This window comes from Seriola dumerili, unplaced genomic scaffold (assembly GCF_002260705.1).
Source record: "Seriola dumerili isolate Sdu_G_001 unplaced genomic scaffold, Sdu_1.0 BDQW01000088.1, whole genome shotgun sequence".
NCBI lineage: Eukaryota > Metazoa > Chordata > Actinopteri > Carangiformes > Carangidae > Seriola > Seriola dumerili.
The window spans coordinates 3,943,026-4,015,114 of NW_019174343.1; the positions used below are offsets into that span (position 1 = coordinate 3,943,026).

At 41.3% G+C, this 72,089-nt stretch overlaps 2 protein-coding genes and 2 non-coding genes across 5 annotated transcripts; 2 read left to right on the forward strand and 2 right to left on the reverse strand.

The window, feature by feature from the left end:
• The first annotated feature begins 1,689 nt into the window (after positions 1–1,689).
• Positions 1,690–16,007, forward strand: p3h1 (prolyl 3-hydroxylase 1). Its single transcript, XM_022745290.1, has 15 exons — positions 1,690–2,231; positions 4,090–4,242; positions 4,554–4,743; positions 4,827–4,958; positions 6,756–6,895; positions 8,406–8,495; positions 8,604–8,656; positions 8,750–8,877; positions 9,401–9,528; positions 10,170–10,265; positions 10,815–10,965; positions 13,269–13,386; positions 13,486–13,561; positions 13,695–13,835; positions 15,110–16,007. Exons 1-15 carry the CDS (start codon positions 1,770–1,772, stop codon positions 15,611–15,613), a joined length of 2,562 nt encoding a protein of 853 aa, XP_022601011.1. The 5' UTR covers positions 1,690–1,769; the 3' UTR covers positions 15,614–16,007.
• A 2,213-nt stretch (positions 16,008–18,220) lies between these two features.
• trnap-ugg lies at positions 18,221–18,292 on the reverse strand. Its single transcript has one exon. It is a non-coding gene; the product is annotated as a tRNA-Pro (tRNA).
• Positions 18,293–19,675: 1,383 nt separating this feature from the next.
• On the reverse strand, positions 19,676–19,747 carry trnap-ugg. Its single transcript has one exon. It is a non-coding gene; the product is annotated as a tRNA-Pro (tRNA).
• A 24,265-nt stretch (positions 19,748–44,012) lies between these two features.
• cldn19 (claudin 19) lies at positions 44,013–57,722 on the forward strand. 2 transcript variants are annotated; one of them, XM_022745165.1, is made up of 5 exons: positions 44,013–44,716; positions 50,397–50,561; positions 50,911–50,995; positions 53,374–53,520; positions 56,211–57,722. In XM_022745165.1, the coding sequence occupies exons 1-5, from the start codon at positions 44,494–44,496 to the stop codon at positions 56,245–56,247; spliced, it is 657 nt and encodes a 218-aa protein (XP_022600886.1). In that variant the 5' UTR covers positions 44,013–44,493; the 3' UTR covers positions 56,248–57,722. The 2 variants fall into 2 exon arrangements, with proteins under 2 accessions (XP_022600886.1, XP_022600885.1); XM_022745164.1 differs by having other exon boundaries at positions 56,747–57,722.
• The last annotated feature ends 14,367 nt before the right edge of the window (positions 57,723–72,089 follow it).

The window sequence follows — 72,089 nt, forward strand, 5'->3', positions numbered from 1 at the left end:
TAATTATCTTCTTGTTTTCATTTACTTACCCACTGAACGTGCTTCTCCCATAATCCATTGCGAGCGCACCTACACGTATTTTATTTCTGAAAAAACGCGAGTAGTATAAATCCGTAGACAGCACTCTTCATCCACTATCACCAAGACACCAAATGAGGGAATATGCTTTGGAAAAATGGTGTTGATCCTTAGACTTCCACACTTCCAGGATCTACGGGGAGCACTGAAACTATGATGAAACAACACTTTACTAAGACACGTTATGTTGGGTTTTCCATTAACTTGCAACTCATCTCTGTGATACCCCCAAATATGCAGAGGGATCTTAAAATACATACTCAGATGTCAGTTTAGGGACACCCAGCTAATACCAATGCAGTCTAACACGAGAGCCCTTCAATGAGCCCTACCATCATGACGGTTATGATGTTCAGTTTTTGTTGAAACTGTGTTAAAGATGTGTTTAATTCAACTGTGTGATGGTGAACTGTGTATTGTCAAGAGGAATGGAAAGTGCCACCAACAGTACAGTACAATAGCCTGTGTGACTGGTGCAGAAGATACTAAATTTTAAACAAATAACGAAAAACCTACTGAAAACAGAGGCACCACAATTAAGCAAATGGAAGGACACAATTATTGATATTTATGAAATGGAGATAATAAATCACAGTATTAGAAATCTAGCAAACTCTTTGACATAAGATGGAACAGTATCCATTAAACAAATATTATACAAAAATAATATTGTTAAAAAACAAATAAATACAGAGAGGGGAAAGAAATGGGGTGGGGGATAGGAAGAGGGGAGAAGAGGGTGAGCAGAGGGAGGAGAAAGGAATAAGAACAGCTATACGTTTAAAATTAGTTAAACCTGTCTTATTCGTTAGGCTATTATATTTTTCTCTCCCTTTTATTTTACTTTATTACTTATATTTACTTATTAATTAATTTATTTTCCTAAATGTACGTGTTTAATCTGTTAAAGTATGTGTATGTATGTGCCTGTATGTATGGGTATAAACTAGATATCATGGAGTTGGTAACTCCTTCTGTTGAGAAATAATCACTGTAAGGGAATGCAATTTAACAAATAGAATACAAAAAAAGACTAGGCTCATTTTACACTTTTGTCTGTATGTACCGGAAAGCCACGGAAGTTCCTTATTTCATGCAAGTTCTAACAGGCCAATGCCTCATTACCATGTTAAATACAGTGTTTGTTCTGCTCTCATTCCAGGTTTTGGATATGTGAAGTGAACAAACTGCCACGTCTGAGAATATACATCACACACCAGCTCTGAAAGAAGCAGCTGGTGTCACAGTTTGTCCTGTGGACTAAAATTATTTAGAAAATCAATCAGATATTTAACAGTTTCCCCCCCTAATTTTGTCATAATGAACTTCTGTTGCAAATAAAACTTTCTTTTATCAGGGAATCCATCCGGAAACCAGTAAAACAGTTATTTAATATATTTGATAATAAACTTTTATTGTATTCTACACTAAGGTCAATCGTAGCTTCATTTTCCTCAGTACAGGCCCACAGTAGGAGCGTCTTATATGGCACTATAATGATTTCTCCAAGTGTAGGACTAAAGGGGGGATGACGGGGTGGGTGGTGTTACCGGGGGCTCAACTGTTCAAACCCCACCTCCAGCCAAGTTACTGTCGGAGGAAGAGGAGAGTTTCAACCCCTCTCTCTACCGGTTCCTGTAGTCTCCGGTCCAGGCTCCTGACCCGCTGCAGAGCCCTGACATTTTACCGTCATGGAGCTCCGTTATGCGCTGCTGTTTCTGTGCCTTGTTCTGCCATTGTGCACATCGGACAATAATCTGAGCAGCCACTCGGTTTTGGAGCCGTATGATATCCTCTTCGACACGGCGGTGGAAGCCTACTACAGGGGGGACTGGTTGTCGGTTATCCTGAACATGGAGAGGGCGCTCAGGAACAAAGCTACGGTCCGCAATGTGAAGGCTCAGTGCCGGCTCAGCTGCGCCAACCAGTCCGCTTTCGGTGACCCATTGGCCGGCTTGGGAGTTCCCATACCGGGGGCCGGGTCTGTGGAGGACCTGGGCTTCTTCCAGAAAATCCTGAAACGGGCGGACTGTGTGAACTCCTGCGAGACTCAGAAACTCGGTCCGCCGAATCTGCATCTGGTCAGTGAAGAAATTGAGCTGGAGTTCAAGAAGAGGACCCCATATAACTACTTACAAGTCGCCTACTTCAAGGTATATAACTGAGTGCAGTAGGCGGTGAGCTATAAGTGTAAAAGGGTTCTGTAGAGTGATATAAATGTTTTGTCCCAGTGTAGCTGCAGAGTGAAAAACTTAAATACATTTTAGTTACGATCTCATTCAATCTTTAAGTCAGAGCTGATGTGGAGCTGGAGACTGTAAATACCCCAACCCCCTAAAACCAAGACAGCCATGCCACGTCTTAAGGTGGAGTCAGCGTCTGTCTGTGCAGTCTGACGCGAGGATGTAGACTTTGGGTTTAAAGGCCCAAACCGCTGCTCTCTGAACGTATGCATATAAAAAACAAAGTAAAGCTTTGCTGGCACGCTTGAGTGACTTTTAATACGATGGAAAGTTGTTTGCAAACTGTTATAATCTCAAACTTCCAATTCTCTTTGTATTTTTCATTCACAGTTTTCTTGGATTGTTATGTTTGTATTGGAAAGTCCGACTCTCCTGCAGAAACCTGAAAGCAGCAACATAATGAAAAAAGCTGGTGCAGAGTTTTATACTAAAATCTGTGCATATGTAAGAAATAATGTCAAATATAGCCTCTATGTATTTCCTTAATAATTCCTGTCATTATTGTTCCTTCATGCTCAGTGAACAAAAAAAACAGGAAAACAGATATTCAGTCATCAAACATTAGTATGGTTACTATATTTCTGACTTTCCAAACTTTGGCCATAGCAGCTGCCTCTGTGGATCAAGCCTACTGGATCAGTGGTTCTCAAAGTGGGGATCACACACCCCCAGGGTTCCTTGAGGGGATTCCTTGGACTTCCCAGCAAAAATGGGAATAATTTAACTTTGGTCAATGGTTTCAAACAACCTCTGTAATAAAACATCTAAAAGCAAATATCAGATCAGATGGGGGTCTGTGGTCTAATTTGTGTCAGTTTAGAGGTCCTCGTGTGAAAGAGGTTCTGGATAACGCCTCTAAGCCAGTTTAGTGGTCTCTTGGATGAAAGGGTAGGCTACTTCATTCTGGGGTTTTATTGGAGCTTAGAGAGGCAGGTGAGGATTGTAATTGAACTATAAATAAATAACTGAACTAATGAAAGGTTGGTCAGTTTTTTCCATTTAGTACTACTGAGAAATAGATCCAGGGTGATGTGAGCCTGTCTATTATGTTTATTAAAGCTGCACTAGTCAGTATTTCATATGAATTATCATCAACTCTGAAACTGCCCCCATTTCTCTTAGATGGAAAAAAATGCACAATCTTTCTTTTTTCATTGTTTTGGTTTTACAGCTCCCAACTTTCCTGTCTTGGTTCTCTCTAGCTGCTCTCGTAACCTCGTTTCCAGCAGCAGCAGCAGCAGCAGCAGGCGGCTGTTTTTACCATAAAGCTGCGATAAACCCACTGTGTTGTAGCTACACAGCACAAAATGGCAGCTAGGAAGCTACTAGCAACAATTTTAGCTAGCTGGCGAACACAGCGGAGGATTTCATCAGCTAAAGAGCCAGATATTTCTCCTAGGAGTTTGTGGAGACCAAAACAGAGGTGAAATAATATGAATATTATATTCGCCAGATCTGGTGGATGTTGCTCCAGGACTGCTCGATGTTTAAATATCTGTAAGCTAACATGTGAGCAATTACAACTTTGTGCTGTTGTTGTGTTTATGGCCTGATCTGCTGCTCCTAATTGATAAAAAAAATGAGCTCATTCAGCTTTACCTCAGTTGACTGTTTGAGAGGCACATAGAAGTAGAAACATTAGAAATGTGATGACACAGCAGTGAACCTGTAACAGAAGATCAGAGTCTGTAGGCTTCTCCTCCAGGTGGTTTGCTGATTATCAAAAGTGTAATGGGAGAGGATGAGATGAACTTGTGTGTTGTTTCAGATCAATAAGCTGGACAAGGCGGTGGCAGCGGCCAACACGTTCTTCCTGGCCAACCCGGACCACATGGAGATGAAACAGAACCTGGATTACTACAGGATGATGGCAGGAGTACAGGCAGAAGACTTCAAAGATTTGGAGGCCAGGCCCCATATGGTGAGAGCGAACTCTTTCTCTGAGGACTTTTATAGCATGTTGGCCTCTTGTCTGACATGTTGATTATAATAATCACATTGTTGTGTTTCTTTTTGTCCATTTTACTTCAGAAATCTCCTGACATACCTGCTGTGTTATTACTACTGTTACAGTGAATAACACATCAAACAGAACCTGAATTGAAAGGTGTACATACCTGCATACCTGACTAACCTAATACAAGTAAACCCAGACTAATTCTGACTATTACCTAGAATAGAACATGTTTATATCACATAGCTCCAGTAACAATACACATACTTTCTCCTCAGGCCGAGTTCCTGCTGGGGAAGAGTTACTACAGCGACGACTCGTTCGGTCTAGCGGCCGAACACTTTGAAGTGGCCATAGACGAGTACTTCACAGCCGATAAGGAGTGCAGAGCTCTGTGCGAGGGAGCCTACAACTACGACGGATACAACTACATGGAGTACAGTGCCGACCTGTTCCAGACCGTGACAGGTGAGACTGTACATCTTTGTTCTTAAGAACGTAGAGAATTTGGTGATTGATTTAATCTAAATGTGATTGTGTGTGTGTGTCAGACCACTACACGCAGGTCCTGAGCTGTAAGCAGCACTGCTCCGTGGAGCTGGCCTCTACAGCTGGTAGAGACAAGCCCTTCGAGGATTTCCTCCCCTCACAGTTCAACTACATGCAGTTCTCCTACTACAACAGTGAGTCTCACAGCACTCTCTTCTTCAGCGTGTGTTTTTGTCCATAATATGTAACTTTTCCAGATTAAAATGTCTAAAAATGACACTGATCATGTGTCAACTCACAATCCACTTTTATTCAGTTTTAAACCACATTTTTAAGATGCACCTTTTGCATTTTGTTAATTTTCAACCAGATATTTTAACCAGATGAAGGATTCTACATTCGGACATCTGGATCTTTTTTGCTTTAATTATCCCGGAGTCAACATGTGGCAAACTGAATAGAATATAGGACATAGTTTTGAAAAGCTCACACCTGTGTATGTAAGGTCCTGCAACTCACAGCGCATGTCAGGAAAAAAACCAAACCATGAGGTCTTCTGAAGTTTCTGTAGACCTCTGCAATAAAATTGTGGCGAGACATAGATCAGGGCAAGAGTATAAAACCATTTCTAAAGCTTTCAGTGTTCCCAGGAGCATATTGGCTTCAATAATATTGAAATGGAAGATGTTTTGGCCGACCAGTCAAATTGAGTAACCAGGCAAGAAGAGCCTTGGTCAGGGAGGTGACCAAGAACCCAATGGTCTCTCTAACAGAGCTTCAGAAGTCCTCTGAAGGAGAGACCTGCCGGAAGTACGACCATTTGAGCAGGGCTCCATCAATCAGGCCTTTATGGTAGAGCAGCTAGACGAAAGCCACTTTGAGTAAAAGACATAGGACAGCCTTGCTGGAGTTGGCCAAACAGCATTTAAAGGACTGTGAGAGCATGAGAGAAAAGATTCTCTGGTCTGATGAGACAAAAATTGAACTCAAACACCAGGCACTGCTCATCACCTGGCTAATACCCATTTCTCACAGGCTATGTCATCCACATATTGGGAGTCCTGATGCAGGACTATTAAGATGATAATCTTGAAATATTGATATGATATTTGTGACAGTTCAACTTAAACACTAGATCATTGCTCTAGAGAGGAGTCACCACTCTGTTGGGCTTGCTAGAAAAGCTAGGCAGGAACAAAAACCAGAAAATCCAAAGAGTGGGAACATCACATGCAAAACAGGAGCACTACAGAAAACCTAAAAACGGGAGCACGGGCGCAAGAGACACAGGGAAACATCACAAATCCAAACAGGGAGCACAGACACTAAATACACACAAGGGAAGCAGTAACTGAACACAGAGGAAACACATTAGGGTGGGGCAAACAATCATGAAGGAGGGAAACACCTAGACCCAGACCTAGACGGGAAGTAAAATATCCACGAGACACACAAGGGAAGTCATTTCAAAATAAAAACAGGAAATCAACCAAAAGTCCAAACATAAAGAGTCCAAAAGCAAGCACACAAACCCCAATCAAGCTCCATAAACACTCGATCTTACACTTCCCATAATCCATCTTGTCTCTGTGTTAGAGTCCCACTGTTTGGTAAACATCTACATCTTTCAAACCCCACACCCTCAGATTTGGTTTATACATTTGTTTCCTCCCAGAACAAGCAGAGATAACCCAGATGACATGATCAAGGTTATTTCTCAGGCCTCATAAAATTAATTGAAAATGACAGAAGACATGATACAGCTGTTTTTGTTCACCGGCCGAGTTGTTCTCTCCTGGTAAGTTAACTCATCTGGATGTGTAAAATCAGTGGAATGAACACCTGTTTAAAGAAAGCACAGTGCTCTTGAGTAAATACGATGATAATAATGCCAGTTAAAAACCCAGTGACAAACAAAACAAATTGTATATCAGTTCAATAACTCTTTCACACCTGCTGATCTCCTTCTTGCCTTTGCCCCCTCTCTGCAGGTGAGAAGTACGAGCAGGCCATAGAGTGCGCTAAGACCTTCCTGTTGTTCCGCCCTAATGATGAGGTGATGAACCAGAACCTGGCTTATTATTCTGCTGTGTTGGGCGAAGACAAGGCAGAAACCATATCAGCCAGACAGGTACAGTAGGTCTCACTTGCAACACACGGAGTAGAGGCTTTCATCCAAAAGCACCGTACAGTTATTTCTAGCAGAGTGTTATCTTAATCCATAACGATCGGCAGCAAATCAGCCTGCACAACATGAGCTTAAAGAAAAAATAGTCTCCATTATGTCTCAAACATACTCAAGGGCACAAAAGAGACATTAAAAAAGCACTGATGGTAATCTAAAGTACATAAACGTTTGCTGCTGCTTTTTAAAGAAGCAATTGGTAAGATTTTTAAGATTGCCCCAGGCGCTAAATGTCCATATTATACAGTATTTAGTGTGTATAGTACTGTGTTAATAGAACTGCCAATCAATACTAATGAATACTAATGAGCTTTCACAGCTGAACCCACTTTAAACCCATTCCCAGTTTTGGGATAAAAACATTTCAAGGGTGTAGGTGTGGGTGAGGCACAAAAAAGTTTCTTCAACCCAAAAAAAGACCCTGTTTATGCTGTTTCCTGTTTTTATATAGATGTATAGTTGCTGGTTATGGTGCTTTTGCAAAGTAATTGGAAATGCAGCATAAATTGCTTTATTATTAATTCATCAACCCTACTTAAAAACACATTTTGTTTAATTTGTAGAAACCTTTAGATTTAAAATTAATATCAAACCTCATTTTTGTTACTTTTCAAGGTTCTGAAGGCATCAACATTCTGTAATTCTGGCATAGACAATTTTCACAGAAGTTATTTTCACGTGACACTAAAAAAAGCACAGGTATAAATTAGGGCTGAACGACTAATCGAAACATTATCAAAATCGCAATATGGCCACGTGCAGTAACGGAATTGCAAGAGCTGCAATTTCTTTGATAAAAGTAAAATGTCTGACAGACCACAGATGAAGCATGGTGTTACAGTACGGTACGGTACGGTAGCTAATTCCATCAGGCTGCTTCAGGTGCAGGGCCTTGGTGCTGTGCCTGCCGGCTCACTGTCACACTGTCATGGCTTACTGGGACCCATGAATAGAACTGATCCATTGTTAATGTCATTAGTAAAACCTGTGCTTTTCTTCTTATGACAAGTCATGTCTGCTGTGAGAAAGTGCTATTTTAGGTCCCTGGTTTGTGTCTGGTTAGGTAACTCTTCATCTCTCTGTCCCCTTGTTTCCTGCCATCTCTCCATTGTCAGCTTTCCAATAAAGTCATAAAAAATCACCGTTAAAAAAAAAAAAAAAAAAAGGTCTATTGTTATTGGCAGAGACAGCAACTGTGGAAAAAATCCACGTAGCACTCAATGCTTCTTTTTAAAGACTATTCCTCTGAACACATGAGAACAATTGAATGCAATCAAAGTTCACTGGTACCTGTGTAAAACCTTTTTAGCAATAACCTCAGCACATATAATAAATATAAACTTAGTTATTTTGCCTTAATAACATATCTCATGTACATATAGTGGCTTTTTTGCAGACAGTAGTTTTCAACAGATGTAGTCAAGGTATAACTGATTTTTTTTTTTTTGACCCCCAGGTGGTGAAACAGTACATTCAGCAATCCATACTGGAGAAAGAGCTGCTTTACTTTGGATATGAAGCATTTGGAATCACCTTTGTAGATCCAGTGAGTGAATGAATCATGTATTCTCCATCACATTGTGCTCATTTAATGCTGTGCTGAAATATAAAGAGTGGTATCGGACATTTTACGTTACTGTCGTTTTGTATTCAGGACACATGGACTCCTGAAGATGTCATGCCTAAGAAACTGAGAGACAAGCAGAAGTAAGATTTTAAGACACTGCCACAAACGCACGTGCAGGGCAATTATGAATGGGCAGTTAAAGTGATGTTATGGCCTTTCTGTTTCCCCCTCAGAGCTGACAGAGAGACTGCAGCGAGGATCACAGAGGAAATAGGAAACCTAATGAAGGAGATCGAGACTCTGGTTGAGGAGAAGAAGAAGGATTCGTCAGATATGGCCAAGATAATAGTGCCGCAGGAAGGTAAACATGTCACCCAGAGGGCTAGTCAACCAAATGTTTGAAATGTTATTCAAATGTTTAAATCAAAATGATTTGCTATGTATGGTTGTGGCGGCACAGACCTGATCAGTGGACTGTAACTTGATCATCTGGATGGTGGTTTAATTTGAGACATAATCGATTGCTTATCTTTGGAATCCCGAATGTCTAAATTTTTAACTTGAATTTTGGGATCAGAAAAAAAAAAATCTGATACATTATTTCAATGAAACAAATATCAGTGCTAGAAATTCACAGGCTTTACAATTTCAAAATCTGGTGAGACGGATTTGCCTCCGTATAAATTGCCCCATGGGTGTGAATATGAGTGTTTGCCTCCATGTGTCAGCCGTGTGATAGTCTTGACAGCCTGTCCAGGGTGTTCCCCCGCCCTCGCCCAGTGTCAGCGGGGAGTAGCCCCCTGCGAACCCCATAAGGATAAGCGGTATGGATAATGGATGGATGCATGTATGGTTGACTCTTGACTGTGACCTACCTCCTCTAGGTGGTGCTGTGTTGTACGATGACATCAAAGTAACCATGACGTCCAAGCAGCTGAATGGCTCTGAGCGGGTGTTGCTGGATGGAGTGGTCAGTCATGACGAGTGCAGGGAGCTGCACCACCTATCCAATGTGAGTTATCAGTGTAGAGAAGTCGCTCACATGTTGTTGAGTTATCTTTACTGCCATTACTACAAAAGTAATATATACATATAGACAAATACTAAAGATACACAAAATACCACATGTAATTACAGAGAAGACAATTAGTTAATATCATGTACTTTAAAGTGCCAACACCTTGTTCACATCCTAACACAACACACCACAGTTCAAGAATACAGAATAAACCATCAACCCACAAAAGCGTTTCGTCCATTTTTAGAAATGCCTCAGCGCTTCGGTGTCAGGAAACATCACCAGTTATATGGCAACTAATCTTGCATCCCTCTTAAACTTGCACTAAAATGAGCTAAACCATGGGAAAACACCATTACTTTCTAAGCTTAAACTTTACATTTTGAAGTTATCACGACAGTTCTGAGAGTCACATGCCAAACAGTTGCAGACTATAAAAAGTTAGTTTTTAAATGTCACCAGTGTTACAGTTGTTTTTAGATGTTTTTGCATATTTGTGTAATTTTAAAACATATGCCTTTCTTTCCAAAAATATAGAAAGAAGCTCTATCATGTCACCGGATGCCTGGTTGTCTTCTATGTTTGTGTCGTCCGCTGTGTGTGTCAGAGTTGTTGACGTTGTGAATATTTTCCAGGCAGCTGCTCTGATAGGAGATGGCTACAGGGGGAGCACTTCCCCCCACTCCCCCAGTGAGCTGTTCCAGGGAGTCACCGTCCTGAAGGCTGTCAAGGTCTGTAGCTCTCCTGTGTCTAAAGCAACTGTTTGGTCAAACCTGTGATGTTCTTATTAGAAAACAGCCACAATGTCCACATGCCAGGGAGTTCAACCTTTCAGGAACACAGTCACATTTGAGTACTTTCACCCTCGTTGGTGTCCTCCTTGTACCTGCTGGTGAAACGGGAGCGTGTCTATGTTCCCACAGCCCTATATTCCCCTTTTATACCCTTTCAGAACGCTTTGCATACACGTTACACGGCGTCTTCACATTTATCCACCTCAGCGATCGTTTTTGTAAAGCATCGTTTTCAGTTTCGGAATTCACCGTTCTAATGTGGATGGAAGGGCTAACCGGATAAATATTACCCGGGTTAGTGTGGACATGGGCTTATGGGAACATATAAGACTGTGGGAAAATAGGGCCTAATTTTCAAAACATTCTTAGAAATGTGGGAACATAGGGCTGTGGGAACATAGGGCTGTGGGAACATAGGGCTGTGGGAACGTAAGGCTGTGGGAACATAGGACTGACCCCGGTGAAACATGTTTCCACCTCCCGCAGCTTGGACAGGAGGGGAAGGTCCCGCTGAAGAGCGCTCGTCTGTTCTTCGACCTGAGCGAGAGGGTGAGGAAGGTGTTGGAGTCGTACTTCAGCCTGGAAACTCCGCTCTACTTCTCCTATTCCCACCTGGTCTGTCGCTCTGCTATTGATGGTGAGTCAGACGGTTATGATATGCTGGTGTTGTGTGTTTGTGTGAAACAGATACACTGCTCTTTATTAAAAAAATCAATACTCCTGTGTCCTCAGTGATGGGAGGCTGCAGATTTATCTTTTCTGTTGGTTCATTCATAAAATGATCTGTCGCATCTGTTAGATCTATCATTACAACAACTTAAGTATTTTCAGGTCTTTCAAATTGTTTTCTTTTAAACAGTAAAAACAAAAACCTGAACATGAGAAATTTCCCAACTCTCTTCACCCACGCTCCACCCATCCAATAACCTCATGTGCCAGATGGTTTGTTACACAGAACCTTCAGGGAAGACTTTGTCGGAAACTGTTTGGAAAAGGGCAGCTGCTTTTAAAAAATACTTGGCAGGTGATTGGATGAACCATCTGACCATCTAGAGCGCTGAAGAAGAAACACGCCTTCCTGTAGTCTGAGGAGCTTTGAAAGCTAGGTAGCATGTCAGTAGATGATTGTTGTTGTCTTTGTAAGGAAAATTTGTGCATAAAAGTCATGTATAGGAATAACAAAGCTGTCTCTTCTTCGTAGCGGTCAGTAGTTCCGCCCTCATAGGAGGCTGATTGGTCTGAACCACTGTATTTCGACCACAAGTGAGTAGAGTTTCAGAGCCTGGAAAGATGGATTCTCAATTGTGAGAAGTCCAGCTGCCTCACAAGGTTACCCATCCAAACAAATAAATAAAAATAATAGTGGGAAAAGGGATCTATTTGTGTGTAGCTAAACACCCAGCCACCCATTTTCTTTCTAGTAATCTCACTACTCCTGAACAGGGATAGGTTTAGTGTGGCAAATGGATGTAAATACCACTCTGCCTATGAATCCCAATTGCTGTTGCTATTGAGAAGACTCCAGCTAGAAATCATTGACTGATGTGAGAGAGGTACAGCTTAAAACATGTGACCTACAGTATAGTACATGTTGACTCGAAGGACGTGATGGCAGGTTTATTGTTTATCTTGCTGTAAACCAGATTGTGTGATTTGCACTTTGTTGCCAAAACAGATCAAGATCTCAGTCAATGTGACATGCTGTCTTTTTTATTGTAAAGTAGATCTACATTACATTACATCACAATAAATGTATGTTTGTAGGTGCATGTGTGTTTTGACTGAAAGTAAAGGCTGACCAGCTTTGACGATGCAAAGAAGCCTAACAACTGCTTTATGTACCTGGTGTATCCACCTTGTCTTTGTGATGATTATTTGGTTGCAAAAAAGTAGTCAAAATCGTGGACCTGAATTTGATCTCTTCCAAAGTTAAAGCTGCATTAGTTGATTTTTACAGGCCAAGAGGGGGCAGCACAACACACAACAGTGATATGTTATCACCTTATAAACATGTGGTGGAGAATGTGTTGACAAACAATTGCCTGCAGACACTGAGAATTAGCCATTTAGTGTTAGTATATATCATTATATATACTAGCATAAATCATTGTTATATATCATATTATATATAGCATTAGCATATACTATAAGTAGTAATTTGGAGTTCTTTTAGCTCTAAAATATCAGGCATTTTAGCAGTTAAATCCTTTACTATGTTCACCAGCTAGTTGCTAACTGCTGCTAGAAACAAGGCTGATAAAAGCAGAGTTGGTGTCTCTAGAACAAAAACATTGCATGTTAAAAAGCTCTGTGATAATTGTCTGTAGCTATGTCCCAATGAGTGATCCCATTTCATGTTACACACAGTCATTTAGTCCATTGTCAGTGGAAAAAACAATCAGCTTTAAAGGAGCTATTTGTAAGTTTTGCTATTGCTACATAGCTAACGTTAGCATTAACAGCTGTTTACTTACCAGTCTAGGAGAAACGTTGTGAGTTCAGCATCAAACTCCATTCCTTTACTCACCAACAGCTGTCTCCAGTGGTGGAAAGCAACTCCAATGTTAACTTGTCTCTATCTGGTCTTTTCTTCTACTGAAGTAAGCATGCTAACTATCTATCTCTCAGCTAGCGTCTAGTCACTTTCTAATAGCGACTCACTGTAGCCTCCAGTTTGCCCTGAAGACGCAGCACTGCTCAGAAGTCATATTGTATCGTCTTGTCTTGTTAACGCAACCGCGGCCGAAGCTCTTCTCAAGCGACAATCACCACCACCTACTCCCAACACGAAACCACATTGGGCGGCAGAGAAAACTAGCCCCTTTAAGAAATCATCCAATTTGACTTTGCACTTTTACAGTGCTCCTGACAGGTGGTGGTGGTAGTTGTGTGATTATGGCCTAAAACGTTTCAGCTTCCCTCTGTATTGTTGTTATTTAGAGAAGCAGGAGGACCGTAAGGACCTGAGTCACCCTGTTCACGTGGACAACTGTCTGCTGGTGTCCGAGCTGAACGAGTGTATCAAGGAACCTCCTGCATACACACACAGAGACTACAGGTGAGCACATGCACACAAATACACTATGTCTAGTCTAAGCATCAACCACACAACTGTGATAATGAGCACCCACATAACATCCTAATGTCCCCCCTGCAGTGCCATTCTTTATTTAAATGATGACTTTGACGGAGGAGATTTCATTTTCACTGAGATGGATGCCAAAACAGTCACGGTAAATATTCAACTGTTATTTCCACAATCTGCATTCAACACCACGTTATAATACTTATTATGTGTGAATAAAGGCAGCTGTACATTTCAAGCTTGTTTTATGTTGCATGTTCTGTATTTTCTGACTTCTCCAGGCTGAGGTGCGTCCACAGTGTGGCCGTGTGGTTGGGTTCGGTGCAGGGAAAGAAAACCCCCACGGTGTCAGAGCTGTCACTAAGGGTCAGAGGTGTGCTGTAGCGCTGTGGTTCACACTGGATCCTGCTCACGAGGAAAAGGTACGGATGATCTCTGTAGATTAACATCAGTATTCTTTACCAGCAGCATCGATAAGTGTGTAAAGTCAGAAAATTGAACTCAATGTACTAATTGTTTTGCAGTAAACTCCAATTCAAATTTACATGCAATGTAATAATGTGCCACACTGCTTCCCCCCAGTATCTCGAAATATTGCTTCTACAATTGCTTCATTATTAATAGCTAAAGAGTTTACAGAAGACAGAAATTAAGAGGGTAGATTACCTAGTTAAACCTTTTTATATCTTAATGGAAAAATTATTTTCACAATAGCTGCCAATGAGGACATTAGAAGTGGATTTAGCGTTTCCCAGATTTATGAAAAATTGAACAAAATACAGAATATTGAATAAAAAAAGTAAATAAATTGTCAAAAAAAATAAATTGGTAAATAAACTGAGCTCAGGCCCAGCTCTGTGTCTGCTGATGGAATTTAACATGGCAATATTTTGACCTATCCCAAAAAACTAAATAATGACAACAAATATGGATTAGGCCAGATGATGCAGCAGCCTTATATGTATGAAACCAGATATCCAACAGTGTGCCATAATGAAACCAATCACGTCTTACACAGGTGGACTGCAGGAGAGAAAACAAAATTAATAGTATCTCAATTGCTCTGTCAAAAAAGTCCGACTACCCTCCCTTCAGCAAAGAGAAACATTATAATACCCCCCCACCCCCCAGTGTATAGACTTGTCAGCACTGTGGGGACAGCTTGTCTCTTGCTTTGTTGCATTTTCAAAATGTAACAGCGGTCGTATGGATTAGGGTTAAACCAGCATTTTATCAGACCCATACAGCACATGTGTATGTAATTGTAAGTATGTAAGTGTAACATGAAGTAAACTAACACAATCCTTGTCGTCACACGGTGCCTTTAATCTAAAATCTAACTTAATACACACAATGGATCATTGCTGCTGCAAAGAAATATAATGGTTTGTAATTGTAAAAGAAACATAGCTGCAGTTAATGATGTTTTATTTTTTGACTGGCAACAGGAATTCGAAAGAAATGAGCAACTGTTTTTCCTGCAGGAGAAGTTTTCTGGAAATACACACCTACAGTAGATAAAATGAAAAAAATTTAAATTACACAACCCTAACCCTAACCCCCCCCCACCCCCCCCTAGTGTTACTAATCGAGCATGAATAGACCTTTTGTGTTTGCCTCTGGTTCTGGTATTTTGATTCCTAATTGGATTATTATGCATTCTGTTTCTCCTCACATGTTTCCATTGGTTCTGTAGGAGAGAATCCAAGCTGCGGATATGCTGAAGATGTTTTCCACACCTGTGAATGCAGAGTTCAGTAAGAAGGAGGCGACAGACACCTCAGAGCCCCAACCAGTAACGCCAGAGCCTCCATCAGATAAAAAACAAGACGATAAACCGGCGGAGCAGAAGCCGGATGCACCAACCGACACGCAGGCCGACAAACCGGCTGACACGCCGAAGGACAAAACAGAGAAGAAACCAGTCAGCAAAACAACAACTAAAGGCACTAAAGCCAAAGCTGCTCCGAAAGCAAAGGCCAAAGCTGGAGACCAGGCAAAGGACAAGACAGCAGACAAAGGCAAACCTGCTGCAAAAAAACAGACGGTTAAAACACAAGCCAAGCAGGTAGACAAAAAGGACACAAAACCAGCTGCAAAAAAGACAGTAAAAGTCGTTGCCAAGAAGGACTCCAAAAAAGCTAAAGCTGACGGCACGTCAGCCTCAGACTCTCAGAACGAGGACAAGGACGAGCTGTGATCAAACAGCACCTGGGACTGTGTATGTGCTGTCTGTTTTTCTGTTTGCTCCAAGGTCTTCTCTGTGGGTGGTTGAATGGAAATGGATTGAAAGTTACTAAAATGTTGTTTGCCTTTAAAGTTATTGGTTGTTGTGGATCATACCAAGGGACTGCTGTTTTACCCGGATTTCACTCACAGTTTTAATTGAGTACTTTTTTTTTATAGGTATATCCTTGCTGACAATCTGCAAAAGTGCCCAAATAACCACCTTCGTTTGACATTCAAAGCTTTGTATTTGTATAGATGGGACATATTTTCATCTCAGTTTTCAACCTGAATTCCTTTTATTTTCTCTTATTTGTGATGCCATGATGTGAAAGCGCGGGTGGTCAAAAGAGGGGGGCAGAAGTCAACTGTGTGAATCAATGAAATAAAAGTAATGTTTTTAAATTCTGCAGTTTTCATACAGAAGCAAAATATCATGCAGCGCTCCAAGCTGACACTGGGTGGCAGCATGGAAGCACCAGTCATTTGTCACAAACCCACTGCTCATTTAACAAACCATAACAAATTCACTTTTGATTGAAATCCTCAGGTAGTGAACTCTGGTATTTGGGAAGTCCTGCTGCTGTCCCGCTGTGATTAGTTTTAAACCGGAAATATTCAAACCTCAAGTGCTCATTGTTTGTCACATCACTTGAACTTTGTTGAATCTCAGCAGCTGTCTTTTTTATTAATCTTAGTGCCTGCAAGGAAAACTGGTCGTGTGCGTGCAGACTTTATTTACTTTTCAGTTTGCTACAGATTTGGTCCATTTTGTAATTTTGTGTGTGAACATACATATGAGAGAGCGAGAGAGAGAGAGAGACATTTACTCAAGCACTGTACTTTTAAGTCTTTGTATTTTACTTCAGTGTTCCCATTTCACTTCACCTCATTCTTAACAATTCTTACTTCTTCAACATTATCATTTGACAGCTGCAGACTACATCATAGAAAGAATAGAAATTTCTATTGTCACCCAACAATATAACATTGTGTCGTCCACTGGGTCATAGAATATAATTATTTTCTAATTTATTTAATACTATTTAATTCTAAATTCTAATCAACATTTAATTTTTAAATAAGCTGTTGATTTCTCCCCAGTGATTATATGATCAGAGCTGACATTTAATATGCTTGGATGTATTCAGGTCCACTCACACATTAAGACACTGATCCCGGTCCGGTCAGATCTTGGTTTCTCAGGACTGAGTAGCCCTGTCGAGGACTAGTACAACAGCGGACCAGACAGTGCTATTCTGGGTCTGAACTATGCAGGAAGACACCACACAGGCAGCAGATGTCCACAAGTTGACCTCTGACAGGATACGCTGTTCAGCCTATAAGAATGACACCTAAGTTTTCTTCTCTGACGGCGACGTCTCTTGTACAGCACCACACATCATGATATGGAAATATTCCAAAACTGACAACCAGTCAAAACACCTTTTATTCCACACTTGTGTTGACATATAGCACTTATTTCATATTAGGACTATCTATACAGCAAAGATACTACATCCAAACATGACTGTAAACCTAAGCAGCAAGTGAATAAGCCACAATACAGGTGGAAGATCCGTTGCAAGGCCTGTGGTGAAAGTTGTTAGTGGTGACAACTTTTATCATGTGGGCTGGAGGTGTACATGGCTGCAGGAACAGTCTACATCGCACCTCTGCTGCTGCAGGCCTGCATGGAGGAAAGCTACGTGACCTTGGTGCTCGGTTAGTGAATGAACCATACACACTGGGTGACCATGGGTGAAAAGGTATGATGTTAACACTCATTATAGCATCAAGCAAACATTTTCCCTCTAAACTCCTTAGATAGTTGCATTGAAATAACTACTTGAAGGTCTCCAGTATTAAAATAAAAATAGGTATAATGGTGCTCCATCCCACCAGTGCAGTTCCAGAGACTTGGAAGAATCAACACCAAAGCAGATTGTACAGCATGTGGAGGGCCAATACCTTACTAAGACAGTTTGTGTTGTCTATGCCAGTTTGTAGCATCCACATAACACCGAGGTAGTTGATGGGGAAGGTCTGCTTTGATATACTGCATTGTAATTTTCTTCTGTTGCCAATGACCATTGTTGTACAATTCCAAACATTGGGCTCGTCCAGGATTTGAACGCGGGACCTCTCACACCCTAAGCAAGAATCATACCTCTAGACCAATGGACTACACATATTGCATAATGTATGTCCAGAAACATATATGTGATATATAGTGATTATTTTCATTGCCATTACCACACGTTATACATTCAAGGGTGGCACTGCAACACAGTGATAGAGTTGGTACTTGTACTTTTCTTAAGAAAATCTATTTTAGAGAAGAAAATCAAAAACAGGTTCAAGTATGGTGCTCCATGCGTCAAGTACAGTTCCAGAGACTTGTAGAATCAACACCAAAGCAGATTGTACGGCATGTAGGGGGCCAATACCAGTTTGTGTTGTCTATGCCAGTTTGTAGCATCAAAAAAACACACCCAGGTACTGCTGCTTTGATACACTGTATTTACAGACGTTCCTTCTTATGTTTATGAGTTGCTAATGTCATACTGTTCAAGATAATGGGCTCGTCCGGGATTTGAACCCGGGACCTCTCGCACCCAAAGCGAGAATCATACCCCTAGACCAACGAGCCACTTATGTTTGAACTTTATCTCAAGTAAAAATCTCAAATTCTGAGTACACTTACTGCCGCAAAGTTTCTGTTCAAAGTGATCATAAAGAGAAAGCCATTACTGAGTGCACTCAAAAGGCTTCAGAGAATGATGGCGAGCATTCAGTAGTATGATCTGGACAGAGTGTATGTAGCTGGTTAGAAGAAAACAGAAGTTAATGGATGCAGGGCTTAAAGTAAAAAAAGAATCCTGAGCCTGAAATGTTTTGTTCTTGTTTTTTTGCAGAATGTACAGATTCACTTCTCTTTAACAGCATGCGCTTTTCACCATTTATTTAAAAAATACTATATGTCAACAGTAACAGTGCAACAGCTCTAAAGTGCGAGCAACTTTGAAAAACTTCTGGATGAATGTAATTTTGAAAAAAAGATTTGCTCATATACAGTATGTGCTTTGCACCATTTTTCCTCTATTCTCCATAAAAGTATGTGCAATGTAAAAGACAACTGTAAACAGTACTGCAATACTATAGCAACATGTAAGTGTTTCCTTCTGAAAAACAGATAATGGGAAATAAATAAATAATGAAGATTAAAAAAATACAGTAACATTGGAGTGCTTAAAGAACTGGTAAACTGAAGTTTAAAGTGAAATGAAGAAGGCCACTATCACTTGTTTCTTCATTCTTTTTGGGTTGTAAACAAGGAAGTTGTGAAGGACAGATCATGTTCAGCAATGAACGTGTATTTTTTGATCACAGACACAGTCAGTCATTGATGAGTTACTGTGTCAACTGTAACTGTCGCTCCCAGTAACATAGTTATATGTTGGAGTGCGTGGACAGCAGCTTTATGACCGGGGTCCAATTCATGACGAGAGAGCACTTTTTTACCGCTGGTGGCAGATGGCAGCTTCCTCGAGCACACCGTGCAGAAACAAGCACCCGGCTCCTTCAAGCTGCTGGATCCTACACTGCCAGAGTTGCCAAGACCCGCCCCGCTCTGCTTCTGATTGGCTAGTAAAGTTGGTTAGGTTCAGTGTCTGGTTAGGTTGAAGAGAGCTGTGTTCCTCTCACACCATTGGTAGGTGAACTTTATTACCTCGAACATGATAAACTGCATCCACAACAAAATTCCCAAGTGTATTGATTTCATTTTTCATCTATTCTCTCACAGCGTTGTGCCGGAATCTTTAAGCCCTGTGGATGTAACTCCAGTTTTATGAGTATGTGTTTAACCAAAAGTGTAGCTCTTAGCACGTATGAAATAGAAAAAACTTTAGATCCTAGTGTGTTCGGATAGGAAATGACCAAAGAACCCACTCAATATATTTATATTCTCATCTGATATAGAGTTGCATTTGAGGGGTTTGTCAAAGGCTATCAAAGTATTTTTACAACTAACGGGCTCGTCCGGGATTTGAACCCGGGACCTCTCGCACCCAAAGCGAGAATCATACCCCTAGACCAACGAGCCACTGGTAATGCACATCTAAAGAAAAATATCGAATTCTGAGCTGAGCTTTAAAATACAACATGAACCTTTTACACAGAGTGTGGTTGTGGTTACTTATTATCTTTCAGATGTCTGTGAACTATTAGCATTTTCACTAAAGACACATTTCTGCTCCATCTCCGATTATTTCATCTAAATATTTGAAGAACTATGTGAGGCCTGAAAATGGAAAACAATGAGACTTTAACAGTTAGAGGAGAGTCACAAATCTCTGTACAAGTCAGTGAAACACACAGGAGATAAGGAAGACTTTACCTAACAGCTTATAAAGTAAATAGAGCAGGCAATATTTTTTTAAGTGATGGGCTAATTTAATTATCATTTTTTAACTGTTATTAGTATGCACAATGAGCTAATGTACAAATGAATTTACCCTAGTGGATTAATAGAGTGTCTGTCTATCTGTCTGTCTATCTATCTATCTATCTATCTATCTATCAATCAAGTATCTCACAAGTGGATGATACGCTGTTTGGGAGCCTAAAGTCAAGACCACTGGGCAAACCTGAAAACTCCATGGCCAAGTCTCAAGAAGGAGAGACTGTTCAAATTGTCACCAATGTGACACCAATATGAATGAAAGAAAATGCCAAATTGAGAGACAGCAGATTCGAGAGAACCAGGAGAGAAAGAACCTGGAAGACCTCAACGCCTGTCCGGCCCAAGGAGCAGCGGGGGGAAGAGGTGAGAGCCAGACTGAGGGGCCCAGCAAGAAAAAGCTAAAGACCACCAGGCTCGTTGTTGTGCTCGTTGGAGACACGCACAAGAGTAAGCAGTGCTAAGGTCAACAGTCAGACAGAAGGAGGAGGAGGAGAAGCTACGTCAGAAGGTGCTGCGTGGGGCGTCGAGCAGCTCAGTTGGATGAGCATCCGCTCCATGTGTAGAGGCTACAGTCGTGGCTGCGTCGCTGGTTCGAGTCCCCCTCTCTCTGCCTCCCCATTTCCTGTCTCTCTCTACTGCGACTATCAATAAAGGCACAAAAAGCCCGAAAAAATAAATTAAGCGTAAGACCATCCACCAATAGCTGTGGGAACGAGACCTCTCAGCCATGTCCAAACACATAGAGAGTGTCGACACAGCCGACCAGCTGATCATAGAAAATCAGCACAGCTCAACGCGCCTCAATGAGATGAAGGAGGAGATGCTGATGGAGCTGAGGGCCATGGGAATCCCTGAGAAATACTGCAGGAAAGTGGTAGTGTTTCCAAGGACCTACACACAGAACACACACAGAAGGTACAAACAGACCACTGAGTCTGACCTGAGACCAACCTGCCTCCCACCCATTACAAGATAACCCAAAGCCACCATCTGCAGCATCATCACACATCTGCAATGCTTTCACACCGAGGTCCAAGCACCAATGATCTGGACCAGCCTGATGCTCCGCGTCCTGTCTTCCCCGCTTCCTTTCCTTACCCTAACCCTTGAAATATGCTAACTCTGTTCTGTATGTTCACACTCAAAGCCTCATGTGTTTAATATGAAAATTTGCACCCTACCATTCCTGTGCTCTGAAAGACAGTACAGCAGGAATGGTGGTGAAGGGGCTTCACCAAAACACATAGAGAGAGTTTTCATCCAATGAAGACTTGCATTTGAGAGCTCTGCCAGTGACTATCTGTTTTATTTTATTTTATGAGTTTAAAGACTAATTTAAGTGAATTTTAACAGGTAATTCTGCTGATGTGAAAACATTTTCTCATGTAAAGAACAAGAGATTTAATGCATTTCTAAGTATATTCCCTATGCAATTGGGATTCATTCCAAAGTAATTTTCAATTTGTTACCTTTATTTAAAAGTACAGTTGTTTGGTGTATTATTGAAGTTTGCATTTAGAAAATTGGGCATCCCACATAATCTTCACAGTCTTTAAGGAAGTCATACAGTTATTAGCAACTTTCCAGCTAAGCCTACTTTACTTTACATCCACACATAGTCCAATAGAAATCCAATTCAAACTCAACAGCTATACACATTCTATGAACATTTAAGTTCTCACAATAAGTCTGACACAAGCACTGAAACCTGCTATGAAAATGCCAAATCTGCTGCTCAACCTGAAGTTAAAGACTACGAAGAAGTGAGAAAACTAGAACCCTAATAGAAAAGGCTGAAGGGTGCACAACACAGGCACTAGGGTTGGGCATCTCTGGTGCGAGGCCAATATGACACGAAACACTGTCAACAATCCAATGTAATAAAGATACATATGCAGCAACTACCCACACAATACGATTCACACCCCAATCACGATGCAATGTGATTCAACACAGTGCGATTCAATGCTATACATTGTGATTGAACGATGCAAAGGAATAATATGTATATGTAGGAATAATGCTAAACAATTCAATGAGTTTGATTATTTTTTTGATCAACTAAAATTAAGACCTTTCACAAACTGGCCTTTTTTTCACAAATTCGAAAGTGTTCTCTGACTGTCAGTTACTGTATTTGAACAAGTGGAGCTGTTAGCCAGCGGGGCATGGAAAAAATTTGCAATACTTTGCTGACTGTCACCACTCTGGGGGTAGTAGCCATTACTGAATCTGAACCTGAGGCAGGGGATGTCGGTTTACTGACAGAGGCCTCCACGGTCACACCACGTCGTCCCTTCAGGTGAGTTATACGTAAAGTAACGTAGTTTAATGTAATGTAGGTCCAGTTTAAGAGGAATAAAAGTATAATAATATCAAATTATAGGGTCAGTCACATTTCTAAACAAATGAATAAAACATGTAATAATGTAATAGATCGGATTTTATTGATGCAAACATTTAATAAAACTGATGCACCTCGATTTCTTACCAAAATTGCATTGATTCACAGCTGCTCTACCGATGCACTCACATCTTGCCCGTGCGTGTTCGTATGTCGATACAAATTGGTTAATCTTCCCATGTCACTCAAGGACGGCAGAATCTTCACCTTGAATGCTGTCACTGTTCGGCCGTCATCCTCGGCTGGCATCAGGTGTGTGTTTAGGAAGCTGAGGGTGATGGGGTAAATGTTGGAAATTGACCTGTCCTTCTCTGTGGACATGGTGGTGGTCGCACATTTTAAGGTCTGCAACCCAGGCGTAATCTCCTCCATTATCTAGCAGCATTCATCTAGGATCGCGAGGGTTCTGGCTTCTTGCAGCTTTGTTACTGTTCGGTCGGACAGAACAGCTGTAACTGCCCATCGTTCTTCAAGAAGTCTTCTGATCATGTCGCACACGAGTTCCACCTGGTTTCACACGACTGTATGAGCCAGTGTTTCGGAAGATTCATTTGTTCTTGTTTGGCCTCCAGTGCCTCGCATGCAGGGGTGCTGTAGCTGAAATGCCTGACAAGCTGCCCAGCTGCAACGATAACCCGATTCACAAACACATTAAATCCACCATTTACCGACAGCTGAAGTGTATGTGCAAAACAGGCAACTTTGTCCCAGTTCACCTGCCCGGGAGAGTTAGCAGCCATGATGTTGCATGCATTGTCGTGGATACATGCAGATGCTTCCCCAGTAAGTCCCCAAGTCTCCACCGCATGCTCTGATAGTATGACAGCCAATTTAACTTGGCAGTCCTCATCGATATAGTGGCATGTAATTGTCACGTAGTTCTCCATTGGCAAAGCCGTCCAGCAGTTGGTCGTGAGAGCCACGCTAGGAAGTTGCGTTTTCAGCTTTTTTTCCTCTGCAAAATGGGCCTTAATTCGATGGGTAACTGTCTGTTTTGATGGGATTTGGTAATTAGGCTCAATATAGCCCAGTGGCTCCTGAAAACCTTCGCCACAGTCCACGCTGATGGGCAAAATGAGTTATCTCCTCAAACTGCCTCGCATGGCATCTTCTCCCTACTAACACGGAGTGAAAAGTTTGTTGGCCTCCATCATCCGATGCTTGTGGATGTTGGCTTCACAGGTGATATTGCATTGTGCTAGTAATACTGCTATAATACAATACTGCACTGCATAGCTTACAAATAACCTTGTCGTCAACTCGGTCGAAACGGGCCCACGTAGTACTTCTTCTTGCTTGCTTCATTTTGCTCAGACTCAGCAAAATATATCTGTAGGTACGTGTGGTTGGTGGTTGTCGACACGCCCCCATGAGTTGATTGATATGTAAGCCTATCTTTCTTTTATCATACAGCAGACTTACTTCTAAAAAATTATGTATGAATATATTCTAAATTGTTTAACTGATGGTATTAATCGGCCAAAATTCTTATTGTCGGTTAATGGTTAATTATTAACATCCCTAGTACCCGCCATTCAGAGATTTTGTAAACTTCCTGTCAAAGGAAGCAGATCTCACTTGTGATCTTAAAGACAAGCACTCAAGAGTATAGAAAACGAGAAACCAAAACACCCACGAAGTCAAACCCTTCAAGCAAAGACACTGTCTACCATCACCACACAGAGTAGCATCTGATCATGCGTCTTCTGCAAAAGAACAGGACATGTTCTCGCCAAGTGCAGAAAGTTCAGTGAATAGACAGTACAAGATCACGTCAAGTTTGTGCAGGCTGAGAAGCTCTGCTTTGGAAGTTTGAAGACTGGTCATCACTCAAGAAGGTGTTGATAACAGAAGTACATACGAAAGGTGTCAGACGAGACATCCGACATGTTTGCACGATGACAAGTTCAAAGAAAATCAAAAGCCAACAAAGAGAGACAACGACTCAACTGCCAGCAGTTGGTCCAGCTCTGGGCTTCATCCTTATACTGATAACTGACTCGGTTAGTGATGCGACAAGGCCTTTTTGGTTGACATGCCCTTTTATTTGGAAGCATAGGATGCTGCAAATCATGCCACGGGCCTGGTGCTTGGCTTATGTCCCCACAGCGCAAGCTTCCTGCAGTCTACAGTGGTGTACCTGATGGACTTGTGTTGAGTTGGCTTCTACAACTGCACATGCTTACACCTTAAATTGTGCCCAAGGTAAAAATCAGTCAGTTAAGATGTGAATGAGCTGCTGTCTGGATCAAAGACTTGTTTTGCAGTCACAAAGCAGGTGTATAATGAGGTGTGTAATTGCGAAATTCAATACATTACAGCGGCGCTGGTGTCACAATTTAAACATCAATACATTTTAAATACAACAAAAATTATGTGCCTTAGTTCACAGAAGTAAAACATTAGAGTCTGTGAAACAAAGGAGTTTCAACAAAGTGGAATCTCAGCATCACAGAAAACACAATACAGAACAAATTTGATCAAATGTGCAAATGTAACAGATTTGGTGAGAAAAACAAATATGATCCCCGCTCAGCGACCACAGTCCTGTTCTATTAATAGATGATGAACAAAATCCAAGGAGACATTCATCATCTATTGTATCAAGAGCCTTGTATCGAACAGTCGACTATTGATAAATAATGTGAGTTGTTTAGGAAGGGTTTATGAAACCTTTATGTGGAATTCTGAATAGTCACTAAGTTTACTCAAGAAAAGAAGAAAAAAAAAAGGGTTTGCTGAGCTTGCGTTATCATCATCACGCACTTTTGAAGCTGTACTTATTTATTATTTATTTATATAAGATGTACTGCGTACCATTTCAAAACTAACAAAAAAGATGACATGATGAGTTTGATGAGATTGTGGATTAGAGTGGGATCATAGGAGCGTCATTGGTGAATAACTCATTGCCGTTTTATTTTGGATTTTGGATTCCTTCAGTGTCTCCTCCTCTACAAAACAAACACACCTGATGATTAAAACCCTTAAAATCACTGAATAAATCAATCTCAAGGATCAGTGTTTTTTCCGGTGCTCTTGGCTGGACACAGGAAGTCAGGAGGGGCAGCGAAAGAGGCTGTTTGCTCAACTTGTTTCTCCGATAACTTGAGATCTAGACGTCCCCAAATCCTTCATCTACTTAAAGGTTATAAAAAGTGACGGTCATGTGACTTGAAACAGTAAGAAAGTAGTCGGCTGGAAATGTTTTCATGTCCGGACATCCGACCAACAGCTGGCATTTATGGAGGCGAAAGTGGACTGGGCACCTACACGACCGGTTATGCACTTTCTACTTCCTGTTTTAGTTCATTTGACAGGATGTTTGTGTATTGTTATCGAAAGTTCAGCTAATGAGCTGATAACACCCAGAGGTCTCTGCAGCAGGAAGGAAACCTGCAGCTTTAAAGCCAGGTTATTTTCTGCCTGAGATCTATTAGCAGCTCAGTGATCTGAACTCCCAGAAACACTTTGTACTATATACACGTACTGTGGTTATTATTTTCTATGTAATGTGTTATATGTTTGTCTGTCTATGCAAGGTGATGCATGTATGTATGAAAACACAGTATTACATTTTTTTTTTTTGGGTCAGGCTATTTTTTATGCACAAGGTCACAAACATAGACAAACTACTGTCATACTGTAAATAAATCATGGTTAAAGTGTGAGGCCTGAGCTTTTTTGCTTGTTTTAAAGCTGATCTTACTTCATGTTGTTGTGCTGCATGTGCAGACTATCACAGAGTTATACAGTTTGGAAATTCTCCTGATCAAGTTTTTTTGGATCTGATCCTGAATCTTCGAGTCCACGTCATTTTAACCTCTGGTCTGAAGGTATTTTCACAATCCTCAAAGAATTTTCTAACCATCTAGATGCAAAAAATATTCCATCCTTTGGATAATAAAAAATTCTTTAAGCCATTTCCCAAGTGTTGACTCTGTGTTATCCAGGTAGCCAGCTGCTATCATCTGATTCTGAAGCAAATGCAACTTGGAAACCGTGTGAACACAATATTTTTTCATCCAGATGTTAAAGAGTCTTCAGGGTTTCTGGAAATACCTTCAGAACAGCAATAAGTGTTTTTAAATGACTGTCTCTGATTTTCAAACATTACCAATCTCTTGAAGACTCATCTCTTCAGAGAGCACCTCCTCTCCTAACACCCTAACATGCCTAAACAATACTTACTATGCACTTACAGTGCACTTCTTCACTCGATCTTCATGCACTTAGATAGATATAGTACTTAGTATTTACACCACGGTCTCCTTGTAGGTTTCCTAAAACTAAAGGTAATGAATGTGAGTACATACAATCAGTTTACTTGTGAAGCTTCTGTCTTGTTGCAGGAATAGTTTAATATTTTGGGAAACACACTTATTTGCTCTTTCCCTGAGAGTTAGATGAGAAGATTGATATTAGTCTTATTTCTTTATGTGCAATACAACAGCTCCTGTTTCCGGTCTATATGCTAAGCTAACCATCTGCTACCTTCATATAGACATGAGAGTGTTGATCTTATCCCAAAAAATGTTGAACTATTCCTTTAAAGTGGGTGAAAAGAAAGTTAGGTTAGTGTACTGTTGGTAACAACTTTATTGGCTTGTGCCGAGATTGAGGTACGACAGGAAAGGCCATCAGCCGAAATCGACTGACGGTTGTTGCAGTTATGTGGAATGTGTTGTGACCGTTTGGCTTCGTGGCACACCCTATCCCAAGATTCATTACGCACCAGTTACGAAAGCAAACAACAGAGAGCCAGAGGATTCAACTTTTAAATGTAAGTACTGGGTTTCAGCTCAGTACAACTGTTGAAACAAACCAAGGGCGTTAAAACCTCAAGCTTTTGTGAAAAAAAGTTCAGCGCTTTGCAACCATGGACGTTTATTATAAGACCTGGATACGGTGCCACCGCTCTGCCTTGCAGCCAATTTTTCCCAGTGGCCAGTGGCCTCATTTTTCCCTTGTGGTATTGCAGTGAAAATTTTTTTCCCATTGACCACAATAGTAAAAGAGACACCTGTAAAACTGTTGACAGGACACCTCCGGCTGTAAACACAATCAATTATTAATCTTTGTATTGTATATTTTTAAGCCATGAGGTTTTAATCTTTATAAAAGTTTTCCAAAGCCCAGAAAAGCATTTTTTTCCCGGGATGACGTGACCGCTGTGTTCATGCACCGTACACGAGCTGCATCTCGGGAACGAGGATGGTTGCTAGGTTGATGCAAACGCCGTACGGGTGTACAAAAGTTAATAGGAAAACTGAATAATTAACGACTTAAAAGTGAGTCTTTATTTTCACACATCAAGATATTTTGTGATTTTGTGCGGCAGTTGTTGGTCACTTGTCAGCCTTTGTTCTCAAAAGTAATAGTTTTTTAATCTATATATTAACTGATATATTAGCTGCGTAATGACTGATTCACTGATATGACTCGGTAAGTGATTTTTCATAACTATCCCCAGAAAACTTTTCTTCAGTTTATTTTAATTTGGTAAGTCATTTACCTGATAGGTGATCGTTTCTGTCATCTGTGTGCCAGCAGCGTCTCATCCTGCCTGAAGTTCACCAGCCTGTTTTCCGCTCACAACAACCACATTCATTTAGTTTATGGCTTAAACTGTCTCAGTGGTAAAATTATAACTCTGACTTCACGTCCACTGGGTTGGCAGTGGTGGCCTGAGATGATGCAACCTGCTCCCCTTCTCCCATCGGTCCCTGAGGGAATGAACCATCCTGGACGCCCTCATCGTTGTCTCTCTTACTCCCCTACTGTGTGTTCAGTATACTGTATGCTAAATGTTCAGTGACATTTTTCCACATTTAAACTAAATCTTTCTTTAAAAAAATTCCTTTTGATTTATTTCATCTTTTTCAATTCGAATATCCGGGACAGTAATGTATTTAAAATACATGGGTTCTGTGACACCTACGTATGTGGACATTGAAATTCTGCAGTGTTGTGGAAATCATATCAATATTCTATTGAACTCTCTCATAACAAAGAGCCACAACATGGTCTGGCAGAGAGTTGTCACAAATAAAAGAGCTTCACTTTTACAGTCTTTTACTGTCTCTCGCTCGCTGGGACTCTGAAAAACTGTCTTTTCAGTTTTTATTATTGTTATTCATATTTTCATTTTATGGTATTCTGTTTATTTACTTTTTAAAATTGTTTGAAATAAATCTTTCGTTCATTCGTTCTGTTTGTTCTTTCTTTCTTTCTTTCGTTCTTCGGTTGGAACAAACGTGGTGACGTACCTCCCGCAAGCTGAGGTGTCCACACCATACCCCTCTGTTCTGACTCAATCTTTTCTTCTTGAAAAATAATATATTTTCTAAATTCAAGAATAATTGTGTTGTATTTCATATACGTATGATTTGCATTAGTAAATCTTGGATATATTTTGTAATAGTAAGATCTGTAAAAAAGACTTAGAATGCACATCTAGGAAACAGTTACATTTCTTGTTAAATTTAACTGTTTACTAGATGTATATTCTAAGTCATTTTTCACAGATTTTACTGTAACTAAACATGGAAATAATAACCTATTTACAAGGTAAAATTAACCCAACATTACAGTTTCTATGACCCAACATTTGGATAGAAATAATCCACTAGTTTATGTGGTAGAACTAACTCAGCATTGTAGTAAAAATGATCCAGGATTTGGATAGAATTTTTTACCCATCTTGCTGGATTAAATTGACACAGTGTGTAGTTGGTGCCATAGTTACCCAGCAGTGTTGTTAAAAAACTACCCCATAATGGGTAGTTCTTAACACAGCATTTTTTAGTGTGTAGAAGCCGTATTACTTGTCCATGAAGTCCACAAACATAGCATTTGTGAACGCGCAGTGCCTGATCCAGATCCGCCGTTTGCTCGTTCTCATAGCCCAGAGGCATGATGGGAGTGACACTACTGCACGTATTTAGTGGGCCGCATAACTTGGAAGTAACCCGGACTTTTTCAGATCTGGGATCCAGGTCTTATAGCACATCCATGTTTGCGATGCAACAGTAAGGGCTGGCACAGCCTGTGACACTGGGCGAAAATCTTCTATAGGCTAGACCGTCTCATTTTGGTTCGGCCTTCAAGTACTACTACGGCCACAGAGGACCACACCTTCGGGGACCACGTCCCCCTAAGGATGAAAAATACTGCTGCTGCAATGACTCTGCTACTCTTTTTACACCATATTTAGGGTGTATAAGTAGGTTTTTTAAACACATATAATCCCACCAAAAAGGCGATTGACTCCTTTTACACTGCCAGCTGAGTTTGCCTGAGAGGACAGCCACAAGTCCAGGGAGCACAGTCGTTATACGCAGTTAGGAGCACGAGCACACACAGATTCAAGAGTGAGCTGTTAGCTGCTGTGCAGACTGGTAAAACAGATAAGTTGTGTCTCATCCCTGGGTCGGAGCTTCTGTAAGTGTCTGAGCCTCCGTGAGAGACGCTTCGATCGGTGATTGAGTGGTTTTGAAACTTATTTTGGGGCTGCAGCTCACTCTTGCGTCCCCAAGTGCAGTGTAGCTGCGTTGTTTCTGGTGTAAGATGACTGCGTTGGGCAGGTGACAGGTGTGTCTGTGCTCTAAAAGACATCACAGCACGAAAAATAGACGAAAATTGGCGTGTGCGCGTGGTTGTGTTTACATCAACGCCAAGTCATTTGACCTAGGAGTGAATGTCGATTATACCCTGTCCCATTGCAGAGAAAAGCCTGATGTTAGTGTGTCTTAGCGGGTTTTTTCGACCAGTGTGAGGGTTATGAGAGCCATGAGAGTGAACCAAAACTAAAGTCACCATAAAGCTCCGTAAAACCAAGAGGCCTAACAGGTTCTGACATTGTCATTTGATATATTGTTATAAAAATATCAAACATGGCTGCCTAAGTTTCAAGTGTCTCAGAAGAAAAAAGGTCAAATGAACAAAAGTCTTAGAAAATAAACATCATTTTAAGTATGAGAAATATACTGTACACATATTTTTGTATTTGTATAATGATCCTGTGACCCCTCAGATTTATTTTTGGTCCCCTTGGGCGCCCCAGCCCCAGGTTTGGAATCACTGGTCTAAATGCAACGGAGCAGAAAAGCATAAATTATCATCTGCATTTCAGCTTGAAGAGACATTAAAAGTCCAAGTCTAGATGATCCTATTCAAAGTGTAAGCAATATGTTATTATTTCTCACATGACCATATCTTCTTTCTATTTATTGTGGGTACACAGTCCATGGTCCCTTTATAAATGTCATCTGCTGCACTTCTATGGTGAAGTCGTGTGTAGGCTGCTATGACTCTGAGATATGTGATGTGATGTCTGTGTAGGTTTAGCATGTGGATGAAGTCATGCCAGCACAGAGAGGCCATCTGGACACACACACACACACACACACACACACACACACACAAATGATTATAATAACTGTAGAGTATGAGTGTGTGACTGCTCCGTTTCTCCCCAACATATAAAGCCCATGTACAGACTGCATGTGTGTGTGAGTGTGTGAGTCAAATGTTAAGTGAAACATTCCTTCAACTCTGTTCAAACACGGCAAATCTCCACACGACACCCACCCATCCACCAACACGAGTCCACACACGCACAAATACACACACGCACATTAAACAAACAGAAATCCTGTCAAAGGATCAGGCGCCACGTTGGTTTACATTCAGAAAATGCTCCGTTTTAGTTTGACTGAGTTACTGTGATTAATGTAAACGGGTGATGGACTCAGTCGTCATACATAAACCAAATCTCGACCTCATACAGCACAGGAAACATGAACAGGACCCCTCTGCTTTGCTCCACTGTCACTGTGTGTTTGTGTGTGTGTGTGTGTGTGTGTGTGTACTGTCAGTGCTTTCTTTGTATCTTCTTACTCTTGTTCGATTGAAAGGGGCAGAGACAAACACACAGGCCACTTTGTTTTTCTGTGTATTTGTGGCCTATGGATTTGACCATTGTTTCTCTAAAAGAGTGGGAGAGAAAGAAGGGGGGTTAGGGGGGGTGGTGGTCAGAGTTTGAGAGTACAGTAGACAACGGAGGTCTAGTCAGTGATTGGTACAGCCATCTCTGACTGTTCTGTTCTGCCTACAGCCACAAAACATTTCCAATACAAGTCAGAATTTCTTCGTTTTTTCCTCTCTAAACACCCCAAAGTGTCGACTATGTGTGTATACATGCGCGTGTCACATGGTTGGCTCTTGTTGCCGTGGAGACGGAGGTGGCAGGTTGGGGTCGGGCACAGCGGGGCACAGAGCTGAGATTAACTGTGACTGTGACTCTGGGGCGAGGAGAATAAAACAGCAGGCTATCAGGGACCGACGTGACCTCGGTCTCTCTGCTCCTCCGGCTACTGGCGGCACATCCAAAGGAAACTTTTCATTGTCCAAGATCAGTCTCTTCACTTATCTCTGGAAACCCATGCTCAGCGCTCTGGGAGATGTGTCTGTGTGTGTTCTTGTGTGGTATTGTGCCTTTACTGAAGCTTGGGTTTGGGTTTTATTGATCCAGATTAATACAGTTTCAATGAGAACTTTTAGTAATTGACCTTTAGCTACCCCAACAATCATCAAACAGGCTCCCCCTCACTCTGTGTCTGTGGGGTGTTACAGTACAAGACAAGGTCAAACTGTAGCTGTCAGTTCCATTGCTGCTGCCGGTCCATCTCAGGGCTGTCCGGCCTCTTGTCCAAAACCAACCTTGTGTTAGCAGGACAGAGGGCTGTATTGTTGTGGTGGCTGTTCTGATGGATGCCTGGCCGATGACTTCAGCTCCACCATGAACTGCCTCCTTATTCTCCTATAGGACTAGGATCACAGCCGTGCCGGTCTGGGCATGGGACCACAGCTGAGAGGGAAGCAGTGGTCCAGTAAGATGCTGGGCATGTATATCTGTGGATTGGTAATTTTACATGTTTAATCCACTTTACATCACTATGTCTAAGGATAGAGGGTTTCCTGTGCTTTGTTCGGAAGCTCAGAGGCAAATTCCGTTATCTGTGAATTTTGGTCAACTGAAAATTGACCTGACTTCATTTGGCTTCCTTAATTTCAACAGCACCGTCTGCTAGTACCTGCACTACCTGACAATTATAAAATGACAATGACATTGATATATGAAATGAAATAAAAATAACTAAATGTTTGCTCTGATGCATTGCTGTTTGTATGAGGAAAGTTTCAAGCAGGGCAATATTTAAGTGGTGAGAATTTATATATACTGATTGGAACAAGGAAATTAGCTTAAAACAACATGGTAATATAGCTACTGTATAGCTACAGTGTGTGTTTGTGAGTATATGTGTGTGTGTGTGTGTGTGTGTGTGTGTATTACATATTATATACATATTTATATATGTATATAAGTGTCTTAGTAAGGTGTTGAGTCACCAATTGGCATTGATTCTGGTGGTGAAGAGCACTGCGTAACACACTGGTTCAAAATCTCCCATAGATGTTCAATATTGTTGAGCTCTTGGTGAAGGTGAAGGTCATAGCATATGATTCACATCATTTTCATACTCATCACAGTGATCCCTGGTATGCTTTGGATGGAGGCATTGTCATCCTGGAAGAGACCACTCCCATCAGGATAGAAAAGTTTTTTTGTTTTTTTTTTCAACTTTATTTATTGTTATTTTGTTCAAGTATACCAACATCTTACAACATGCAGCACACACCAACCCCTGTCCACATACACACCCCCCCATTAAATATGACAATTATCAGACAGCTGTCAGTTGTCATTGTTCCTTCTTGACCATTTGGTTATTTGCAGTTGTCCATCATTTTCAATATGTCCACACACAAAAAGGTAAGAATGATTCCACTGACCCTGAAGGCGAGTAACACCACGTTGTTTCCAGTTGTGTGTAACAACCCTCGTCTGTGAATATTTGAACTTAATCAGTACCAAGTTCAATAAACATACCCCTCCACTGAATAAGATAAACAAAGGGAGAACAAAGATAGAAAATTAATAAATAAACAAAAAATTAAATTTAGAGGCTACAAAAACTTCATCATAGGAAAAAAGTTATTGCTCAGAACTACTTTGTACTGATTTGCAGTGACCCCTCCCTCTAAGAGATCAAATGAACCAAAACCACAACATGATTACTGCCTTGTGTACTTACTGACCTCTGTGGGCGCCTACGGCTAAAAGGGTCACACAGGAACATTTTGAACATATATATCACAGGTGTACTCAGCCTATGCATATATGAGAAAGAAATATTGTGTATTTCAAATGATCGTAGTTCAACATAAAAGACAGGTTCACTGGTGTTTTTTTTAAACTTCAGAATGTAGAATTAGTTGTGGAGCTGGCCTGCAATTAAATTTGATAATGTTAGCATGTTCCAACCCTGTGTTTTAAAAGGGGACCATCCCCTGTGGTTTACATCTGGATCAGTGATCATGAGTTGTTCAACAGTGCAGGTGAGGATCTGGTAAAAGTCATGTTTCTGGCAGGGGATTAGCCTGAATGTTTGTTTAGCATTGTGTGGAGGAGCTAATGGGCCTGAATAAACCACAGCGCTAACAGCCCAATGACATTTTTATTGGGCCTCATAAAACAGGATGTAGAAATAATGATTCTTTATGAATTCCATGCACTCCACATTATCCCTTAAATGCGCAATTTCACTGTGATGGAAAGCAGAGGTCCAGCAATCAGTGTGTGTGGAGGGTTCATATACTAAGTGAAATGTTAGCCTGTGAGAAGGCATTAGCTGCTCTTTGGGGAGCAAGATCACAGTGCTAGGGGGTATTTCAGGGAGGTTAAAAGCCACATTGATATATAGCTACTCCACCTTATTTTCCTTCCTACCTATACCTCCCTCTTCAAATCTCCAGCTCTGAGCCCGTAGCTAGCTGGCCAGCACCCATAAGCTCCTGGGGGAACAGCAGTGATTCTTGGAGGCCCTTTTGTCCCGTCGAATGAAGACTTCTCCGCTGGTTGTTATGGTGAAGGCAGGCCGGCCGATGCTTGGCTCACTGCCACCTACTTACAGAGAGACAGATGGGAGAATAAACTCGGTGGGAGGGAAAGAAAGGAGAGGATCTGGAGAGATGAAAGTCATGTAGGAGAAGATGTTAGCGTGGGGACAGATGACAGAACAGCAGCATAAGAGGAAGAGGTATTTTTTAACATGTGACAAAAGGTGCATGAGTTGGTGGGAAAGTCGGCAAAAAGGGGAAGTGAACGAGACAGAGAGGGAGATTCTCCTTCACAAGACAGCAGGTACATGACACATTTTTGGAATAGCATCCAATAAAAAGGTGCTAAAGAGTGTGAGAAAGGTTTTGTAGACACTAGTAGCTAAATGCTTTGCTAACTGCCTCCGGCCAGTGTTAACACCTTGTCACTGGCAGGGTGGAGCTGGCTGACATTTATCCACTTCTTTCAACTCAGGGGTTTTAGTCTGTTGTATTTAGGGGTTGTTCGTTTTTATCTTTGGTAAAATCTTCTGTACTTCACTGGACATTTTCACTTTGTCCTGTTTATTTTTGCTAAACATTTGGACCATGCTGAGTGGTGATTCTGCAACAAAAGTTCATTAAAATCAAATTTAATGTATAGATTGAAATTTTTTTTTTTTCTGGACTCAACCATTAACTCACTTCTTCTGTTTCATCTCCTACAATTCCTCCAATCACAACGTAACCTCTCTCTTTTGCAGTTTTTGCAAGCTAACATAGTAGATCAGCAACTAAATCTTATTTTTGCCAATTTGAAATTCTGAGAGATCTCTGGAAGCTCCACTCTGTTACTACGGATAGGACAGACCACTGTCAACTCTGGAGTCATAGGAGTGCCATAAAAAATAATAAATCTGTAAAAGAATAAGAAAATCAATGTGTAAATATAAAGAGAAATAAATAAAACTTTTGCTTTTACCTATTGCTTTTGCTTCTGTCATGTTGTTTTTGCTTTTACCTAAAAGCAATAGGTAAAAACATTTTTTTTTAATTGTGTTATTTAAGTCTCTTTATATTTCAATTTTTTATTTACTTATTTATTTTTTTATTCATTTCTGTTTATATAATCACATTTATTTTCTCATTCTCTTACAGATTTATTCTTAATTTGGCACTCCTACGACTCAGTCATCATCCCACTGGAGTGTTAAGCTGTAGGTGTTTACATCCACCACATAACGCAGAGCTCCTGACCCAGGATTGGTGGACAAAGAGAAACGTGCTGGTTTCGAGCAGGTGGCACATATTTGAATTTAAGCAGTGAAGGATTTGACCTACTTCTCATGTGAAGAGAAGGAAAGTGAAGGTCAAGAGAGAGAGAGTGGGGTAATTTGGACATTCAAGATGGTAATAGGTCCTTAATCATTGGCGAAAAGTAACTAATTACATTTTCTCAGGTGCTATATGTAACATTGTACTTTACTTTGACACTTCCACTATATGCTACTTTATACTTCTCCCTCACTGCATGGGAAATGATGTTGGCTACTTTCTACTCCATACCATTCATATACAAACATATGATGCTTTGTTACACATTAATCTACTCAACAGCTTATAAAGGAGTCAGTATGAGCTTCACTTTCACCAGCTACAACCTTAAAATGCTTCTTATTGTGCATATTAATGCATTAGTAATAATAATAATACAATAGGCCATTGTGTCAGTGTCGTTCAGACCAACTTGAATTTAACTTTTGAACATGAGGCAAATTCATTTTCTGTCTGAATCTGAGACGCCTGAAAGAAATATAAACTGGAAATAAAGTTTCTGAATTTGCACACCTTGAAAGTGACTATTGGGAATTTCACAAAGTCAAATATTACAGTACAGTGAATTCAGTGGTGTTTAAATTTCAACACTACGTATTCAGAAGAGATTACATTTCAAAATTTGGTATTCGGTTACTGATATATAATTGTAATTATTATGGCAATGATTTGCTTCCATGCAAATGGAGGTCACAGGATGAAAGCCAATCCAGCCCTGAAAACTGAGTAAACTGTAAACTGTCGAGGAAGACCATGAGATGTGGTTGGGAAAGCTAGTCAGTAGACCTTACGTTAAAAATAAGCATCTTTGGTTTAGGGTAGGATACATTTTTTGAATAATTCACCCATCTCTAATGCCTCCTATGTTACCACCCTGCTGTCGATGTATGGACTAGCACACCAGGCAGCTGCTGTGCACAGCTGTAATCTTCTACACTTAGCTACATCTGCAGTCAGAAGCAGTTTGGACTTGTAAAATAATATTGTTATTTATATACTACCACTCATCAAAACCATATTTACTTGTTGTTGGTTTGATTTCTTGCTGCACTGAAGAAACTGTACTTGAACCTATGTTGAGTAAAAGTAGTAATAATACTGGCCTTGTGACATAGCTGTGAAGTGAGGGCTGAGGAGGAGGCATCAGAGGGTTGAGTGTGAAGATGGAGGGTGTGTGACGGAGGTAGCGGTTCAAGGGGTGGAGGGCTGGAGCAGATCAGGGGTGAGGGGGCTGTTCAGTGTTTGGTTAAGGCCAGATGGCAGGAGAATGGCGTCTGTAGCCCCTGGTCTGTGTGCCGTGTAGCGAGGGCTGGGAGGAATGCTCGTCTTTTCTTTACTCTCTCTCAGTGAGTGGAGACTCAGAGGACTGCGATATAACAGTGGATTAAGTCCCACATTCCCTTTTTAATCTCTCTATAGTCACCCTCAGCTGTTCACCCTCAGGCCTCTGCTCCTCTACCTCCCACTGCCTGTCTGTTGATGTTGGGCTGGCATACAGCACACACACACACACACACACACACACACAACATGACCATAGACACGCACCATAACCCCATCACTCTGAAATTCTCACAGGTTTTTATGTCAAAATTCAGTGAAATGGGTTCAAGTAAAATTAAATGTCTAAAAAAAACAGATACAATGTGTCAATTCTGTTAAATCAAAACCAAAAACTGAAGGTATTAAAAGAAATGATACTGTACACCTGCATGAAGTTGCTTGGCAACTGTTAGCGACATAACACAGATAAAGAATTAGCCACTTCTTGTGTAATGGTGCGGCTAAAGTCACTCAGCTGATGCGAGCGTGGATTCAGAGCTCTGCCTGAACTAACACTATGCTCGTGTTTAACGCTTAATTAACAGGATTAACTAATCTGGCTAAACTGTTTGCTTTCAACCAGTATGATCACCTGGCTGCTTGTGTTTCTTGCCAGTCAGACTTTGTTGTAGAAACATCAACATGTCCCCACAATTACTTCCAACTGACACCAACTGATGGTCACCTGCATCCATTACAGCTGCCTTATGGAACTGACATTGCAAAGAAGGTGGACAGTTTTACACATCAGATTATACTAACAGAATTTTAGTAAAAGTAGCTGTTTCCTTGGTGCATTTACCGAAATCCAACATATTCTCCTAAATCCCTGAGAGTTTACCTCCAGCTGGGCCTATTCCAGGGGCACAGAGAGCTGCGCTGCTACAGAAGAGGTTTCTCAGGGGGGCCACTCCAGACAAGCGCTTTCTGTGGCCCCAGTTAAAAGCAGTTATTTTCCAGAGCCCTGGCTGAACCTTATGTTACAATAAAGCTCTTTCCGGCTCCAGATAAATGCACACCCATAAGAGGAGCCCTCTCTACTGCCACCAGCACTGTAGCACCTTTAAAAGGGGTCCTGCTCTCCTCTTTCTTTTTTTTTTTTCCTTCTCCTCTCCCCCTTCATGCCCCTGATTTTCTTCAAGGGTCAGATCAGCACAGTGCTTTCAGGAATTCAAAGAACCGGATCGAGCCTGGTCATGCAGGTGCAGGAGATTTGGTTCCAGCAACTGTATGGTACAAGAGGAGGCGGGTAACAAGGTGCCAAGAGGCGGAGGGCAGGAAGGGAATGAAAGAGTGAAGACAAAGACCTGCGAGAGAAAAGGCTGTAGTAGCAGATAGTTTATGTTTGTATTGTGGATAAAGAGAGGCAGACCTTGGGAAGATGGGCAGAGACAGATAAACTAATGTTCATAATTGAGAGTCAAAGCCAGTCAGTAAACCTCACTTTGTTACAGTTCACATCATGGAAAAAAACCACGTCCGTTTTTCGATCAGTTTGAATCTTGAATCTCACCCAATGTTCCTGAACCCCAGATTAAGAGACAACACACAACTAATCTACATACGGCAATAATGTTTATACTCACGGCCCATTCGCTAACATTTTCCTCAGCTTTTAACCACAGATTACTGTCTTCTTCAGAGGATGGATGTAACTCCATCTCGCTGGCTGCTCATTCTCCACGATGTACCGGTACGAGCTAACTCCATCCACAACTGGTCAAACTTCAAACACTACCCACATGGTCTAATCCTGAATGACATTGTAAAATTTATGTTATATTCATTTGCAGTCCCTGCACTGACTCTGGTGACAAGCTAGCGTGATTAGTAAGATTTGTCGTCACTGTAACTGTGAGGAAGTTGTGTACGGCTGCCTTACATCTATCCATGACATAACCGGTGCTGTATCCGAAATGCTTCCTCACATTACTTCTCAGCTAGTTTGGTGTAGTGATATCTGTGGGCATGACTCACTGATTTCCTCCATTAAGAACAATAAGAGGCCAGTTCACTAACACAAATCAGACTGACTGACCACATTTTATGAGAGCTCATTGACACAGTTAAGTTTTATTTGACAAATTTTTACAGATCAAATATTTTTCCCACATTAAAACAATAGTATGAATTTCAAACACAAAGTGACAACACTAGTACGACATGTACTGATGCAGTTATGTACAAAAGGACATCATTTCTGAGAAATGTGGTTTCATTCCTGCTGGGGTCAAACAGTGGCCTGCAGCAGGGCCACAGTATAAACTGTAAAAGTAGTATGGAGGAAAACAGAGGGAAAGGTCATGAAGGACAAAAGAAGAAATGGGGAACAAAGGGGAGGAGGAAGAGGAGGGAAAGCCTGCAAGGGCTAATTAGAGTGATAATAGGGTGCCAGAACATGCAGAGGCAACTGGAAGGGGTCGACGTGACGGTATATGGAGAAGAAGGAGGGGATGGTGGGGTGACAGGGAGGAGAGTGGTGGGAAAAGGACGTGGGCCTTCCCCACCCTGTAGGGATGCTGCGTAATGAAGGGTGGGTCTCTGCAGACTTAAAATCAGCAAAATATCCCATGGACCTGAGATCAGCCTCCGCAAGAATAAATATATTTTCTCAGGAATACAGATCTCATCTGTGTACATCTATCACACGGCTACTCATGCAGTCACGCAGACAGTGTGTATAATCTGCTTCTGTCCCTCCACGTCGATTCTAGTTACAGTAGGTCTATGGCGATGGGAACCCCTGGGAGGTCCTGTGTCGTTGGGAACTCTCGCCTCTTGTTAGCCACTACATGGGTACGGTCTTTGATCAGCTCAGCTGACTCTTAAGCTCAGCTTAGTGCGGCAGGGGTCTGGAAAATCTGGGGAGAGGGAGAGAGGTAAGAGGTGGGGAGAGACGATGGAGAGAGGGAGTAACCGATGGCACCCACTGAACCATGTATCCTCTGGTGAGGAACTGGAAGGAAGACGAGGAAGGAAAGATGGAAAGGTGATGGGGGATAAACAGGTTGCAGGGATACTGGGTGGAGAGGATGGAGAAAGGAAGGGTCTCCTCCCACTCCTCCCCAGGCAGTTGCATGTTTCACGATCACCATCAGCAGAAGGTGCTGACCCAGTAGCTGAACCAAAGCCGCATGAAAGCAGGGTCAACCATGGTGAGTTTAGGAAACAGTGGAAGAGAAGAATTCATAGAATGCACTGGCTCTGTGTGTCACTAAATATTCAAGACATTCACGGAAAGTGCTCCCATCAACCTCTCACAGTGGTTTTAAGATTTAAGTATCCAAAATGACATAATCAGAGCCATTAGGACATCAATCAACAACAATAACCTAACCAAACATTTAACTCTCCAACAGTTTTTCTCCTCCACACTCTCCATGTTGTTTTTTGTGCGTTTGCTTTGGAGAAAAGACGCCCTGTTCAACTCCGTAATGAGCAGAGCCAACAGTCTCTTCAGGGGCACTTGAGCTCAACCAGAGGAGCTCTCCTCAGGGTGCAGCCATACATTATTCATTTCTGTGCTTAGTTAGCATTCATTCAGACGCAACCTTCTCATGTGGGCTCTCTGGGTGAAAAACATTAACAGGAGAGGTTTGACGTACCGTAATTAGTTGCTGGAGAATGCTACAAGGTCTCTGGGAATACTGCTAACTCATGTACAAGCTAGCATCCCAAGTGATATCAATTATATAGTATCTTCCAGATGTATGACTGTATACAAATTTGCTTCATGTGACATCAAAGTGAAGCTGCCTCACTGAATAATCCCTATGTCTTTCTTCAAAAAGACTAATCCACAACCTGCCTGTTGTGTTATGTAATCCCCCCCCCCCAATACTGTTTACATGTCCACATGTGTCTCATGGTAACCCTGACAACACCGGCTAATCTGATAGGCCCCTGATGTCTTAATTGTGCGTGCTTGGGTATGAGGCTGTGCTAACCACATTTGCTGGTTTCCTGTCTGGGGAGAGTCATATCGAAGAGATAAGAGCTGAAAGCTGTGAAAGGGTGTATCCACACTGGTAATGGTGGTGGAGCCAGTACTGACAGTGCAGGGATCTCACACAAGTTGATGGACTATTTGAACTACAACATGTTCACCAGTTTACTTTTATTCAGTTAATTCGGAAGCAAGATTTTCAACTGTTTTGAACCCATGAAGTGAAAGAAACATGATGATTCAGAGACATGTTCTACTGAGTTATGTTTTAGTTTCAAATAAAAAAGAAGAATGAACTTTAAAGGTCCTATATAGTAAAAAGGTAGATTTCCATGTGTTGGTTGATGATAAAGGTCTAGGTTCTATATTAATACTGTGAAAGTATCAAAGCCTCAGTCCACAGAGAAATGAACACAGCCTGTATTCACAAACTGAGTCTTAAAAGGAGCCGTCAGGACTTCTGTAACTTTGTGATGTCACAACAAAGCAGTCACTGCATTCAGCCACACCCCAAGCCCCGCCCACCTGGACCCACCATCCAACCTTGCATGATTTGGTTTCTCTGAGTGTTTAACTGAAATCTGTTATATTTTTATTGAAAAAAAAAATATAGAGAATAGTGAACCAATCAGAAGAGAGACTCAGAGCCTCCTCTCTTCCGATTGGCTCACTGACCTTGTTGTTACTAGAGCTTCAGAGAGAAGCCTGAGAGAGGAGATGTAGAACTACATTGAGATAGTTTTTGGTTCTTAAAACCACAAATATATCTTAAACACTTCAAATAAAACGAAGAGGAAACAGGAACAATGAAATAAATCTGTGAGTGTTCTCGAAATATCAGGTCTGAGGTGGAAAAGACACCTTCATACTTCAGGGACACCTGGTATACCTGAAAAACCTGAAGAAGGTCTTTGACCGAAATTGAGCAAGTGAAGACCATGTGTGGGTGTCTGTTCAACCTCATAGTCTCCTTCACCTGCGCACCTTTCACAAAGACTATTCAGGTGTTCAGGAGATTTTCTATTTCAGATCTGAGAATATGAATAATTATACAAATGATCATATGCAGAACATGTCCTGTGCTGAAAGACACACATATATGTGTAATATTTGAAGGCAATAACAAACCGGTTTTACGACTGGCAGCTCTAAGCCAACAAGCAGTGAGAGTTTGACACTCAAAACTTTGCTCATTTGAGTTTTTCACTTGAACCTGCACTGCTTTAACTCCACCAGTGGCAGTTTGTTGTTATGATTCAAAATCAGAAAGACCTCTAGAAGCCCTGTTGAAGCCCCCGCCCCGCCCCACTCCACCCACTCCACTGGACCTGAGCACTTGTTTAGCTTCTCTTTCATCTCTTCTCGCCTCCCGGGCTCAGCTGACCTCTGTGCTCTGACCACAACTCACCCCATACGTTGAAGCCCCTCATTAGACACTGCAAACCTCATCACACAACGTTTGCACATATACATACACCCTGAATATTCAAGGCTACGAGAAGAGTGTGGCTGAGAAAAGGTTAGAGGATTAAAAAAAACAGGGTTGGTTTGAATCTTGGTAAGACCTCCATGTATGGGTCTTTCTATCCATACGTGTGTGTGTGTGTGTGTGTGTGTGTGTGTAGCTTGTTGCTGGATAAGTGAGGTCACATGCATGTTCACATGGTGTTTTCTTGATGTTAGGGGAGATCAGGTTGAGGTTCAAGTTCAAGGCTGAATTGGTTTGAGACGTAAGAAAAGAAACAGAAACAGAAAACACAAAGAAACGAGTGAGAAAAACCGAAGGTGGAGAGAAATTGCTGTGAATTACATCAGAACAATTCAGAAAACCACCAACACTCTCTTACTTCCATATATCTGTCATTATGTTTTTATTTATTCTCATGAGAATTTACATTTTTTTACAACCAAAGTCTGTTGAAGACAACTGTGAGAGTTCAGGCGAGAACATGCTTGCTGTGTGGACAGGCTGTGTGTGAGTGTGTGTTTGCAAGGTGGGGGTGAGACATGTCTCTTACAGATGTGAGAAAACGGCGACGTCTCTGAGAGAGAGTGTGTTGACGGTCTAATTGGCAGAATAGAATTATTGAGTTAGTCTGAAGTGAGGCTAATTTAATGAGCTGAGCTGAAGGAGAGCCGCGCAACTGTGGGAACGCTAGGTTTCTGCCCCCCCACCCCCCCCACCCCCACCCCCCTTTCCACACCAACAAAAGCCTGGAGTGTGTCTGCGTTTACAGCTCGTAAGGATGTACAGTCGGGTGAACTCTCGCTCTCTCTCCCTTCATTTGTCGGGGGTTGCCATGGTGACGGGGGAGGCTTGCCTCAGCAGGCCCATAATTTCTAGAGAGCCTGTCTGGATGTGACACTTCCCTTTCAGGCGGCCATTGTTTGATGCTGATTTACGTGTGTTTGTTGCACTTTACCACCACCTTTCTCCACACCTCCAGCGGGGCGGCAAAGTTTTAAGGGATCAATGCATCCCATACCTGAATAAAGCAGCACGCTGAAGCTTTGTTGATGGGTTTGATTGAATGGTTAAGATACAGAGTCAAAGTCCTTCTATTTTCAAGAAATGCTTGACTGTTTTTCATCAACAAACTTGTCATTCTGACTTTACCTTTTGCTCTTTTCCCCCCTGAGCCACAGCTTTTGCTTTTCCTTTCCTTCTCTGCTTGAAACAGTGCTTATTTTCGCAACAAGGCCATCCCTCTTCCCTCCTAGTGGGCGTTCCTACAAGACAGAAGAGTCCAATCACAGGCCAGCCCTTTCCCCCATCTCTTTGTGGTCAGCCTGTTAAGGACTTTTTGTGTTCACGTTTTTTTTTTTTCTTTTTTTTTTCCTTTTACTTTTTTTTCTGCCACCCCTCATTGAGCCACTTGAGCCTGGAGCAGATGGAAAGATTGTAGTGGGGCGAAAGTAAGCGAGCAGCAGAGAGACAGAGAGAGAGAGAGAGAGAGAGAGAGAGAGAGAACTGGAAGAAGCCATGCAGAGAGTGAGGCAGCCCAGCGACGATGCTTGATGAGCTAAACCACTGACCACCTCAGAGATTTTCTTCCACTTTGACTGAGCCCAAGAGAGACCAAGAAATCAGACAGGACAGTCCTGAGGGGAGACGTCCACTCATCATCCCAACTCACGGGGCCAGAACAAGCCCAGGACGTGGAGAGAGAAAGAAAGAAAGAGTTAGAGACAAGGAGAAAGAGGGGAGATCTACAGATGAGAGTTAAAGCAGAGGGGCAGAAGGAGATGCTCTGAGGGACCAGACAGTGAAGGGAAAAGTCAAATAAGTAACAGGATTGCTGCAGGTGTGTCCACAAAGCCTGCACAAAGCGAGGGCCACAGCAGAGTCCCGCTGAACAAAAAGCTGTTGCCAGTAAAACAGAAGAGACAAAGAGAGAGGTCAGACAGACACAGAGAGACAGAAATAAGACCAGGATGGCCAACTCAGGTCTCCAGTTGTTGGGTTATTTCCTGGCGTTGGGCGGCTGGATCGGCATCATCTCCACCACAGCCTTACCCCAGTGGAAGCAGTCGTCGTACGCCGGCGATGCCATCATCACGGCTGTGGGTCTGTACGAGGGGCTGTGGATGAGCTGCGCCTCGCAGAGTACAGGACAGGTGCAGTGCAAGATCTTTGACTCCATGCTCTCGCTGGACAGTGAGTACAACGTTCCAGTTTGGTTCCACAAAGCCTGAAACTCTCTAACTTGTTCTTTCTCTCCTCACACTGATGAAATTCAAAGTATTTGGTACAATTTCTTTTTGAAGGATTATATGCTCATTCTGTGAATTGATGATTATTATCATATTTCAAACATGATATAACTAAGAAAGTATGCAAAATCCTCAGTGGGTTGAATACCTTATGGGGAAGCTGTGCAGTGACTGTAACTGTGATTAAGTGATATTCACTGGCTAATTTGTCAGATGATGAAAAAGCACAATTAAAATTCAAGTAAGCCAATAATCCTCTCTTAATGCATCGCCAAGGAAGGTTCTTCTAATTCTTTTAATCACACTATTTTTTTTTTTTTACACTTTTTCTTTTTGGCTGCCTTCCTTTAATTTTCTTTAATAATAGTCTTTTTGATAAGAGAGTCGTGTGTGAGTTTTCATCAGCCACTTTCACTTAGTCTTCCCGAGTTCTCCCAAGAAGTGTCTCCGGTGTTGTGTGTCGTAGCTGGCCCATTCATATTAATCAGCAGCAGAAACAGAAGGAAAACAACTCCCCGAGCCCCCTCCATGTGGGATGTATTGAATTCAGACGCTGTAAATCTCACTTCAAATGCTGCTGTTCACGTCTTTAATGAAGTTCAGTTCTGTCTCAAAAGTGTAAAACATCATGAAACGTAATGTGTGAGGAGTGGGAGGGGGTCAGGAATGTGGGGTTCAGACATAAATTAGCTCAGAATATGAGCCTCCTGTCATCTCCAATCTGTAAGCAGGACCCAGCGACTCATAATTAATGGCGCCCAGATTAAATGAATCCATCCATCTACTGCCTGCTTAAATCATCCTTTTATTCCTTCATTAGAGATTCTAATGAAAGGCTACGGGGGGGGGGGGGGGCCGGGCTCGGCCAGAAGCCATTCTCACTAAACGACTGAACATGCCAGTTTGTGTGTTTTTCTCTGTGGTCTGGGGCTGATGTGCTCATGAATCCTGCTGTGGCACACTTACTCTCCTTGGACAAACAAATGAGGCACTTTGCAAACATTTTGGTGTCTTGGTTGACTCATTATATCAAAACATTTTCTGTGGTGTCCTGTGTGACAGGGTGGGGTAGGGTGGGGGGTGGGCGGGTGGGGTGGGGGGTCCGCGCTGATCTCCCATCTCCTTTGGTTCGTTGCAGCGATAAGAACAGCGTATTGTCCTTGCGGATGAATAGGGGCTGTGAGGAGAAGAAAAGGGCAGTGTTGAGCCAAACACCAGAGATATTCCCAGAATGTGCTCTGTCTTCCCCACACGCGCACATTGTTCCATTTGTCCATTAACACACCCAGTGAGTGCAGAGTCAGACTGGAGACGAACACTGAGGAAAACCTGTGCAAAGAGTTAAATACACGCTCCTTTGAATCAACACTGAAGGGAAAAGTCATGACCGAGCATTCTTGATCACTCACAGGTTTATTCAGGCGTTTCCCCCAGACAGATTATGAAATGGAGCAGATCAGCATTCGGTCATGTGTTCGGGGTCCGAGAAATCTGAATCCTGATTGAACACCCCTATGGCGTTGGTTTGATCCAGTAGTAAGACTGGTTCTGAGTTGTGAGGGAACTCTCCTCTCCTGGCTACATTCACAGCGGGAGCAGCATGTGATAGTGGCTGTAATTGTTCACCAGACTGTGCTGCGCTCTACAGATGCTGCCAAGCATCTGTAGAGTGGGAAACTGCTGCAGGTCTGCTAAGCTGAAAAAGGAGATGATGATGATGATGAGGATAATATACGGTTAGGAGGATTGGATGGTAGTGCTGAAAGGACAGCTCTGGAAAAGCAGAAATGCATGATATTAAAAACACCTTGATTTGCAGCTGCCAATCAGTTCTGTCACATTATATAATCACCTTAGTTTCACTTTAATGTTAAAGACATAGGTTATAGGGTTTTTTTATAGATGACTTTGTGTCCGATACATTTTGGTAAAAGGGTATTTCTGCTTGCTGAATGCAGCTTGAGATTCAACAGGTCAATATTAATTTAACAACATTACACTAACGTCTATCTCTCTTTATGCTCCTTATAGTTAATTGAACACTTTAGATTCCTTGGATCAGCTGTCTAAAAGGCCTGATCTGCTCCATCAGTGGACAAGCATCAAATCAACACATAGTCTTCCTTGCAATACTCCCCTGCCCCCCCCCCCATCCTTCCTTTGGCACTAAGGCCCCCAAGCCCATTGGTTTCTACTGAAGATGAAAATCTTTAAATATCACTTACATACCACCTTTTATTTTTTTTTAACAACAGGCTAAGTAATTAAAGAAGTAAAATAAAAAACAGCTAGGTGCTGTGGCTTTAGGTCAGGTGTCCTGATGGCTGAATGGTTAGGGCGCATAACACCTAAATGCTCAAATGCTCTGAATCTTGGCCTGCTGGACCATTTGCTGCACGTCTCTCCCTGCATTTCCTGTCTGTCTCTATCAAATAAAGGCACAAAATGGCAAAAAAAAAACTTGTTAATCAAACACGAGTAAATAGTAATGCATTTGGTTGGGACTGTTTTCTGCCACAGATTAATACACATTCAGTGTGGTAGTGAGTGGTTCTGGCAGCAGGACGGTTTGTGTGGGATGGCCGTGTTCATTGATTCTTTCTCTAATAGTTGGACAGTGGATCTCTGTGGCAAAGAGGATATATCAGGTTTTAACACTTGTTAGTCGGATAATCACTCATTGGTGATTTGGTCTTTTCTTGGGGTTTTGTTGATAATAAGAAAAATATAGAAAAAAACCTGTTATATTTTAAGACTGGAAAAGTATCCATGATGAGCTGGGGCCCAGGCTCAGTCAGGATGAGTAGTGCCACCACAATGGTAAATACACACTGTAAAGTTACTGTCCTCCTATCCAATAAGAGAACGAGGGGTGTGATGTGTATCTGCTCACACAGTAAGCAATAACAGCACAGTCTTTCTGTCTGCCTCATCTTTTAGCTCTAAGAGTTTGATCTTGACGAGTCAATGTTGTTAGGATACTGTCCTTTGTACTTAAAAGTGGACTAACTAAGGGGAAGTTGGTTAAGGAAAATGTTATTTTTGCTAATTGAAGTGTGGTAATACAACAGAGAACATCATGTTAGTGTGTTTGTAGTTTGAGCTTGTGCTGAAGCTGGATGGGGAAAGGGCTGGAGATGTTAAATAATGTATAGTTTTATAGTTGAGTTGTGAGTGGGCAAACAGATATTACGTATGGAAGAATCACAAGTGATCTCACAATGGGACCTTACAGTGCCCACACACACACACACACACACACACACACACACACACACACACACACACACACACACACCAGCAAGCACACACACTCATTGAAAGCTTGTGGCTGGCACTGCCAACCTTGGCATTGGAAAGAGAGGGCAGAGTGGGTGAGCGAGCCCTTCTGTCTCACTTTTAACCTCTCATTCACCCCAAAGGCCCCCAAATGTCCTTCTGGTTTGTCACCGACTGAAACTGGTCAGGGTAGTGTTGTTTAGCATGGGGGGGGGGGGGCTAAACCCCCGCACACCCTCAGAAGAAAGGAGGAATGCTCAGAGTGGATGAAAGAATAAAAAAAAAATCAAACCACCCTCTGTTGAAGACCATTCAGATACTCCATCAAAAGCAGCTCTGGAGCCATAAATCAGACTTCAAAGACTGTTCCATCCTCTTCCTCCCATCAAGAGTCCCCTCAGGTCAGCCTCTGAAATGTTACATCACTGCTGCGCCTTGAATGATGGGGTGTGTGTTTCTGTCACAATGACAAATGATGACTTTAGGTTCCTACTCAGACTGTTGCTCAATAAGAAGTGATTTTATTTTGTCAAACACGTACATTCACTTTCTATTCTATTCTGTTCTATTCTAATGTATAAACTAGTTAAGAGTGAAATTCTGACCCTCACAACAGACAAAAACTTAAAGGTCCACTTACTCAGTTACTTTAAAGGGCTTTGAGGACTATGAAGTGTGGTTGAAAGCTCCAGGAAAAAGCTAAACTGTTCTGAAGCATGAAGTGTCTTCCTTGCACTTGGACACAGTAGTTTGACAATAAATAAATAAATAAATAAAAACATAAACTCATTGTCCAGTAATTTTCTTTCCCCCTAGAACTACAAGATACATTTTATATCTTACGGAAAGTTGAATCTAGTTGAACGTGAAAACAGCTTGAAAAAACTCTCATCAGCTAGAGTGTGAGATGCAGTTGAAAGCTAGACAGGACTAGTCATTGAGTTAAGACTATAAATTACCTACTCTATTAACTATTCTATTTAGCTCAACTATTCTGTTCAATTCTAGTCTGATCTATTTGAGTAAAAGTTCATCCTTTACCTTGAAAACCAGGAGGTATGTTGAAAGCTCTGGACATAAAGAGAATTAGTAAATGGTCCTTGAGTTATGACTAACTATTACCTATATTAACTATTTCTATTTAGCCAAACTATTCTGTTCTGTTCTCATCTGATGTATTTGAGTGTAAATTCTTTCTTGACCTTGAAAACCAGGAGATATGGTTGTAAGCTCTGGACAAAAAAAACAAACAAACAAACAAACTAGTAAGTGGACCTTGAGTAAAGTTGTTACTCTTTTTCTCTTATTCTTTTTGTTCTTTCTGCTCCAGTCTATTTGCTGCTGTTGCATTTGTGGCTTTGACATCATTTGATTCCTGCCTCCCTCCTCCGGTGTATAAACACTGGCTTACACTTCAAGTCAATGTTATTTGAAGCTAATGTCTGTGACCTTGTCTGTTACACCTGTATGAAAACCTCTGTTGTGTTTACTTTAATTACCATATTTGTCAGCTCTGTCAGATATCAGAATCAGGATGCTGGGAATTTGCATGTTTTCTCCCGCTGCTGGGATTTTGACAATCCCCCCGCCTGTTGTAAATAAGACACACTCCATCAGTATTTTGACAGTATCATTAAGTGCTTTTTGTGCTAACATGTGTGTGTGCGGCTGTGTTTGAGGCAGTAACGTCTGATCGCTGTGGCGACAGCCCCGTGAAAACAATCTTGCTTTGTGACAAAGCCACACTAATCCCACTGTGTGAACCATGTAAAGCAGGCCCTCCTACAGCTGCTGTGTGTGAGAGAGGGAGCTGTGTGTTTCATCTGTGCAGATATTGTGTACTCATACATATGTGTGTGTAAATATGTGTAAATATGTTCCTCCCACTAAGTTATGTGTGTGCCGAGGCCTGTGTGGGCAGCGCATTAGGCAAAACCACAGAGGAAGGATCTGGGGAAGATCTGGTGGATCATTTAAGGTCTCAAAACTTGGCCACGACGGTCACTTCTGGACAATAAAAAGCTGGAATTACCCTGCTCTGGAAAATGGGACAGTGGTGGACTCTCCTTAATGAGCTTTCTGTATAAATGCATGTGGTTACCAATCAATCCCTCAAGGCGTGTGTAGCTTCATTCCTCTATAATTATCACTCCTATGTCCAGAAATGTCTGTTTTATTCCAGATGATGGACTGAAAGATTTGTTTTCTCATCTCCTCAACACTTTCCCTCCTTCTTTTTTCTTTTTTTTTTGTCCCTTACTTTCACTTCTTCTCTTGTATCTCATCCACCGCTCTGTGCTCCCCTCTGCGGTCCCTGCCTCCTTCCTTTCCTCTTCTTTATCTAGTCCACATCCAGACATGTCGGGCCCTCATGGTGGTGTCGGTACTGCTGGGTTTTATGGGCATGATCATCAGCGTGGTGGGCATGAAGTGCACTAAGGTGGGAGATAACAACCCAACCACCAAGACTCGCATCGCAGTGACCGGAGGAGCTCTCTTCCTGCTCGCAGGTGTGATTTCTGCTGTGTGCTGTGAAGGTTTTGTTTAGCTTGCAACTAAAATTATACTGCAGTATGTCCTGCAATTAGTGCATTTAGCGAGATTGGTTTGGCATTTTTCTGGCCTGAATCTAGCACCAGGAGTCTTCTGGGTAATAAGAATTCCTGCTGTAAACAGGAAGTGGTCATTTCAGAGACATTAGCCGCTGATCTCAGACAAACCATAACCGCAGGGGAGCATATTAAGTAAACAAGGATTCCCCAGTTCATTTGTGTTTGTGTTTTAGCTGCGGTGAACATTTGCAGGCTTAATCGGCACACATAACTCATTCAGTTGTATGCATCTTTTCTCCTACCACAGGTCTATGTACACTGGTGTCTGTGTCCTGGTATGCCACTCAGGTGTCCTATCAGTTCTTCAACCCAAATACACCACCCAATGCCAGGTATGTGGCTCACCTGATGCCAAACTCTTCATCCTTTAATTACCACAGATGAGAGGATATATTTATGCCTTTCCTCAAAAGCTGTCAGGAAACATTGTTAACAAGATTTAAACTGAAAAGTGATAAGCAAATTTTTTATAATATGGTGTGATGGTAAATATTACGCATTCTTATCAGCCTTCTGCGCCATCATCAGTATCAGTATTGGCTGAGAAAATCTCCTTTTTTGCATAGTCTACTGTGTATTTGACTAATTTGAGGAAGAATATTAAAATTTTGCCAGCTGCCTCATGCAATCCAAAAAACATCAAATTAATCACTGGAGGTTTGGTCTTTAAACTAATGTGTTTGAATAGCTACTGTCATATATATGATGAGGGATTGAGTTGCTAATGGGGAGATAACACTTTCAGTTTGATCTGTTATGCCATTGAGATGCTCCGCAAAAACTCCACAAACACATAAAAGTTCATAAAAAGTTTTCTGAAAAGAACAAATATCAGGCAGATTAAACAAATAATAGATGAAAAAGTTCAGCTTCATTTTGCATATAAGACCACAACAAAGTGTTTTGCAACTGTGTGATTTTTTTTTTTTTTTAACTGATCTTGAAAAGAAGATGGGAAATGGAAACAGACAGAAAGGCGAGACGCCTGTCATCAAAACAATGACGATCTCAGTGTTTACAGAACAATTAAAAAGTTACTGAGGAAGTTTTCTTTCATTTCTCTCTCTCTCTCTCTCTCTCTCTCTCTCTCTCTCTCTCTCTCTGCTGCTTCCACTTCCTCTCAGTCTTCTTGTTCATTAACATATTTGACAACTTCAGCCCTGTTTCTTATTTTTGGACAAGTCAGAAGCTGGCTCTGTGACATTTGTTCTACATTAAAAGTAATATTGACACTAGAAACAGCTGGTGATTGCTTGCTGTCTAAATGAACTCTGTAGTTGCAACAGTTGTGAGGCTTGTGTTTGACAGTCAATGATGGTCAGTACCACATACATACCAAACAAGGCCACTGGAAAATGGCCATTCGACTTCATGTTTGGCTACAGCCAAAGAACCAAAAACTAAATCAATGAAGTCAACATGTATTTCATAAAGTTGGCAAGCTAATGGCTGGTGAACATGGAAAATTTGAATTTGAACATTTTTCCAACAACTCCTTCAACCTGAACAAATATACAGGTCGTATGACCCATAGGGGGTGGCACGGTGGTAAAGTGGTTAGCGCTGTCGCCTTACTGTGTGGAGTTTGCATGTTCTCCCCGTGCTTGTGTGGGTTCTCTCCGGGTACTCCGGCTTCCTCCCACAGTCCAAAGACATGCAAATGGGGACTAGGCTGATTGGTTACTCCAAATTGACCATAGGTATGAATGTGAGAGTGAATGGTCGTTTGTCTCTGTGTGCCCTGTGATGGACTTGCGCCCTGTCCAGGGTGTACCCCGCCTCTCGCCCGAAAGGATGCTGGGATAGGCTCCAGCCCCCCCGCGACCCTACTAGAGGATAAGCGGTAGAAAATGAATGAATGAATGAATGAATGACCCATAGGAGTGTCTCCTCAAATAGCACCCCTATGGTGGCACAATAATATACACACGGACTGTACCAAACAGCGGCGTACCTACCTTCGTCACCATGGTTACTATAATAGTGGCTTAGTTAGCTTTTGGAAAAGATCATGATTTGGGTTAAAATAATTACTTCCTCAACATTAGACAATCTTTGTTGTCATGGTTACAATAATAAACACACGGACTGTACCAAACAGTGTCACCATGGTTACTATGGTTTCTATAATAATGGCTTGGTTAGCTTTTAGAAAAGATCATGATTTGGGTAAAAATAATTTCTTCCTCAACATTAGACAATCTTTGTTGTCATGGCTACAATAATAACAACGTGGTTAACATTGTTGAATGGTCATGGATAATGGAAACACCGTAAACTCCTACTTTCACATGGGAATCAAACACCGCTCTCCTGTGTCATATTCATCCATTCACCACCCCCTTGCCTCTCTTTATCACCCTCTCTTTATACTACGTCACCGCACTTCTCCCTTTGCTACTCATCATAACTACTATGACCACCAGATGTTACCTATAGCAACAAAATGTAACTATTGGTCATAATAATCTGCTGCACAGACGACCTATGGGCTCATTTTTTAAAATAGGACAGTCTCCATTTTTCAGTTGTTGGGAATCCATCGATTTCTGTACCTAACCATAAGATGAAGTTGTTTTGATCCATGCCGTTATTAGCTGTTTTGAGCGACTGTGTTGGGACAAAATGTTGAAATGACTCTAGGTTATCTACTATTGATTAAAGCCTGCATACCTGTTCACATCCTCTTCCTCCTTTGCCTCCTCCACAGGTATGAGTTCGGCTCAGCCCTGTTCGTGGGCTGGGCGGCGGCCAGTCTCACGGTACTGGGCGGCTCCTTGCTGTGCTGCTCCTGCTCCAAAGATGACATGCGAGGACAGCAATATTACCGCCAATCACAGCCTTCCACAGCCAGGGAGTACGTGTAAACCCCACCCCCTTCCAGCAGCCACCCAAACAGAGAGCAGAGGACACACTTGGCACCACCCCCCCTTTTTACTCAGATTATGCCTGTTAATACAAAACCAAAAGACTATCATGCATGCAATCATGTAGTACTCAGACACTGGGATCCATTTGCAGACACAAGGACTCACACATACCACATACAGTGTTACACACAGACACATTATCAACAAGTAAGATGCATTTTTGTGGCTAAAACAAACTACATACTTAAATTTGTGAACATACAACCTACATATTTGATGTCAATCATCCAGTTCACTGATATAATGATAAGCTTGTATTGTGAATGGAAACCTCTTGCGCTTTAATGTCATTATTTAATCTACTTTAAATTAACGTGGCTGATTAAATCTGACCCGAAAATCACTGAGTCATCCACTTTCTGAAAGACAAAATGTGTTTCTTGCTACAGCAGAACTACATTTCAAGTGAATCGAAAAGCAAAATAAAAGCTGCATCACGGCAGATACCCAGACAGAATGGACACTGAACTTAGCATGTCCTATGCTTCCTGGTTGGAGCTGCATCTGTGTTTTGCCTCCATATTGCATTGTGTACTCACACTCCACTGGTGCAGTTAGGTTGTGTAAAAAACGCTGTTCAAAAACATGGAAAGGTTACTGAGCAGCTCCTCTGCCTCTCCCTCAGGAAATCAGGTCATGATCAGAGATGACACTGATTCCTGCTGCTCAGAATAAACACAGAGGACGTGAGCTCGGTAGCTATAACCCTGATGAAGACTGCTTAGGTGTGATTAACCAAAATAACTGAGGATAAAGAAGCAGGTGTGTTAGGTGCTCTGTGTAATTAAGGCCTCAGGCGGCAATTTTGTAACAGCTGAGCAGCTTCCTCACTTTAAAAGAAGGTGTAGTTCCTGTTTTACGCAGCGATCAGCTGACGAGAGCGACGTGCCGAGACACGATCTGAACTGCAGCAGTGGAGATAAACTGTTAGTGAAAGGTGTCTGCTGAGATTGTACTGAGTGTGAATGCTGTCGATGATCATTTCACCATTTTATTCAACACTGAGAGAAAGTGGAGGTTCTCTTTGACACATATCATCCCGCTACGTTTACTAACACCATTACTCCACATTCATACACACCGTCACATACTCTCTGGTATAACCAAACCAATGTCTGAGATCTAAGCTGTTCTTCGCTCACAAGTATAATCTGACTGGGGATCATAAGCTAAGACGTTAGCACAGTATTACACATTACTTTACAGTGGACCGTAAGCTGACATGATGCAGTAAATAAACACAAATCATGTCGTATTTAACTTCACTGCAGTCGACACTGTTTGGTTTATTACACATAGTGACTCCATGGGGATAAATGACAATAGACATCTGCAGCAGTTTTAAAAATCTGCGCCACATAAGAGCCTGTAAAAGCTCAGCAGCAGGTCTAAATTGGCTCTTGAGATCCCCGTTGATGCTCCCACGTCGCTTTGCTCTCATTTGTGTTTCTAAAAGAGCTGGTCCATCACTGTTCCAGATAATAAAGCCATTAACTTTTCTTAGAATAGGTCCCAGTCGCCCCGTTTCCCAGTCATATGGCCTCACTTCTTGGTAGACACTTGTTTGTGGAGTGCTCTATTATTGTCAGATTGTGGGGGTGGGGGGGTGGGGGGTGTGGGTGGGGGTTCTATAGGAAATTCCTTTTGCCCTTTAAATAAAGGGGAAGGTCAGGCGTCACTGGTATGTCAGTAGCAGCTGTGTTTTGAATGAGGATTGCTTAACAACAAGTCTGGTAGAACTACCTGTAAAGCTATGTCCAAAGATAAGAAAATGTACATTTAAAAGAAGAGTTTGACATTTTGGGAATTTCACTTATTCACTGTGTTCCCGGCAGTGACATCCATTCATTAAGGGTACCATATTTTACACTTTTCCTGTGTTTTATTTGAAGTGTTGATCCATAAGAAGATATATTTGTGGTTTTAAGAACCAAAAACCATCTCAATGTAGTTTTATATCTCCTCTCTCGGGCTTCTCTCTGGAGCTCTAGTAACAACAGGTCGGTGAGGGAGCCTCTCCTCTGATTGGCTGACTGTTTTCTGTTAGCTTAGCATTGCATAAAGACTGCAAACAACGAGCCTGGCTCTTTCTAAAGATAAAATGTCAAAATTATTGAGCTATAGAGGAACTCATAGGTGGATTTTGTTACTTTTGGCTTCAGCTAAACCAGTTGCTACACTTTTTAAGCTAAGCTAAACTGAACTTCTCATCTAATTCTTGTCAAGAAAGTGAAAGTGAAAACAGTATTTCCCTAAATTTCAGTTTCTTCTTTAAATACAGCTGATGAACTAGCAGCTAACTTAAGTTCAGCCAGAGAAATCTGATGTAATATGTTGTTGTCACCATTACTAATACTAATACTCGTATTCGGTACATGTAATCTCTTTGATGTGTAGATTAGAAGCCAGCTGACATGTAGCATCACCTCCCACGCTCCTTCTCACTGACTTTCACTCCCTCTGCTAACATCTTTACAGTCATCAAGCATCTCACCGTCTTCCTAACACTTCATAGCTGTTGTGAGAATCTGAGAGGTCTCTTATTGTGTCTCTTATTTCCCCTCCTGTCCTCTAATCCTGTTCTTCTCCGACTGTCTTCTTCTCTCCTCTAATTCAGGGCAGAGTTGTTGAGTGAAACTAGTTTCCCTGACTGATCAGCCCTCGCCTTTTTATCGAGGACTGTCCGCCTGTCCAACCACTGTCTTCCCTTTTTTTCCCCGTTACCTCTTAGACCCAAATTTGGACCTCTTGTAGCAGAACATTTCCCTTTTCCTCGGTACTACATCTGCACCTTATCAGTTATAATGGGAACTAAGATGCACTCTCTTCTCCCATTTTTTCCCCAACCTTCTGAGCCTTTTCTGTAAATATGGACTCTGATCAGATCTTTTCTTTAAGAAATGAGGTGGCCGCCTCCATTTCAGCCTGTAAACACTCTATTGCGCCTCCCACACCCACCCTCTGCCCCACTATCAGCTGAGAGTTAACAATGAGTTGAAACACTTTGTGGTTTTGTTTGTGCTGATTGATGACTTCACTTATATCCTATGACCTCTGGGTGTTTTTGTAAATGTGTCTCTTCTGGGTTTATTTTGTCTCCGCTGTGACTGTACTTTGACTGAAACATGTCTTTTTTTCCCTTTTGAATTGCAGACCAAATGTTAAAAGTACCCCACCAGAGAAAAGGGAGCAGTACTTGTAGTTTGGGAGAGTCTTCTGGCCTTACCATGGTTTAGATTCTGTCAACAGACAAAAGCCTCTCACTGAGGAACTCAAAACAGACAGACACCACTAGAGAGAGAATTTACGAACAGCAACCTTTCAAGTATATTGTGGCAACATAAATTAGAGTCTTTGTTGAAGTGAAATAAATTGTTTTGGGAGAATTAAATGAAATAGTTGTTTCAGGGGGGATTGAGAAAGATGATATGCTTGTCTTGTCTGTTTTGCTGACTTTGGGAGAGACAGTCATTCAGGGTATGTTTTCTATAACATGTTAAAATGCCCGGGTGTATATACCACCTGCTCTATTCTTTTTTTTTTTTTCTTTTTTCTTTTTCTTTTTTTTTTTTTTTACTACATATATAATATTTTACTACAGTGCCTTATAACACATGTTTGTTCACATGTATGTTTTTGACCACACAGATTCTTCATAGTCTCACGTCCCATCTGAGGGATGTGAGTCCATAGTCTCCTCTGCCAGCAGTTCTATTTACCTTTTTTTCTATTGTGGGATTTCTGAAAATGAATGTGAAGCTACTCTACAGTACCACTTAAGAAACAACAAACACATACATACGATAGATCTTCAGCATAATGCCTTATGCACTCTTTGTAAGAAGCTGTGTGGTTGTTTCCAAGTAGCCTGGATTGAGGATATACCCAGTACATTCATTTTGTTTTGTTAAGTGCCAATATGATTTTGTGTGAATGACAGAGTCGTTGTATTTTGGACTCTAAAGGATGTACTGTACTGTGTGCTGTCTCCTATACTAAGGAACGCCTGTGTTCAAATGCCCTTCTGATGCCTGCATTTATTTACCATGCCATTCCTTTCTCTAATATTTACCTCCTCCATGTTGTGTATCATCTCATTTACAGTATACCCCTGCCTGTTTCTTTTAGAATAAAGTAAACAGCGACATAAAAATATTTTTGGCTGTGAGTCAGTGCTTCATCAGTTGTTTCCTGACTTTTTGCTCCCTCCACTCATTCCTCCTCTCCAGCTCAAATACTTCTTTTGCACCCTGTTGTTCAATAATTGCAGATGTGGAATTCCACTTCTGCTCCACTGGACTGGTACATTCTCAGAGGTGGACTCAAAAAGTTAACTACCACTGCTACAGCTCACTACAACTCATGAGCTGGGAATGAAGGGTTAGCTTTTATCTGGATGGACACGGTTATGTGAACTTCACATCCCCACTAGTGAAATTGCTGTAAAAACTTAAAAAGAAACTTACAAAAAAAAAAAAAAGATTATTAAAGGATCACTTCAGATTTTACTTAAAGTTTAGTTGAAAGTCCAACTGAAATTAAATAGCACCATGTTTTGTCTGGTGCAACATCTCCTCTGTAAATAACTTATCCTGTGTATCCAATAGGGGGGATTTTATATTTTCTAGCTATTATATGGTATCACAATGGCACCCTGTGGTTTTGCATTAAAGGTCCCATATTTTACATTTTTTCCTGTGTTTTTCTTCTGATTGGCTGACTGTTTATTGAGTGATCAAATAAAAAATAAAAATTGCACTGCAGATTTCAAGTAAATAGATAAACCAAATCTGGCAAGGTTGGATGGTGGGTCCAGGTGGGCGGGGCTTAGGGCATGGCTGAGAGCGGTGACTGCTTTGTTGTGACATCATAAAGTTGCAGAGGTTCTGACAGCTCGTTTGTGAATACCGTCTGTGTGCATTTCTCTGTGGACTGAGGCTTTGATACTTTCACTGTATCAATATAGAACATAGACCTGCTTTATAATAAGTTATTAATAAGTCATGGAAATCTCACTTTGTACAATATGGGACCTTTAATTCAATAGAATGCTGTTAGTTATCTGTCTATGTAGATAGAGACCTTATTACAGTACTGCTCATGTGAAACTTCTTCACATGAGGTTGCAGGTGTGTGGGAAACAAGGAAGACTCAGCTATTTGAGTCTGTATGTGTGAACAGGTGGTTACACCGGAGTCATAGGAAGGAATCTCCTAACGACAAGTATATAGAGAGGAAATGATTACAGAGATCAGTAGCTTTGATATACATATGAATATATGTATTAAGAAAGACTTGCAACCTCTTCTTTCAGGAAACCACACAAGCATTAAACAGCATTCAAATATCTTGAACATAAGGATGATTTGAATGCATCAAATCAATGTAAATCAGCTCAAGCAGATCATAGAAAGCCTGGGGCGTCAGTTTCAAAGCTGCTGTCATAGATGGAGAAGAGAGAGACAGACGGTCCATGAGTTTGTATACAGACTTAAAATAAGGCAGTTTGAGAAAAACGCACACTGAAGACAGCAGTGGTGGGAACAGAGTACGGACGTGAAATCTCACATACAGCTGACATGTACAGATGCTCCTACACCATATGACTATACAGTCTGTTCCACAATACTACATACACACTAAGACTATCATGCAAAAACACATTTGCTCCAAATGGGATGCATATATAAAGAGGCATTTCACAACAATATGGCACATTCACAAAACTCCCATCAAAATTAAACACGTATATCAGCATCTGTCGCTTGTGTTTTTCCTGCTAAGATCAAGCTGAAAATATGTTTTCATGCTTCTTAAAAAAGATATGATATGAGATATCAAACTACTTGCACACACTATTATTATAATTGATACGAAGAGCAGAGGTTTCTGCCATAATGAACTTGATGAACTGAAGCTTGCAGCAGAAACCAAATCGTTAGTAAACACAGGAATGTGTTTTCCCACTTACGGCTCTCTGATGGATGATGTGTTACACATGCGTTTGATTGGAACTTGCACATCGTGGTAATTTAGGAATGTGAGGTTGGAAACTCTGTCGTCGCTGAACTGTAAACACAATTACAACAATAAAACATGTTTTTATAGAGTCGCTTGTTATTCATATTGAAGGGGAAGCGAACATCAGCACTATATCGAACAGTAGCAGTGACTTCAACAACTATTCCAGTGATTGTCTACACCTAAAAAATCACCAAAGATCTAATATTAGCATCTGGATAGAAGACTAATAAAGAAAATTTTGATGATTTTGTCTTGCAAAGCTTTAAACGTAAGTCTTGTAGTCTGAGGGAGACCGTGGTGACATGATGTCGCCGGTTTGTGCTGGCTGACTGTGAGCGAGTCTCGGTTGCGTCCCGATGTCATCACTGATACGAGACACACTCCTGACTGCCAACACAGCTGAGGTCAGAGAGCAGAACACGCTTCCCACCATCAACCAGTACGAGAGCCCAAACTCAAACGTGATCCCCGGCGTCCCCAGAGTCACCTGTCAGAGGAGGAGATGCGGTAATAATGAAGTAAGTGCATTATTTCTTACTTGCCTTAAAGGCATGAAAACTTTCTGTCTGTGATTTCCCTCTCCTTCTCTCTGTGATGGTATTATTAGAAATTCAGTGAGTGTGACGAAACACAACGTCTACCTTGATTTCTTGGTTTTTTAAAACTTCTTTGTGAACACCATTAACTTTGTGCTACAGGCTTGTATCCACTCCCTCTCTGAGACCTTCTCTGTGAATTCCTCTGCCTGCTGGCAACACTTGTTAGTGTCTGTGACTGGTCTGCATCGCTTTCAACTTATTCTAGCTCGACTTAGCAGGTTTGTCTCTCAGCTCCACAGTGTGTCTGCCAGCAAAACACTCTGTGACTCACACACAGCTGATTCAGGAGCTGAGGACTGGATTTTATGTAAATTAACTCATAAATTGTAGAACCAGAACTTATCATGACTTTATTGTTGCACTTAAAATCTCTTAAGCATGTGTTAATTGATTTGTTTGGCAAGGTTTGAAGGTGTGTTTCTGTTCAGCCGAAGTGTTTCCAGGGAATACCATAAACTGATGAACCCTGCTTGGACGCACTTGCATGGATGTATTAGAATGCATCCACATGCACTTGCTGTTCAATCCTTTGTGACTTTTGAAGTTAAGAGCATTGATCAACAAGTGCGTCCCAGCTGGGATCCTCACTTTTTTTGTGTCTCCTGGAAACACTTCTGTTGTTGTCTGCGCTACTTGCAGCGTGTTTTTGTATTTGGTTGTGTTATGTGCATTTGCAGCACATGTGTTGTCAAATTGATGAAGATGTTTTCTGAATTTGTTTGTGTTATGTCTATTTGCATGTGTTTTCTTAAGTTGCAGTGCATTGAGCTCTCATGGCCGCTGTAGCTAAATGCTCTATGTTCACCAGGTAGTTGCTAACTGCATCTTTTTCCTGCTGGACAGAGTTTCATCGTTAAAAACTGTTTCCTGTTCTATCTGGAAACAACGCTGATTTGAGCAGTGAGAGCGTACCGAGATATTTAAATTGAAGGCTATGAAACCAAAACGATGAGCTAAATATGCTAACTCTTCAGAACCGAGAGGAACTCTAGAGCCAAGTGATACTTCTTCTATGAGTGACACCATTTTACATTAGCCACATAATCATAGAACGGCCTATAAAGTCATCATGTTAGCTTTGTTTGTTTGTTTGATTATTTTATCACACATAGTTACATTCTAGTTCAATTTAAGACAACATTAAATAAATGGGTTTGTGAGAAATAAAATGTTGCCACAGCATTAACATGCCCATAACAAGCATCTTGAAAGAAAAGAAATGAGATTTGATTTGTTTGCTAATACAATTAGAATTGTCAGTAAAATATTGAAATATTATGAGTAATTCAGCTCTTTAACAAAGAGTGTGATAAATGGCTACAGTACAGTAATATAAAAATAAATATGAGCTCAGTGGCAGCTCGACAGGAAATGAAGATGTTGTTTGGACAACAGTGGGTCATATTCTGACAAAATATGAGCGACACATAATGAATGAAAGTCAGTTTTCATCTTGGCTGCAGTGAGGGGAGGAATTTAAAAGCTCATATGATCTCTCAGTGTTGCTGAGTCGGGTAATGAAACCTACTTCCTGTCTGTATCTGGTGTAAGTCGTCACCCCGTACCACAGCAGGCCCACTGCACCACACACACTTGAAAGACACACACACACACACACACACACACACTTTTTAAACCGACCCACAGACACAGCAAGAGTCAGAAATTGAGAGTTACGAGTGTAAACGACAACACACTTAATTACGTGGAGACGTGTTTGAACCAGAGAATGATATGAATCTGAAGTAGTCCAAAACCCAAACCACAAACCAAACAAACTGCTTCTGGCTGGAAATGATTAGGGCTGTTATTGAGTGTAATGAGCGGCAGTGCCAACCTCCACACAGACAGAGGGCGCCAGAGACCTGCAGCAGCCGGCCCTGAGCTGGCACACTGGGAATCATTGTTGTACACCCCAGGCTGGGGATCATAATGAGGATGGAAAGCAAAGACAGCACACACATCCCCACCGACGCTAGTCTCATAGCCAGCATATCAGCTGTGGAAGGAAAGACAAGAAAAAAAAAAAAATACCAGACTCTTCAATGGCAGCATATTAACATACACTGTCAATATGTTCACCCCCTTACCCACAGAACTCAGAGGGATCAGCTGTGTGGTCATGAAACATCATGTTCTTTCATTCAGTTTTCATGCTTTTTTTTTTTCATTCTAAAATTATCATTGTTGATAGATATGATATGTTTATTCATACAGTAATAAAAGCATTTAACTTTAGGGACAAAATCAGCAGATCTGTACCAGTAAACTTTTCACTGTTGTGTATCTCTGCTGGACTCTCAAGCAGCTGCAGCCTCAACACAAACGGCCCACAGCTAAACAAACTGCCTTAAGAGACATCCAGAGAGCTGCTTTGATGAGAGGAGGCTGATTTGTGGCGTAATGGGCTTCACAAATGGCTGCACGGACATATGTTGCTTATGTGTTTCGGAATCCAACATGGCCTAAGAAAATGTAATTTGAAAACATAAAAAGTCTGAAGGGGCTGCTGCAACATTTTAACATATTTGATATCAGAATATTCTCTATATCATTGCTATTAATAATAATAATAATAATAATAATAATAATAATAATAATAATAATAATAATAATATTGTATTGTATTGTATATCAGATGGTTCTCTTCTGTCTTTTAAGATTATCTAGATTTTGTATGGTTTGTTTGGTGCAAATATTCAAATTAACAAAGTGAGCTGCTGAAGACTTGTTTCCCTCGTTTCCCGCACGACCGTCACCAAGTGTTTGCCATTTAACCTCCACAATAGATTCTAATTTCTGGTTTTTCCTATGTGTGCCATGCATTTAATAACCTCACACACATTTGTTTATTTATTTATTTATTTTTAAATTACTCTGTCTTTTACGCGTGTGAATCAACTATGTCGTTGTTTTACGGCTTAAGTTTTTGTCGAACATAAGACAGAGATAAGTGGCTAACCAGTGTAAAATAACACAACGCAACTGCGCTAATCGGTCACACAGCGTACATTTGAATAAAGTGACTAAGTCCTGCAGCAGCAATCATTAGACACCTCTGCAGTGATATCTGTGGAAGATAATATGACTGCTATGGATGTGTTATTGTACCTGGCAGATGCTCCATGTAAGACACTGACACGTCACAGGTCCTCAGACCCACCAGGCTGTCATGAACACACTCTCCCCACAGGCCTCGACAACGCAAGCTCAGACCCACTGAGGTCAGCTGGTCTTTAGCTCCTTGCTGGATCAGGAGACACACGAAGGGAATAAGTGATAAGGTTTAGGTAGGGAAGCTTTCCATGAGTGGTGTATACACCACACGCTAAAGCACAAAGCTCATCGGTGCATCACTGCAGTCAGACAGACTACACAGTAGTGCAGCCTAGTGGTTACTGTACACTCTCTACATACCAGGATTAGCACTGATTGCAGATATAGTGCATGTGTGCGTATGAGAGCAGACACATGTTCCTACCCTCCAACAGTCCTTTCCAGCAGCAGCGATTAGCAGCAGCAAGCTTGTCAGCGCTATCAGCAGCCCCAGGACCTCAGTATGTCCTCTGCTCATCCTGTCCTCTAGTCAGCTGGTGGGAAAAAAAACATTAACAACTTTCTTCATAAAAAACAATAACTCCATGAAAAGTGACTTTGCAAATGCTAAACAAGTGCAGGTGATTTCTGGAAAGGCCGATGTTTCAGTGACAAAGAGGAGCAGTTGTACGCTCAGATGGAGTTTGCAGCATTTGGGAAATAATGAGTTTTAAATGGAGTTAATGACCCGTACACTCATGATACCTCGTCAGCACATATTTAGATCCTTTACCCAAGTATAAGTCATTCTGAAAAATCCTTCATTAAAAGTGAAAGATCTTTATTCAAAATCATGTGGAAATAAAAGTACATTAACTATTATCAGCAAAACTTGATGTATTAAAGTGGGAGCACTCATTCTGTAGAAGATCATGTCCTCTGTAATTTGACTACAGTATTTGTAGGGTTCAGTAATCTGATGAAAAAAAATGATGAAAATAGTATTTAGATCCTTGACTCAAATATAAGCAGCGATACAACAACGTAAAAATACTTCATTAGGCATGAAAGGTCTTCATTCAGAAACCTGTGGAAATAAAAGTACATTAACTATTATGAAGGAAAATGGACTTAATGTTTTAAAGTGAAAGCACTCATTCTGCAGAAAATCTTAATCTTAATCTAAACAATAACTAATAACTATATCTGTCAGATAAATGAAGACAAGTAAAAAGTACAATATAGAGTAGAAGCATAAAGTATAAAAGCATAATATAGAAAATGGAAAATACAAGTATCTCAAATTTGTACACAGTACAGTTGCATATCAGAATTATAATATAGAAGTATAATCTACCATAATGTAAAAGGATAAATATTTGTGAAGAAAAGAAGAGAAATTGTTGTCAAACAGAATTATGGACATTTACACAAGATGAAGTAAAACCACAGGTCTGCTATAACTCAAATCTAGTATATAAAAGAGAAAGCTCTTAAACAACTTCCATAACTTCAAGATGGACACTATACTTACGTTTTCAAAGAAGTTACATTATCTTTTAATGAGCAAAATTTCTTTAGCTGTTGAAGTTATCTCCTTGTGTGGTGAAACAGCCTTTTTTTTAATTTCTTGAAAAAAGAAATCAAAGCAGTAATCTTGCATCTGTCATGGGGGTAATGAACAGTGCTGGGTAGCTACTGAAAAAAAAAACACTTACCTCTTAGAAAACACTTTATTTCAAGGACTGACTCTCAAAGTGTGGCTCTGTTCATTTCCCAAAAAGAGGAGTGGTAGAAATTTGGTGCAAAAGCAAAGCCTCAGACTGTGTGTGTACACGACGACTTTGCCCTTCATCAATTCTAAATTAAGTGGTGTAGGCCTGTGTGAGTGCGGTTTGGCAAAGGGCTGAAATTAAGAATCTAAACAGATTAACCACGCATGACCTTAATAACTGCACTATGACTTTCCATTTTGCTCTCCTCTCTGTTTATCCTTTGAGAAGTTTTCCCCACGTCTCAACTTTGACTTACAAAAAACATCTTTCCCCCCTCCAAACTGAAGAAAAAAAACATCTTCTGCCATTTAGGACATCTCAGATGTGGTGCAGAGATATTTGTGTCGAGATGACAAGATAAAAAAAAAAAAAAAAAAACCATTTAGATGCATCACAGACAAATGAGGGAGCTTGAGAGACAAAGAGACAGACGGAGGGACAGACAGAGCCATATTGAGATGTTCAGATGGATTATTGTGGAGTGAAAATGCCAGCGGGCTCCGTGCCAGCCGCCTCTGAGCTGCTGCCGACAGGCTGAAGGGGGCAGTGTTTGTCTGCCTATACTGCACCAAGCCTCACTGGAAATATTTGAGTTGTTAAACAAAAAAAAAAAAAAAAAGAAAAGGAAAAAAAGAAAAATGCTCTTCCATAATTACTTTCAGTGATGTATACTGAATCCAGAAAACTCTCTGCATATTAATATGGAGTATTAATAGGTTTCACAATAATTAAAAGTGCAAAAAAAAAAAAAAAAGAAAAGAATTGACGAAGATTAGTTCAGGTCTTATAAATAAATGTGCTTTAAGAAAAAAAAATGGAGGATGTGGTTATGAGAGTTTCTGCTGGGCCAGTCATTAGTAATGGAGTTAAACACAGTGACAAGTATGTGTGTGTACACGTGTGCCTCATTCCGGTGTGTTCTCGTGAGTATTTGCAGTGTGTATATCACTTGTGTTTGCCATGGCATGTTTGCATGACTTGTTAATTGCTTGTATTGGTGGCTTCTCTGCCTGGCTGCGTCGGTGCGTGTCCTTCCTATAGCCCACGGTCTCGCTCCATCCCCATCTTCTCTGCGTCCCTCCCCTCCATCTCCTAACAATATGGCTTAAAACCTCATAATCACTTATTGATTCTTCATCATCATTACCGCAGTTAGCGTCGTGTATGAGGCTTCATCTGAATGGGGGAGGCTGAGGCAGAGCTGCACGGGACCATCACACACCCCCCGCCCCCCAAACGCCCCCTGCCTTTGATACGAACAAGGTCAGAGGAATCGATCCCCTTTAATCAGAGAAAGTTTCCACAGGCGCTGCTAGAAGAACACTAGTGACGTGCAATACCGCTGACTTCCTTTCCGGTCCAATTTCACTGTCAAACCCAGGCTGGTATCACCAATACTGATAAGATACCGATGTGATACCGATGAGATACCGATGAGATAACAATATGACACAGATACTTTGTACAAAATACACAGGAATCGACAGGTTCCATAAACTGGCTGTTTCATATAGACTGAAGTGAATTAAAATAAAATAAATAGCTCTGAAATACATAATGTAATAAAAAATAAAGAAATCATAATCATATTAAATGAGTCAATATCTACATTTTGAAATAATCTATCAGCTGTCAGTCGAAACAAATGTGACTGAGTTAGTCACTGACTGTACACAGACCTACGTTTCATAAAGTGAGGTTTTTTTTTTACCTGCGGTGTAGATCATTTAAAATGGATAAATAAGTGTCCATGTTAAAATATATAATATTGGCAATAATACAGCAATTCAATTTCAGCATCCTGGACTTTAAAACTTATGAATATTTTATTGAATTGATGTGCAGTGATCCCAAGGACACAAATTTCCCTCCAAGCTGAAATCAAAAGTTGCAGCCCTGATCTTTATTTGTTTGTTTCGTCACTTACTTCATAACCGTATCTATTTAATTTATCTATTCCGATTTGATTGAAATGTAATTATATGGTTTTAAGAATGCGGGGATAACCTTCGGCCTGGACAGATGTGAATCACCTTCCCCTGGTTAGCAGCAGCTGCTCTCCCCCTCTCTGTATCTGCCACTGCCAAAGGACTCAGTGAGTGAAGTCTGTCTCGGCCAAGCACATTCTTTTCTTCTTCTTCTTCTTCTTCTTCAGACCGCCACTGCATCACCTCGTCATATTCTGTATTGTGATAAAATCTCAGCTCTTTAACAAGGTTTGTGGTGTTGCCACAGTACCTCACAGTCCTCCCACACACGTCACGTACAGTGTTGCTGCTGTTCTGAGAACTGAAAAAGTTCCACACAAGGCTACATTTACAGTCAGCCATCATCCCTGTCAATGCTGTTCAAGGATTTCGCTTTTATAAAGCCGTAATTCGCATGTATGATAGGAGAAGTAGTGGGTATTATTTAGACTAGATCCTGGTAGGTGCTTTCTACTGTGTCCTTGTTGATATTAAAATACACATTCACCCCAAATTTCAGGGTCAGTCCGCACACCGCTACAGCACGCGGTCCGGAGCTTCTTGGCCCATGCATCTGCATACAGTGTTTGCCTGATGGTACAAGACCACACATGGAAATATATCAGGTTGTCCTGTCATGAGGCCCTTCCATCGCACTTTGTTTTGCAGTTTGAAGGACCAGAAGATACAACACTTCATCGATCACTTTAGAGCAAGACTTTGCTACTTTTGAAAAGAAATAAAGAATTCTTCTCTTCACAAATGAAAAGTTGAATTCGTCACATATAAACACAGTACACTTAAGGGTTTCCACTCTACAGCCTTTCTTGTTCTGGTATGACCAGTAGCTTAAAGTGGCTAATGTTAGCTAATGTTAGCAAACTTAAATTTGATTTAACTGGGTAACTGATAGTTCAACTGAATCACTGCACTGTCTGTAAAACTCTTCTCAGTGTGTTACTGCTGCACTACGTTTGCCATCATCCTGTGTTATGTGTCGAAAAAATGCGGTGGAAATCAAGAATCACTTTTTTGATTCGGATCATTCATTCGGTTATGTTCAAAGGTTTGTAGTCACTGACTGTGCAGATCGTTCACTTTGTTTTTTTTTTAAGATAAGCGGTCACATCGCTGTTTTACACCAGAGTTTATCACATTCTGATTGTTTTCATAGCGTTTGGTAATAAAAAAGACGTCAAACACTCTTTTGTAATGTTTTCAGTGCGGTAGATGTTCTCAGGTCTGCTGCTCAAGTGACTACAAATCAGACACGTTGCCCCGTGTGTAATGCCGACCCCGCAGTCTCTTCCTCTATGTGCCCCAATCTGCTGCAACATGCTGATGACATATGATGCATGTCAAAACTCCCGGCTTCCAGAACCTCACTAATTGATGTTGTTTCTTTAATCCAACAAAACAATGAGTTGAGTTGTTTGTAGTTTTTACACTTCACTTTTCTTACGGGTTAAACTAATGAGATATTATATGTCAGTCACTGAGCTTAAGAGGTGCTGGTAGGTGGATTTTTTTGGTTCTTTGGACAGAGCCTGGCTCTTTCCCATGCTTTCACTCTTTAAGCTAAGCAAAGCTAACCTCTAGCTTCATATTTAACAGACAGATATGAGATAAGTATTTTCTCATCTTTTCTTCCAGAAAGCATATAAGCATATTTCATCAAATGCCAGACTTTTGCTTTAAAGTCCCTTTAAAGCCATCGGTCAATTAATGACATTTAAATTCTTCTGATGATTTAAGATTTGTAGAAAAATTGTAAAATAGGGGAAAAATGGAACAGACTAGTTGCTGCTGAGTCAGAAATTAAAAAAAATTGTGCACATAGACTTTAATATCCGCAGAAAATACTACAGAATTGTTCGCTACGTACTGTGTATGATAAATGAGCTGTCACAGCTACAACCAAAATGCTCACTACAGAAGATTTTATCCTGCATTTATTTTTGTCTTCATTAGATTTGACTTTTGGACAACACGGTGTCTGTAAAGACAGAACATCTCATGCCCAAACTCAAAAAGTGTAGCTGTTGAGGAGAGCCAGAAGTAAAAAAGATCTCTATTAAAGGACCTTGTAACCAGCAGCTCCATTAAGAGGAACCTGGATGGTAAAACCTAGTGCCAAACTCAAATTACTATTATTATTCAGGGTTGTATCCCTTCACTAACCAGCTAAGCTGCAGGAAATACAGTCCCAATGTTTCCTCCTTGAGTTACAGCACTGAATAATGGCCTGAAGCGTTTTTGCAGAACATTATGATGTCACAGTGAAGTTGATCTTTGACCATTTGGATATAAAATGTCATCACTTCATTATTTCATCCCATTAAACAGTTGTGTTAAATTGTGTCATAGTTAGTGTGTGAATTCATGGTTCATGGCACAAGTCATGTTTTGTGTGACCTATGACCAACAATCTCTGATCAGTTCATCCCTGAGTCCAAGTGAATGTACCAAATTTGAAGAAATTCCCTCAAGAGAACTGAGATATCCTGTTGTCAAGAATGGGACGGGACACCGTTGCCGGTGCGGCGGCATAAACAACAGTCTTTGAGCGCCTCCCCTCCCATCAGCCACTGAGAACCAAACAATTAGAGGATCCAGAGTGTAAAGTCATGAAGTCCTCTAAACTTTCACAATCCAAACAGTTATCTGTCACTGCTGCTTGCGGCTGTGTTGCTTTGGGCAGCATCACAAATAAAGCCATCTCTGCATCTGTTCTGTTGTTGTGCTGATCTTTGAAGTCCTTCCATTGAGAGACAACAGTACTGAAAATTCATGCTTGCTTTTCCTTATCATACTCCACTGTCTCTGCTTTGAGACTTTCCTGAGATCTAATTCAGTTTTTTTTTTTTTTTTTACAACAGAGATGGCTGAAGGCAGGGCTGTGCCTGGCACGCTACACTGCACCTCTACAATCCAAAACAGCCTAAGGATTTGTGAATAATTATCTAAATTAGCCTACACTTGTCGAGCTGGACCGCAGACTAGGCCTCTCTCTGTTCCACCTAAAACACAGATTGAAAATAAAGAAGTATTGTCTCACCCAACTGTTACCTGCTGCCAAACTCTGAGTGATGCTTTCACAGCGAAGTTGGCTGAACTCAGGACTGCTTTTCATTTCTTCCTTCAGGTTTGTTGTAATGCAGACTCAGAGGACTCCATCATTATATTAACTGCACACAAGTGATTACTTCCAGCCGCAATCACCAGAATCAAACGTTGGCACGCATTCATGCACAGATGCATGCGCTCGCACACACACACACACACACACACACACACACACACACACACACACACACACACACACACACACACACACACACAGAGGCACACACGCATATGCAGAAATACAAACCCAGTTGAACCCAGAATAAGTCAGAGATCCAGTTAAAAGTGTGTTTGGGAGACCTCCACAGCTGCACGCCCAGCAGCTGACAGCTGGAGTGCTGTGTGATAGAGAGTGTTTGTCACAGTGTGTGATGTGTGCCCGTGTGTGCATGATAAGCTGCGAGTGATTATCATTGTTGTTGTATCACAGTTTATCACACCACGGGAGAACAGTTACACTCACCTAGCCATGTTTTCCCTGGAAGCATCATCATTCTGATATGCATACACACGCTCTCACACACACATACACACACACACGCTCACACACACACACACACACACATAGGCGTAAAACTTAATCTAATCTGTGTGTTTTCTCTCTGCTGCAATAATACAGCGGCCTAATTGGCTCTGACAACTTGGCCAACTCAATTCCAGCCAGTCTCGTCCAGAATGCCTCTCTATGTCTCTAATTAGGTCCAATCAGCCCAAGTGATATTTATCGATTCACCTCATCCCTCTTTCTCTCGCTCTCTCTCTCTCTCTCACACACACACACACACACACACACACACACACACACACACACGAACACTCTCTCTTTCTTTCCTTCACACCGGGCCCCCTTCATTCTTCCTGTGTTGCTTTCTGAAGGAGACTGTGTTCCTCCTCTCTTCAGCTAATTTTAGTATGAGTAAAATAATTATGATTGATGCAGGTGCCTCTTCTTCCTTCAAAGCCTTTTAAATAGATAAACCCCCACCACCACCACCACGTCCAAAAAAAGAAGCAAGCAGCTAATTAGCGTGCGAGGATGAGTGAGGAGAGAGGCCTTATCGAGCCGTTATCAGTTCGCCTGCCCCACAGCTTTAAACATCATATTAGATATCTTAATCGTTCATTCTGACAGGGGCGTCAGGGACAAACTTTCTCATTTTCCTGGCCAATTGATGTGCTCTATTTTTCCCCCTCTGGTTGCTAACTTATTTTTTTCCCCCTCCTTTTCTTTTTTTTTCCGAGACACACAGACGTCAGCTACGTGTCAGGAATGCTCGATGCTTTAATTCATCTAAACAACCTTTTAGCCGCTCTCCCAGTGTAATGCTACGTTTGAGAAAGTTGTGCGTGCGTCATTTCAGGAGTATTGACGTGCCAACCTCGCCGCTGAACACACGTCTGCAATGACATTGGAGCTGATGGTTGTTTTCTCCATGTCGGTGCCGGGACAATGGCCAGATGCAGACAAAAAGGGAAAAGGCCAAGAGAGAGATTAAGTGCATACACAGTGTGTCAGAATGCAGCACCGGCTACAGGGTTGATTAAGGTAAAATCATTTTTGTATTTGAAGTTCATCTAACTCTGATCCAAGCCTGTCACACTATGTGCCACGGTCCTGGGTGGCCTATTTGTTCTTTTGGTTTCTGGACTTCCTGCACATTTCACTCATTCAGGTAGGATAAAAGGAAATCATTTTAGGAGAAGTTTTAAAGCCTGCAATTTTATTGTTTTGGTTCAGTTTCATTTCATCCTCATCGACCTTAGGCAGCTTTTTTCTACAAGAAACCCACTGTGCACCGCCTGCTGGGTACCAAACAACAGACCAATTAGGGGCTAGCTGGTGAACTGGCTGAGTCTGGCCCATATACTTCCATGTCTGGGCAGACTCTGGCTGTGATCCTGCGGTTCTGGCTGACAGTCAGAAGGTTTTCTGTGTGTGCACCAGAATTGGTCCGGATGTGAAAGTAGC

What these genes read in the sequence shown, in the direction of transcription:
- p3h1 (XM_022745290.1), top strand. Translation starts at nt 1,770, where the DNA reads ATGGAGCTCCGTTATGCGCTGCTGTTTCTGTGCCTTGTTCTGCCATTG. An exon ending in GAATCACCTTTGTAGATCCA is followed by an intron (nt 8,496 to 8,603) that starts GTGAGTGAATGA and finishes TTTTGTATTCAG; the next exon opens with GACACATGGACTCCTGAAGA. An exon ending in AGCTGCACCACCTATCCAAT is followed by an intron (nt 9,529 to 10,169) that starts GTGAGTTATCAG and finishes AATATTTTCCAG; the next exon opens with GCAGCTGCTCTGATAGGAGA.
- cldn19 (XM_022745164.1), top strand. Translation starts at nt 44,494, where the DNA reads ATGGCCAACTCAGGTCTCCAGTTGTTGGGTTATTTCCTGGCGTTGGGC. An exon ending in CTCCATGCTCTCGCTGGACA is followed by an intron (nt 44,717 to 50,396) that starts GTGAGTACAACG and finishes TTCTTTATCTAG; the next exon opens with TCCACATCCAGACATGTCGG. An exon ending in AGCTCTCTTCCTGCTCGCAG is followed by an intron (nt 50,562 to 50,910) that starts GTGTGATTTCTG and finishes CTCCTACCACAG; the next exon opens with GTCTATGTACACTGGTGTCT.